This window comes from Stylophora pistillata, chromosome 11 (assembly GCF_964205215.1).
Source record: "Stylophora pistillata chromosome 11, jaStyPist1.2, whole genome shotgun sequence".
NCBI classification, from domain to species: Eukaryota; Metazoa; Cnidaria; class Anthozoa; order Scleractinia; family Pocilloporidae; genus Stylophora; species Stylophora pistillata.
The window spans coordinates 16,819,890-16,880,837 of record NC_142529.1 but is presented as its reverse complement, the minus strand read 5'-3'; the positions used below and the strand labels follow the sequence as shown (position 1 = coordinate 16,880,837).

Genomic DNA, 60,948 nt, shown 5'->3' with positions numbered 1-60,948 from the left:
ATTGAAAGCATTGCATGCCCCTCTAAGGCATAACAAATTGACAAAGTCTTGATATAAAAGTCTTGACAAAGTCTTGACATAAAACCTTTATTTTGTATTTGGTGAGTTAAAATGAAACATTAAAGCCAAAGCAGTCTTTATCTAGAAACACCTCGACTCATAGCATATAATTACTCTAAGAAGGCCTATCAGTGATTAGAACTACAAACACAAGTTTACAAGTTTATTATTATTATTATTATTATTATTATTATTATTATTATTATTATTATTATTTTTATTACTATTGTCCCTTTGCCTCAATCCTGAGTCACTCCTTCATGTTGTCACTGGTTGTCAACAATGCGTTGATCGCTTTACCTGGAGACACGACTCAATCCTTAACTTCATTACCAAGTCCCTTCAACCTGTAATTAATGTTAGCTCCTCAATCTATGCAGATGTTATTAGTTTTCTAAATCCCTCAATAATAACTGGTGAAAATTATCACCCAGATCTTCTTTTCCTAGCCCAGTCCAAGTGCCTATATGTTCTAGAATTAACGGTTGGTTTCAAATCTAACTTGTACAACAATGCAGTACGTAAAAAAGAAAAATATCAGAACTTGATTAACGAAATGAGTAGAACTTTCAGATGTGTGAAATTTGTAAATCTCTACATGAGCTCCCTTGGCATTTTCTCAGATAAATGCTCTACGTTCTTAGGCATGATGAATGACATAGGCATTGCCCAAAAGCAGCAACTTTACATAATCAAGAAAATGATAAATATAGCAATTAGAGCAACATGTTACATCTTTTGTTACAGAAATAGGAATTGGGACAACCCAGATTTGATGCAATTTTGATTTCAGTTGTGTGTGTATTGAATAAGCCAATCTCAAGCAGCATTTGTAAATTGCCTATACGTAGTGACATTTACAATTGTATATTTGAAAACACAAATAAAGTTTTCATTATTATTATCATTACTATTATTATTATTATTATTATTATTATTATTATTATTATTATTATTATTATTATACTGCAAAAAAATATGCACTGCCTGTAGTTAGCAAAGGCTATTCGAGGCGGGCAGTGTTTAATAAGTATATTATAAAATAATAATAGATTTACAGAGCAAGAGATTCAAAATTCTAGACAAATTACAACTACATTAATAAATTTAAGATCTGGCAAGAAAACAGAACAAGCTGGGGTCTTATGGTTTTGCTATTAACAGTTTAGCAAAATAAAGGTACCTTTTTTTCTTTGAAAACCTAGTACCCATCATAGAGCAGAAATGATGATGTTCTGGCCTAGATATGGCAATATTTTTTAAAAGATGCTTGAATTTCCTCTGATTTATATTTCCAGGTCATGATACTATACTCACAAGCATACAAAGTCTTTATATTTTGTCAGGCCCATTTCTTGATGCAATATGAAGTGAGCTCAACGAAAACGACCGTTGACAGAAGATCTATGGTTAAACTTTTGATGGCCTTGCTAGCTCTTTTAAATACGCATGATGGCATCAGTGAAAGAGCAGGATGATACATACAGTTTGTAGTGAGTAGCATCCAGGTGAGTTGTGATCCATCCGATTTTTCTAGAACGTTAGAGCTGAATAAATCAAATCATCCGGCAGTAAATAAGAAATCCACAGTTAGGAGAGCTGGATAACAAATACTTTGTTTTGCAGTTCATATGACACATGCCATGCAACACCTCGAGATGTGATTATTATTGTATCGACTGACCCACCATATTGGACGTGAAAATGAGAGGACTGGACCAAGTCGAGGAGTCACGCAACATCCACTGAGTTTTGAGTGACGGGGGTTTCTGGACCATCACTTGCGGCTATCACAGGAATTTGCTTACTGTAGAAGAGGTTCACGATACGATGCCTTACGATTAGTACTAACTATAATTTTAACGTCAAAAAAACTCGCACAATGACTGTAGTTGACTGAGTTTTTGCTTTTGCAACACCTTGGCTAATCTTTCCTTGGCAGAGAGTTCGCGAAAGTTGAAATCTTCATTCAAAAGAGAATTGAAAAACCTTCAAACTATCTTTGAAACATGTGTCCTAAACCCTTTTCATAGGGAAAAAATTAAGGAAATTTTGTTTTCGACGAGAAGTTGAGAGGACCATTCTTAGCAAGAGTGGCACTAAAAAAGCAATTTAAAAGCAATTTTTTACCCACGTAAACAGATGTAATTTGTTTACGTGGGTAAACAAATTACATTTACATTTTATTTTTTACATGATCTGTAATGGAAAAAAAACAACAACACCGTCAAATTCGGTGTTCAGGTATGTTTCGCCTGTTCTGGTGTTCCGGGGTGTTCCGGGGTGTTCCGGTGTTCAGGGGTGTTCCGGGGTGTTCCGGGGTGTTCCGGGGTTTCGGGATGTTCCGGTGTTCTGGTGTTCCAGGGTGTTCCGGTGTTAGTACATGCCGTTTCGTGCACAGCCCATGACGCGGCACCGCACTGATCATTTACCTCTCTAAAGGAAGCAAGTGCCATCGTAAAATTATCCTGAAACTTATTTTTATACTTTTAATACTTGATAAGGACAGGAGCCCATCCTGATAAGAACAAGAACATTTACATTTGAATGATATGGGTATCCATCCCCGCCAAGATTCAAACTTGTTGTTCAAACATTCAATTCGTCACTTCAAACACTTAATTCGGCAATTCAAACGTCCCATTCGGCAATTCAAAGATTCAAACATCCTATTCGGCAATTCAGAGATTCAATTTGTCAGTCTATCATTCACTTCGTCATTTCAGACATTCGATTTGTCAATTCCAACATTCAATTGGACAATTCGCCGGTTGAAATGGCAATTTTGACATTCACTCTCGATGTTCAAAGTTTCGACATTCACTTTCGACATCCACTCTCGACATTTAAAGTTGGTTGGTACCGTTATATCGTGACCTTGTTTTGTTATACTTGTGTTACATTATATTAAGTTACGTCATAGCTGTGTTACGTGTACATTGATGCGCCTGCGCAGAAAAGAACAGGAATAAAAAGATCTTGAAATGTTCATGTTCATCGCTGGTTTGTTTATAATTTCGTCCTTGAATTTCCTAAGATACAACAGTACGAAAACGAAGACCCTCGAATTGTCGAAATGAATGTTGGAATTGACGAATCGAATTTCTGAAATGACGAAGTGAACGTTTGATTGACAAATCGAATCTTTGAATTGCCGAATAGGACGATTGAATCTTTGAATCGCCGAATGGGACGTTTGAATTGCCGAATTGAGTGTTTGAAGTGATGAATTGAATGTTTGAAGTGACGAATTGAATGTTTGAAGTGACGAACTGAATGTTTGAAGTGACGAATTGAATGTTTGAAGTGACGAAATCATCGTTTGAAGTAACGAATTCAATGTTTGAAGTGACGAATTCAATGTTTGAAGTGACGAATTCAATGTTTGAACAACAAGTTTGAATTTTGGCGAGGATGGATACCCATAGAATAAAGGGAGGAATGGAAACTCGGTCCGGTCCTAATACTCTCACGTCCAAAATGGCGGGCTCTATTGGCATCATCTCATGTCTCGTGTGGAATATTTCATTTTAACAGCAACAGTAATTTTTTGTCATCCAGCTCTTCTGACTGTGGGTTTCCTCTGTGTCGGATGCTTCCATTTATTTGGTTTTCAAATACCTAAGATCTCTGATGGATCACAAGTCACCTGGAAGGTGGTGACTGCGGCACGTCAGCTTAAAGTCATGCTGAGGGAGTGATGGTTATTTGCGAGAGCTATTCAGTCTATTCAAAGGTCAGGCGTAGATCATCTTTTGACGATCGTTTTATTCTGAGCTTAAAGGTTAAGGCTGGGTTAAGGTCAGTTTATTTTAAATTAAAAAGCGGCCTGACAAAATATAGACACTTTGCATGCTTAGTTATGTATGGAAATATGGTTAACAAACATAGATCAGAGAAAATTCAATCATCTTTAAAAAATATTGCCTTATCTAGGTTAGAACATCATCATTTGTGCTCTATGATGAGTACAAGGTTTTCATAGGAAAAAAATTACCTTCATTTCGCTAAACCGCTGGGTGTTTGCAGTGCTAATCATGCAGAGGCCTTCTTAGAGTAATTATCAGCTACGAGACGAGGTATTTCTAGATAATGACATTGATTTGGGTTAAATGTTTCATTTTAACTCACCAAATACAAAATAAAGGCGTTATGTCAAGACTTTGGTCTGTTTATAGCAGGGATTGTGCTCAAAATCCCAATTTGCTATGCCTTAGAAGGGCATAGTTTGTGCCAAAAACTTAACAAAGCTTAGTAAGCCAAATTTTTCTCGACTGATTTTGGTAAATGGGTCACTAAAGTACATCCCTCACCAAACGGGCAGAGAGGCTACAAATATGTTCTTCAGGTCTGCAGCATATCTGTGAAATATCTTCATGACCTATCTGTAACATATCTGTAACATATAGGAATTTGGCCCAAAATTTCTAACTGTGACAGATACGTAACAGATATGAAAAACCAACAGTATTTACATATCTGTGGAAATATCTGCTACTACAGATATGTTAGCTATCTGTGGATCCCTACTGTGGCCATAAGGGGAGACTATCAGGGGTGGCATAGGGTACCAGTGTATATAGTTCATTGATTAAGAACAAGTGAATAAGACATTTCAATGTTATCTACTTAACATAGTTTATTGATATAAATTAAGTAAGTATGCAATTTTTATTTCTCTTCTAATCAACAAGAACATATAAAACCTAAAAAATAATTTAAAAGTACAGGAATAATCATAAAATTGTGCTAAAGTTCTAGCGGTTTTCAATTTGTTTTTGGTTTTTTTTCTTTTAAACTCCTCTACAAGCTCCACAGCACTTATCTTGCAAGGTTTTATTTACAACTGTGGCAGCCTGTTTTCTATAATTTTTCTCATCCAGAACAAAACCTAGGAAGCAATGAAAAGACAAATGTTCAAGTAAGTTCTTAAATGATTGAAATTGTGGATTACCAACAAACAGCGCGACAGTTGATTATGTTGGTAACATGGAGTTTCATAATCTAAAATACTAACAAAAATTTCAACCAAGGAGAGTACAGTAGTTTGTTTGACCTTGCACACTGTACCTAGATTGCCAGAGATTGATGAGATCACCACTTAGAATAGACCCCTTCCCTAACTATAATCAGTCAATCAAAATGATGAAAGACACGGTCCAAAGTGACAGTGTAAGCTTGGTTAGCAAGGGAAGTAGTAATCAATTCTGCAAAAGACTATCACTTCATAAAAAAGTATCATCATGATGGCTTAGTTACTGGCAAAGAAGAAAGTAATTCATAGTAGTTTTATCAAACACTCTTTTCCTTTGAAACATGAAATAGAGGCAAAGGACCATTTAAGGAATTGAATTGTTGAGATAAAAAAGAAAAAATGAGGGGTTATTCAGTTAAAATACCACGAAAAGTGAGAATTATCGCTGGGAACCAGCCCTTTGCTATTTGCATCCTCCCAGAACGTGTCACACAAGGAGCCTGCCTCAACATTATCACCGGCAATCTCAACTTTACCTCTACCGTACAAGCACTTTATTCCATCCTCAGTAAATTTCACAAGGTGAAAGTCTATAGGGAAACAAGGTATCAGCAACTAAGCTTATCCGTTTGAAGTACGTCTTGCTACAAACAATTATTTCGTAGTTTCGATAAGGTCATTATTCACAACTATGAACGAAATAAACAAAAAAAAATTTTAAGTTTCACCGCTAAAAAAATGGGTGTCACTCACCATTAACCTCTTGAAAACGTGTTGATGCTTTGGTAATTCGTTGATTCCTTTTTGACATTTTGTAGAGCTGATCTTTATTTGTAAGCCGAACAAAGTTATTCAAACGCTAAAACGACGCCACGTGTAAGCGTTTGAATAACTGAAATTTATCACACCACGAAAAGAAAACAAAAGTGCCGCCAAAGAACAAAGTTTACCGAAAAAGCTGTGCAATTAGCCATTTTCAAAACGAGCGGCGGTCTGGGTACGATTTGCCACCCTAGAGGCTCTTGGGATCGTTTGGAGGGACAGCAAGAACATGGTGGACAAGAGCAATGCAACCGTGCGAGACGCTCTCAAGGTTATTCTGACAGAAGAAGATATACCTGATGCAAAAATTCCTCGCGAAACTGTAGAACAATGTAGCGTCGTTCAATTGAAAAGGTGGTTGCTGTGCAGGGGAGCAAAGACTACGGGAAATAAGAAAGCATTGATAACAAGGTAGGTTCACTCGAGGTGTATATTTTCATTTAGTGGTGTACATATGAGCTTAAATTATATCGAAGGAGAAATTGTGTCGTTTTATTTTGTTTCATTCCAGTCATATATCATGTTCATATTTTTCAGAGTTCAAGATTACATTAAGCATGGACTAGACGTTAAATATCTCCGTGATCCAGACGGTGGACTACACCTTCTCCGCAAGAAGGCTCAACTTGGAGTGCTGGAGGAGGAAGAGCCGCAGCTCAACCAATTCTTTCCAAAAGAAGGATACAAACCTGATTTTAAAGATTTGCCTAAGATAGCTTTTGGAACCGTTTGGCAGTTTATGATTGAAGGAGTTGAAAGTAAAAAACAACTTTCCACTGCAAAGCCCCTAGTCAAGGGATTTAACTTCTTCAAGTCAGGGCATGTTTTATACATTGGACATCTGCACCAAAATGGAAAACATTATGTAAAAAGCCAAGTTCTGCCATCGATGAAAAAAGATAAAGTATACTCTTGTTTTCTGTTAATGTCATCCATAGGTTGTGTGTTAAAAGCACACTGTAAGTGTCCTGCTGGTATTGATGGCCGTTGTAACCATGTGGCATCTACATTGTTTGCCCTTGAACAAAGCTTTAAGGAGACGAAAAGGAAAAATTCGGATGCAGCTGAGTCCTGCACATCTAAGCCTTGTAAATGGAATGTGCCAGGGAAACGCAAGGGTCCAGTGACACCTATCTCTGAGATGAGCTTTGTCAAACATGATTATGCTAAAGAAAAGAAAGCAAAAAGGCCAAAGCTAGCCTCATGTCCAGCACAGAATGGTACCTGTGTATCAGAAAAAAAAGTCTGGCCAAGTGAAAGATTACAAAACTTCCATAAATCTTTAAAAGAATATCAAATGAAATCTGGGAGAGCTGTTGGATGGACACATATTCTTCCTCAAAAGGTAAATAATCTGGAAGAGCCACTCATCTCACCCATCAAATGTCATCCAATATCAGCTGATGAACTAAGAGTGAGATTTGAGAAAGTGAAGAGGAACATTAATTTTGATGAAGAAAAAATAAAGAAAGTAGAAGAGCAAACACGAGGGCAGTCAAACTCAAATTTGTGGCATCATCACAGGCAGCCCAGGATTACTGCTACAAATTGTTACAGAATAGCTGTGCAAAGGGAAACAACATCACCAACAAAAATCATCCAAGATGTCCTTGGTTACAAAAAACCATTTCAGAGTAAATACATGCAAGAAGGACTTGAAATGGAGGACAGGATCATAGCTGCTTACAAATTATTAAAGCAGGGGGAAGGGGTTACTGATATATCCGTAGAAAAATGTGGCTTTTTCATTTCCAAGCATCATGGGTTACTCGGAGCAAGTCCAGACGGATTAGTGTGTGACCCTTCTGCAGAAGACAGTAAGGGTCTTCTTGAAGTGAAATATATTCAGATGGAAAAGCAAGAAAGTCTGGAGGAGGCTCTGCTCCGAAAAGGAATTTGCAAGAAGTTTGAGGAATCTGTGATTTTGAACTCAAGACACAAATATTATTTTCAAGTACAACAGGCAATGTTTGTGGCAGAGCAAAAATGGACTGACTTTGTGGTTATGGGAACAGCCTCTTCCACACCTTTTTGTGAGAGAGTTTATTTCTCACAAGAACACTGGGATAGAATATTCCCAAAACTTGAATCATTTTTTAACTGCTGGATTGTACCAGAACTTTCATATCCTTGTGTGAAATATGGGCTCCCCAAAATTGATGCGCGCATGTTTTGAGAGCTTTTTGTTTTAAGAGTTTTATTCTTTTTCATCTACTAGAAAACTTATAACTGAAGTTGTATTTCTTAACATGTCCAATGTTGAATAATATCATTATACTATACGCTGCATGTTTTGGCAAACCTAGATTTAAATGTGTAGTCAAAGCATTTGCAATGCTAAACCTAAAATGCAAATGACCCAACCTACTATCATTGTGTGATGTAGCTGCTCCCCAAAGTAAGCTGAATTTGAATCACTCATTTGACTCCAATTTCAATACCAATATTATTGTTTGGTCCAAACAAAATTTATTTCATTACACCATTTAATGAAAGTTATTGCAATATGAATGTTTTCGTGTTTCATCATCAACATGTGTCATGACAGTTAACAATATTACATGATAATTTTTAATTTATAAGAGGGGGTTGAAAATTTGACAAAGCACAGACCACTACAAGCATGTCTGATGCAATAGGTGCAATAGTAATTGGTATCTTATGGTCGAAGATGTGCCAGTTCTTTATACGTTCCATGAGCCGCTCCACATGAACTCTTAGGCTAGCAACCACCTTGTTGTGATTTGTTTCATTTGTGGAAAACTGTATCTTCTGTTCTAAAAATTTTGGTATAACAAGGCTTGCACCAACAGAAGCTAATTCATCCTGACAATTGAACCCTTTGTCAGCCAGTACCTGGTCACCAGGATTTAGTCTGTCTAGAAAACCACTAAGAACAGTTATTTCCTTATCTGAGGTTGAACCAGGAAATAAGTCACTCACAAAACATAAAACACCGCTTGGCGTTATGCCCAACAGTGATTTCATGGTGGTTCTTGACTTGTATGATGAAAAACAGGTAGACTGTGAATCAAGAGCAGATGGCCTCTCCATTTCAAATTCCGTGCAATCGACAATGACTGTTACGTTAGGCAACAGTTTCTTAAAACTGTCAGGCCTATAACATTGAAGTACTTCTCTTGGGGGGATGATGATAAGAGGTTCAAATTCCCTCCTCAAAAATGGAATCCAGGCATTTACAATCTTAGAGACAGTTGATCTTGAAACCAAAAATCGATGAGCAAGATCATTCTCAAACAAACCCAGCCTCAAGCGCAGCATAACAAGGGTAAACTCCTGGAATTTAGTAAGTACTCTGGGTCTCCCAACATTACCGTTCGTGGTGGTCCTTTTGTGCCCATAATTAATATTGCTAGAGGCTTGTTCTACAGTTTTGTAACAAAGAATAAAAGCATTGTAATCGGGAAAGCCGGTGTAGAATGCAATATCATCATCTTTATCTTTAAATTTGCTTATGTCAAATCTATTGTTATCTAAAGCATGCTTCAAGCTTTCGATTTCCTTTTGTAATTTGCTGTTCACCTCTTTTATGTTGTTGTTTTCTTTCTCCAACTGCTGAATCTCTCCCTTAAGCTTAACAATTTCTTGTTCTCTTGTTTGCATTCTGTTGTATAAACTGTTTAGTTGGTCTCCAGTAAGTAACGTTTGCATTTCCACACTGGTACTGGTGTCAGCATTAACATTCATATTTTCTGTCTGTTCTTCAAATTTAAAGTTCGCTTCCTGTGGTAATTGAGCAAGTGCTGTTTTTCTTTTTTTGGTTTGCTCTATTTTCTGTACATCTTCGAAACTGGCCCTCTTGCGTTCTCTACGTTGAGCTGTCGGTTTTGTCCATGGAAAAATTGAAGGCAAGTGCGTTCTGCTAAGTTTTTCTCCTCCATCGAAATGAACTGAGCAAATCCGCGTACTCGTAGAATCTAATTTCAGAGTCTCGTTCCTCATAAGAACCACGTACTTTCTACGTATATGAGGGTCTTTTGGAATTCTATAATACTGAAGGTTAGGTGCATTTCTGTAACTATTAGTGCAGCCTGGAATACAGCAGTTATAGTGTGCCATGTTTGTCACACGTCAGCTGTGCGTTTGTTTACCTTCACGCTGTCCCTCCAAACGATCCCAAGAGCCTTTATGGTGGCAAATCGTACCCAGACCGCCGCTCGTTTTGAAAATGGCTAATTTCAGCATATCCAATCAAACGCGTTTTTTACTTTTGGTCCCATTCCACCCCTCGTCCATCCAGCGGCCTAATCGACTGATTAAAGCAACGCAAGCATTTCAACACCTTTTCGTTCCGTAGTAAATCCTTTGCTACCAAAGCTTGAGTTGTCTTGTGAGGAATGCTTTAATCGAAGCTCCAGGCTGTAATAATTTCAGACCAACCCCTCTATTAACTCCACTGTGTTGAAGATCACATCGATGGATCGCTAGTTTCGAATTCTCTTCAACAGCTGAAAATGGATGGTCGGGATTCACTCTGCAGGACACAGTTTTTGATTCAGGCTAACTTGTGGATTGCGTCGAAGTACAAAATTATAAAGAACTTCCTTCACATGTTTATGAAAACGTAGAAGAACCAAACAGTAATGAAATTATTTCAGATTTAGGTTCAGTTGACGATCGATAATGGCGGGACAGCTGATCCAAGTACGCAAAACACTTTTGAAGAAAACAATGACCCACTTGTTTATTAAAAGGTTGAGCTGTTTTCATGTTAGATTCGCAAAGCAAGTAAGTTGATGTGCAGATAGAAAATTAGTTGTGTGAATTTTTTCTGGACCCCACAGTTTTAATCAGTATTTGTTCTTGTTGAAGGACACATTACATGTCACTCAATATGCTATTTTCCATAGAGATCTTAGTAGTTTTGCACAGTTAATTGTTTAAAAGTTTGGTAGTTTGGACACTCAATTATTTGTCAGCATTTAATCAAATAAATTATAGTCTCCTAGTAGGGGAAATTCAAATATCATGACTGGCATATGATGACAATTTAAAAGATGGCTAGGTCCTCGATTTCTAACTTACTCTGTTTGATCACCTACATATATGTTAAATATATGTCAATTCCCTCAGATACTTTGCAGATATTTGAAAGAAGTCCCTACATATCTGTGAAATATGTACAAACATAATTGCAGATATTCTGCAAATATGAATAAAACCATTACAGACATTGTGCAGTACTGTAACATATGAGACAGATAGTTGCAGATACTTTACATATCTGTCCATTCGGTAAGGGATACTGGATTTGGTATGAAAGTCAGGCAAGAAGGCAGGTAAATGTTATGTTTTTTTTGAAAAATGGCAATTTTGGGTAGTGATTTTGACCTCAAATTTGACCTAACTTTAGTCCCAGGCCACTCTCTGTCTAATCGCTTGAGAACAAAGTTATATTTATGAATTAGAAGCTCCACTATAGCAGTGTCCATGGTCAAATTCATTTGGCAGCACAATTTACCAATGGAGTTTTATAGCACTTTCAAATTGCCACCTAGAAGAATGAATTTTTGGTGCTCCATAGGCCACAAATGGGACCCCCCTGAAACTCCAGAACAAACCGTCAGAGAAATGAGCCAACTGGCTTTTGAAATATATTATATCACACTCAACTTTTGTGCCAAGTTTCAGCCAAATCGGTTGACCACCAGTTTTGTCTCTTGGAATACTTTTTCAGACAGGGACACTTTAACTCTGAAGCTCATATTATTTTTGGGAAATAGGACTTTTTTTCTCCTCCTGGCTGGTTACAAAGAAAAAGGAATGTTTTCTTGATCAGTCTGCATAAACGTGTTTAGTTGCATTGTGATTCAGTGCTGAAGCATCTATTAAGTATCATAGCTACAGGCTTGACTCCTGTTGGGGTATCAAAAATGTGTCATATCCCACAAAAACATTTTCTGGAATCATAATTATTGTGAATATGGGGTTCTGGTAGACAATGCACCCTTAAGCCAAGTTATGTGCCTGGGCTTTCACAATGGTTTCAAAATTGAAAGGACTAGTAGCAGTATAGGCATGCCATTTACAATATTGACAGGAAGTTACTCATGTTAAAATGTTAATCATGTTAATTAATTTGATGATAGTTGATGGTGGTTGGTCCTCATGGGGGTCATGGGGGAGGTGCAGTGTAACTTGTGGTGGTGGATCGCAGAGACGATATCGCAGCTGTACCAATCCACCGCGAGTGTGGCCTGGAATGTATTGCCAAGGACCTAGTCACATGAACCAAGCTTGCAACATAAATCATTGTCCAGGTAAGAGTGAGTAATCGTTGTTATGCCAGCCTCTTGTTATCATTATGATTATTAACATTCAAGCTCAGGTGCTCCATCCCCTTTTTAGCCAATTTACATTATTCTGTAGATATTAATGAGCAACAGTCAAGGTTTTTACCATATGTTGGTATTTTGATTTGGTAAAGTTGCTTTTTCTCACCTTATTCTTTTTGATATGGTAATAAGGTTGAATGAATTAGCAGTATATACTACAGCATGTTAATGTCTAACACAATGATCATCCTAGGGAGTATAAAAGAGCTACAATGTATCTTGTGGGGTGGAATACAAAGACGAGTGTATAACTGTACCGGTCCAAGGGAGAGTCAGTAATCAGTGTTATGTACTTCCCATTCACAGAAACCATAGAATGGAAAGTTTTAAGCTCTACAAAATAAGGAAATGAGAAACTAGAAATTTACCAACACTCTTGTTACAATTAAGAAAGTGTATTAACCCAGGCAGAAGTAATGTACTCGATATTTCCCTAGTAATTTATGTGTTTCACGATCAGAATGAAAATGATGATCAGGCAAAGTGAAAAAACATCATTTCTGAAAAGAAAGTGATCACATCGACTTCTTCCAGGTAAAGTTTGAAGTTGTTGTTTCTCAACTCTTTGTTATTAAAACATTGTTAGTCCATGGTGGCTGGAATGAGTGGAGTGCTTGGAGTGTCTGCTCCAAAACAGTCAGTGGCATACAGATAAGGTTTAGGGAATGTTTCAATCCAGAACCAGCATATGGTGGAGAACACTGCAATGGGAGCAGAGCACTTGTGAGGGAATGTAACAACATCTCCAGCTGCCATGAAGGTAACAGACAGATGGTGAAATCATTGCATGTGAATAAGAATCACATGGCATATTACATTCATTGAAATACAGACATCATGGATGGTCCAAAGAATAATCATAGTTTTTTTAACCCCTTTTTAAAAGGTTTAGTTCTACTAAAAGCCTTTGCCTTTTAATCTACTTTTTCACAGATTCACCTTTTCCAAAATTAGGATTAACATTACATTTATGCTTGAATATTTAAGTTATAGTCATTACTATAATTATTATTATCAATTTCACACTCACTATTATCATCAGGATCATGATCTCTATCATTTTATATTATCATCCAATCCTCTACATACATTATTATTGCAAATGTTTGTTATTTTAGTGTCATCACCTACTATTGTTATCATCCATACACATTTAGCACTAAATTTGCTTGACAATTATGATTGAAATATTCAGTTTCATAGTAAAATATTGGATGTCTGATGCAAGCAATATTAATTATGTTTTTTTTTTCAATTTATCCTAAAAGAAAACATTTAACTGTGGGCTTTAGCAATTATGTTTCTGATAAATTAAACCTAGAATTGGTAAACTAGTGAAACTCAGTACCTATTTGGCAGAGTGATCAGCTGAACAATTAAAATATGCAGAGTGAAGATGGCCTTAATTTAAAATAGACAGGCAATTTTGTCCTATTTCTTTCATCAGTATTTCCACTACGTTTTACAACGGAGAGGAAGCCATCACGTGGTAAAATGGAAATCTACAGAAATAGTAGCTGGCAAAAGCTTTGCACCAGTAACTGGAATAAAGTTGAAGAAGACTTGACTTGCATGGCAATGGGATACTTTAACAGCGGTGACTATGGTAGATGGTATGAAGACAGAAACAATGAATCAGAGACTTCTATAAACTACAATTGTACCACCATTCTGAGAAAATGTGAAGACCACTTTTCAAAAGAATTGCAACTCTGCAAAGGTAGTAATCATGCATTTGGATTCTGTGGTCATATCTGTTTCAGTCTTCTACATTTTATTCTGGTATACCCTCATAGACTTGATCATTATTTCAGTTAGTTGACCTTGCGAAAGCATACTTTCTTGCTTTGATTAGTAATGATGTACCAGTCTTTTGACAAAGATTAAAAATTAGGCTGTTTTTTAGGATTAGGTTAAATTGTAACTGAAGATGCAAATTATAAAGACTCAAGGTGATACCCAGACAACTGCCCATCAAAGAACTCCTACAATCGTATTAGATATCTGAAGCTGTTTGAACACTTTGACTTTTTAAATATCTTCATAATCCTGCTATATCCCTTTTTTATCAATATTCCATTGTTTTATAATTGACTGTATGTTATCTTCACTAATTGCTCACTCTTTTGTGAACTTATCAGTTCCCGTTCGCTTGAATGGTGCAAATATAGAATATGGTGGAAGAGTGGAAGTATTTTATAAAGGGAATTGGGGAAAAATATGTACCAGTGATTGGGATTTCAATGATGTCAAAGTTATTTGTCGTCAACTTGGCTTTCAAGAGGCCCTTGCTGAGTTCATTGGCTCAAATGTGGAGAATGAGAACATTAGTACAGTAATGTTTGATGTTTCTTGCACTGGAAATGAGGAAGAACTTGCATCTTGTGCTCGCTCTGATGGAAAGTTTAATGTCCCAAGTCAATGTCAAGGAGATGGCAAAGGTTCTCAAGCATTGTGTCAACCAAGTAAGTGAGGTATTACTAATACCCTGACGAAAATTCCTGAAGGTTAACAGTCCACATGACCAGTTATACATGTACTGAATGTTTACAATGTTTGCGACATATAGGCTCAAGATACTAATAGTTTTGCAATCTAGCTAGTACCAAAAAGTTGAAACATGATAAACTTATTATTGTGCTATTGAAAAATATTTCTTTCAGAGAACAAACAAGTATTGGGGAAAGAGAAACTTTTCTTTGATATTGGTAACAAAGAAAATCTTTACTGCTCAATACTTAACAAAACCAGTTTTGCAAGGTGGATTATTAATGGTAAAAAGATGCAAAATAGAACTTCTCCTTCTGAGAGGGTCCAGACCAAAAAAGATGGTGAGCTGGTCATAGAAAATGTGCAGTTGTCTGATGGAGGAACATATGAATGCTACAGATTGGAATATGTTCAGTATTACACAGTTTACATTAATGGTAAGTAAATGCTTTTCAACACATTGAGAAGGCCTTGATTGCCTTAGTTAAGAGCATGTTAAATTAACAGTAAATGTGCCTAGCATTCAGCATATGGACACACAGTACAGACTAGGTGACATTTGTCCAGTGCAGCTATGGTAAGTGGTTAGTTTTCATTTGCTTATTCCAACAGCAAGATTCACTGAAAACACTCAAGACGAGCAGAGCCTTGTTGCTTACACATCTGGTATCATAAACTGTAGTGCTGAAGGAATACCACCTCCACTGATAACTTTGAGCAAACAAGGAAGAATTTTATTGGTTAATGGGGGAGGATTTGCTCAAATTACCAGTGGCAATCTACGCATTAGTCTTGTACAACCAGGAGACAATGGAACATACATCTGTACCATGAAACAGAATAAAGGACCAAATAGGGTCACAAGCACACCTAAGAACATACTTGTGTCTGTTATAGGTGAGTAAAGTATAGGTAAAATCTAAAACTAGTTGGTTAATTATATCAACACATCATTCTAGCTGTCTTTAAAATTAATTAGGAATTTAGTAACTAAAAGTAGTTCAGTACTGTTACTACATGTGGATGCTGCTGATAAAAAGGGGTTTCAATTCAATTTATTGAGGATTAAAAAACTTTTGGCATTTCTTTTTTGTAAGGTCTTTAAATTTTTGCCAGGAAAAAGACTTCATATGTTCAAATTAGTCATGTTAAAATCCATTTTGTAGATTGATGGTAGTAACCCAAAAGATAACTGCCTTCTAGGAGACTTATAGTGTGTGTATGACCATGCCATTTTGTTTTAACTTTTTTACTTGTTTATATATTCAAAGTTCGACCAGAGGTTAGTGTTTCAGGAGCAAGCAATTTCATCATTGAAGGAGAAAATGTGACTTTGACCTGTAAAATCATTCAAGGTCAACCTCAACCACAGATAACCTGGTTTAAGAATAACGAATTGAAAGGAAACACCATGTCTCTCTCCTTCAATGATATAAAGAAGGAAGATGCAGGACTGTACACCTGTGAAGCAAAAAATGTCGGAGGCAGTTCCACTGGAAATATTAATATTACAGTTAAAGGTAAGTTTTTCGGTTTCAAATTGCATTTCAATCATTCAATTGTATAGACTGCAGCCTGATGGACTCTGGACTAACATCACTTTATGGGTTCGAGGGGTGGTGAGTATTATTGTGTTGTCTTCTTGAGTGAGGCAACAGTACCTATACACTCACACATCCCACTCTCCATCCAGTTAAAATCTCCACATTTTGTCAACATTAACTTTTAGATTTCAAACTCCAAATCTACATAGTACACACAGTGTGTTTGTAGTGCTGGTTAACTGTGCAAGATCATTCTACAATATCCTTGAGGGTGACAGTCTTCCCTTAAGCGTGGTGCCTGTCTCTCCATCCAGAACTGTTAATGAACTGTTGAGAAAACTTCACCATTTGATAAGGGATATTAATTAACTTGCCAAACTTGATTCATGAGCTTGGAATCTCTAATGGATTCCCATTATTCTCAGGTCCAAAGCATGAGTCTGCCATGACAATATTTGCAATGTAACTCCCTGTGAAGATTATCTTATTAATTAAAATGAAAATAAACTTTTAAATCTCAAATTCCAAATGGAAATAAATGTTTACTGCTGGTTATAGCTGTGCAGAATCATTTGTGTAATGTCTCTGAGGACAAATTGTTAGGACGTAGTAGTTAACTTCAGGAGCTTGATACATGAGTGAGGAATATCTACTAGTTCCAAAAATAATTTTCTCTACCAATTAAATAAACCGAGAAGTTTGGTCTTTGATTCCAAGATGTAGTTTCCTAGCTAATTTATATTACCCAGCTGCCATTTGGTAGTCATAGGCTGGAGCAATGGGTCATCACCAAATCAAAAAGTCTGTGAAGATTATCTCATCGTAACTTTTATTTTTAATTCTGTTTTGTAGTTCCACCACATTTAAATCCTGACCTCAAGAATCATGCAGTTCCATTGAACTCCACTTTTATAGCAACTTGTTATGTAAGGGGTGATCCTCCAGTATCTGTCAATTGGACCAAGGATGGAAAAGCTCTTGGTCACAACAACAAAATAGTCATTAAGCCTGTAACTTTTGATGATGAAGGTATCTATAAATGTACTGCTTACAATCGGGCTGGAAACAATTACACCTCCTTCTCGATAAATGTAACTGGTAAGTCGAATTCCACTTAACTTGGGTATTTTCAATGTTTGTCAACCTTTCTGGAACTGCATTCAGCTTGAGAGGAAGAAACTAGCTAACTTTTGAACATAGAGAAACTGAAATACCTGTTTGCTTTATTTTTATGTTGAATATTTAAATAGAATTTCCACAAGCCCAATTTATTCATTTATTCACTTCTCTTTGATTTGAATACCTCACTAATATTGATATCTAGAAAAGAAATGGAAAGTCACCTTTGTTATGTTCAACTTGGTAACAATTAATATTCTCATTTATGGTATGGCTGTGTCTCACGAGGACTGGGAACTACCAAATTTACGAACTTGATTGGCTGAAATCAATATTGAAAGTGGTCTAGATTTTCCCATCTAGACTGGCATCTAGACCGGTCTAGAAAAAAAGTTACAAAGAACATAATGTTGCATTGCTTTCTAGACACAGCCATATAATAAACATCTTATTAACCGAGCTAGGTTGGTCTGTATGGGAGAATTTTGACCTTGGTCGCTGGTACAGACCTCACTGCGTTTGTTCTGTACGGAAAGCAATGAAAAAAACAAAACAAATATCTTAGGGCTAATTCGAATTCATGAGCGAACACGAAGTATGTGTTCGTTTCTACTCTGTTTTGCGGATCTAAAATGCTAAATAGGGCCTTCATCAGGAAGAAAACATCAAGGGAGCTCTGATTTCGTAATCGGAAATCTGCCCGAGATGACCTCCTTCTGACGGATTTTGGAGTGCACTTTCCGTTCTGTACTAGCGACCTCAGTCAAGATTCTCCCATACAGACCTCCCGCTCGGTTAATAAGAACTAAGTAAATCATATCTTTTGGCAGCTAGGGAAACTTACACGTTATAAATGTGATATCTTTTATCCCGTGTGCAGGTAATGTCTCTTACCCCAGAAAATACATGTAGTTAGTGGATTCTAAAATCTTTTCTCACATTTAACCACCACAAAATGACCTGGAGTGGTTGTCTAGTTGTATCTTCAGTTGATAACCTTGGTTGAAGATCATAAGTGGTCTTTTTTTACTTTCAGTGTCCCCTCAGATTTTATTGTCTCCAGTAAACCAATCTGTTATTGATGGACACCCTGTCAACTTTACTTGCCGTGCTTCAGGTGTTCCAACGCCAAAAGTGACCTGGACATTTGATGATAATGAACTTCCGTTTGGTATTAATCAAACCAATTTTGAGAGAGACTCATTCGTGGAATCATTCCTAGAAATGCCACGAACAACAAAGGAAATGAAAGGAACATACAAGTGCACAGCAAAAAACCAAGCAAATTCATTAAGTTCTTCAGCAACACTTGAAGTTTTTGGTAGGTTCTTTAAAAAAAATGACAATGGCTGTATAATCATGAATTAAGCAGTTATTATGATAATAGTTATAGATCCACTGTAACAATGATAATCGATGATACCTTCCTCTCTGGAGTTTATCTCTGGTGCTGATGCATGAAATATTACTAATAAATTGAGACCAGTCTAAAGGTGGAACAAAAAACATTGAGAGCCCGTTAGGCTGGTTTTTGTAATGACTGCTCTAGATTTGATTCTCAATCATACTTGTGGAAATTTTCTAAGACAAGAAAGCCAATTCAAGTAGGTACTTGTTTAGGTTTAAGGTATTCTGTGCAATTATGGATTCGGGGAAAGATTATCTTTTGCGCATGTGCCATTCACGAATTGTTTGGGGTGACGTTCTTCGTCTGATTGCTTTCTGACATTTTTATCTGGTCACTCTCATTTTGATCAGGTGGCCCATATAAACGTTAAACAAATACTCTTTTGAAACCAGGTTCCACCAACTTATAAGCTCCGTTTAGAGGGGTGCTTTTGGACTCTTTCATGTCCATGATAATTGCGTTACTAGGATATTGTGAGTGACCTTGTTTTTCAGGCTTAACATAAGTTGTCTCTTTTAACACAGAAAAATGTACCTCTCAAATAGTGCCAAATCCACATCCAATAATGGCAAGGATTTGGCAAAAGTTTTTTTAGTCTTGAGCCATCTAAGTAACGGACATGTCGATAGCAACTGCAGAATGAAATTCTTAAAAGTTGCTGACCTGTTATTTGTTTAAAGTGTTTACATCCAAGATCGAGGTACCAATGTACCTGTGAAGATAATCTCATTGTCGCTTTTTTAAATTTTGCTTTCTAGTACCACCACATTTAAATCCTGGACTCAAGAATCGTTCAATTACATTGAACTCCACATTTACAACAACTTGTTTTGTAAGGGGCGATCCTCCAGTATCTATCAAGTGGACCAAGAATGGAGAAGCTCTTGGCAACAACAACACGTTAATTATTAAGTACGTGACTTTTGATGATGAGGGTTTCTATGAATGTGCCGCTGAAAATCTGGCTGGAAAAGCTAGCACCTCCTTCTGGATTGCAGCTACTGGTAAATAAGAAAAAAAAATTATTAATATTTACAAATTATGCTCCATAAGCTCATGTTGTAGAGCCCTGAACTACTATGCGTCAGGTCGAAGGTTCAACCTTAGACCGGACCACCACTGAAGATCTTTAAGTAACCTAAGAGAATGTGCTGGATATGCTATGACGGTGGTGAATGGTTAAACATTTTAGTATTCTCGGATGAGGCCAATAGACTGTATGCCCTGTCTCCTTCATCTTCTCTGTACTGGTTAACAGGGGACGTTAAAGAACTCAGGAACTTCTCACAAAGAGTGCATGTACAAGTAGGTAACATAGCTACCGGTGCTGTGGTCTGGCCAGTCAGTACATGTAACTTTTTGAACAGGCTTTTTTTTTATGCTAGACATTTAAATAGGATTTGTACAAACCAAGTTTATTCATTTGCTTTTAAATTTGACTTGATTTGCATACTTCATAGTAATAGTAATAATAATAGTTACTGTAATCATTTATTTAAAGTCAATTACACAGGGAGTGGTTGCCCAGATCTCCCGAGCCAGAGGCTCATGACAAAAGTGATTGACAGCGAAAATATAAAAAGCGTTATGTGTATAAAATATCAAAAAAAAAGTTGTTCGATACTAAATATAATATATAATGCAATGAGTTGATGCAATTTGTATAGTGGTGACAAATAATTGTTGGAAATGATAAATATCAATTTAAACAATTGTTACATTGACAACCTGGAAAATCGAGCTTGCTAATTGATCTACGAAAAATTGACACATTTTCAGCAGACTTTGCCAGCGAAGGTAACTGATTCCAAATTCGAGAAATAATATGTGAAAAGGAGTTGTGCATGAATTGAGTACTGCAAGATTTCTGTTTAACATTATGGCCTCTGTTACGTAAATTATAAGTTAGAATGTGGGGCTTAAAATATTACTACTGTAATATGGGCCATTTTTCTTGAAACATTTAAAAAATATGACAAGTGATCGTTCTATGCGGCTATTTGATAATGATCTCATATCAATTGATTAAAGGGCAGATTCACAGGACACTGAGTTATTTAAGTTTAAAACTGTTCTTAGACCATAATGGTTTGCCTTTTCTAGTTTATTACTTAACGTTTTTGAAAGACCAATGAAAAGAGGATTGCAATATTTGAAATGAGGCAGAATAAAGCTTCTGCACAGAGCTATCATGGTGTTCTTTGGTACTAAGCTTTTTATGCGTCTCAGTGCCCCAATTTTTGCATAGACTTTATTAAAGTGCTTCTGCGACCAAAAATGCACCTTTTCTTTTCTCCTCGGAGGTTGAAAGTACTTACCCTAAGTAACAAATTTGCCAAATCTTAAGGCAAAACTCCATCGAGAAGTAATATTATTTTCCCTGTAGATTCGCAATCTAAACGGCTGCTATTCTTCGAACTACAGAACTCCGTGCGAAGACAAAGAAACTGGGTCGAGAACGGAAGTGACGTCAACGACTCAACAAACGTGGCTAATTTGGTATGCCAGGAGAGTTGTTTTCTGGTTCCGTAGGAAAGAAGGAATAAAAATCGAAAGAATTGTTCCCCAGCTTTCTTTGCATATTTCTTGTAAAGGCATGCCTTCGCGACGTTGTCGAAGTGAGTCAATGACGTCACAACTAAACCCGCTGTAGTTATTTTCGCAGGCTCTCCAGTGTGTTATTCGAGCAATGGCGGAAGAATTTTTAATGTCTTCGCGGCGCTGTTTTTAAGGATTAACGTGGTCAAATTTGAGAAACTTACGCTTATTCTTATAGTTTTGGGTCTAAATGTGATGTTAACACCAGAAAATTGAGAAAATAGAATGCAAAAATTTACGTCGCAGTAGCACTTTAAGGATATCCTTTATGTGTTCCTGGAAAGATAGTTTATTATTCAACTTTATTCCCAGGATCTTGAGTTGGTCTTTGGTTTCAATAGCACTGTTTTCAAATAGAAGTTCATAATGATATCGTACTTTGATTTACCTATTATCATTTCTTGCATTTTCTTAGTTGGTCAATAATTTCGTCTGCTTTCCCAAAGATACTGTTCACGTTGAGGTGACCAGTTTTTAAGTTCGATTTATAATAATCTATAATATTTGGCTTGAACCATTCAATAGGAGATTGATCAACTATGTTGGGTTATGAGACATTTAGATCTCCTTTAGAAATCAGCGAAACAAGCTCCTCAGTTGGTGTTGAGCAGAAAGGCAAAGCCTTAAGATGTCATAAGCTACATGTCCAGTGAACGGCAGCATTTTGGGGGTGTTTGTAATATTTCTTCAATGGACCACATTTAGTATGGAATCTGCTATTGCAGGAAGAGCATAAGATTTTGCGGTGGGTCACTGCAGTGGTTCTTTGACATGAAAAACATATGTATTTCTCACCAGGGTTAGGTTCGATGTCGCCTGCTACCAATAGTAGAATATTACAGGTGACAAGTGGGTTGTTATAGATTTCGGTGTCGCCAGCGAAGAGAAGGAATATGTTGTAAGTTCCAGTGCATCTACTGCGTGAAGTTGCTTGTTTGGTATGGCCAGCCATGTTGTATTTATTCATTTATTCTTTATTATTGTTTGTGTCATACAAGTAAATTCCTAAGATTGGCCAAAGCCAGAGGCTTAAATGGCTTATGGTCAGAGACAAAGACTAATTTTACAAAGAACAGTAGACTGATCTAAGTTATTCTAATCTAATCTAATCTAATCAAATCTAGGTAATAAACAATAATCGAGGTATACTAGAAGTTCAGTATAATGTTCACAAATTTACAAAATGCAGTAGATTAATCTAAGTAATAAACAATAGTCCAGGTATATCAGAGGTTCAGTATAATATTCAATTTTAATGGCTGAAAATTTAATTCAGGTTCAAGAAGTACAATTTAAGCCTCTTTTTGAAGTTACTAATGGTAAGGCTATTACGGAAAGTCAGCGGGATATCATTCCAAATAGTTGGGGCTTGGGAACAAATAGCAAATTGATACCTACGCGAGAATTATTTTGTGTAAGTTAAAACAAGAGCGAGTTGAATAATCATGAAACTCACGATTGAAATGTAAAAGCGAAGAAAGAGTGGCAGGCACAAGGCGATTGAAATATGAGAAAACAAAACAGGATATATGGCATTTGTAGAGTAAGTGAAGCGAAAATATATTGAGCTTAGAAAAAAGAGGTTTAGTATGTGTTAGTGGAGGAGAAAACGTAATAATACGAATGGCTTTCTTTTGTAGTTTATAAAGTGGTTCGAGGTAGGAGGCAAATGTAGACCCCCAAATCAAATTACAATAATTAATGTATGGTGGGAAAAGAGAATTATATAAAATTTTTAGGGTATGCGAGGGTAGATATCGTCTTGATATACGTAAAATTCCTATAAACTTAGCGACCTTATCACAGTCAGTAATAATATGATGTTTCCATAAGAGATTTTCATGAATGATAATTCCAAGAAATGTACATTTCTCCACCCGGGTTACAGGAGTGTTATTTATATAGATGTTCACTTTGGAGAGATCAATCTTTTTACGCCGTGGATGGAAGATAATGCATTTGGACTTGTCAGGGTGAATAGTAAGCTTGTTTACATTAAACCAGGAGAAGACATGAGAAAGCTCTTGATTAACAATGTTTTCTAGAGTAGCCAAGTCTTTATGACGAAAAAAAATTTTGGTATCGTCAGCAAAGAGAATGAAAGAGAGGTAACTAGGGGAGTGGAAAATATCATTCATGTATAAGAGGAAAAGGAGAGGGCCAAGAACTGAACCCTGAGGGACCCCACACTTGACTGTTTTATTGGAAGACACATGGCCATTGACCATAACATATTGCTGCCTCTTAGTCAAATAACTATTGAGCCAGGCTAGAGGAGTACCACGGATACCATAAAAGTTTAATTTCTCGTTAAGTATGTGATGGTTGACTGCATCAAATGCCTTCTTAAGGTCTAAGAAAACTTCAACAGTGCATTCATTATTTTCAAAGCCTTCGTAAACATTGTTAACAAATTCAAGAATAGCCATTGTAGTAGAATAGTGAGGTCTGAAGCCATATTGAAAGCGGTTAAGGATGTTAAATTTATCAAGGAAACCAAACAGTCTAATGTAAAAGAGTTTCTAAAAAACTTTGGAGAGACAGGGAAGAATGGAAATAGGCCTATAGTTAGAAAGCAAAGAGGAGTCATCACATTTGAAGATAGGAAGTATTTTTGCTGTCTTGAGCAGTGTGGGGAAGAGACCATGGGAGAATGACAGATTACAAATATGAGACAAAGGCACAGCTATTAAATCAATGGTCTCTTTTATAGGGGAGATACAGAGACCATCAGAGCCCTTGCATGTACTATTTTTTAAAGAATAAACTATATTGGCAACCTCTGTCGGAGAAGTTGGGGTAATGTAAAAACAATTTATATAATGGCCAATCATGAAATCTCTGTGGGAAGACTGAGAGAATGATATCTTATTCGCCAGAGAAGGCCCAATATTAGCAAAAAAATTATTGAACTGTTTAGCTATTTGAGTTGGATCTGAGTAAGTGCCAGTGCTGTCTTTCATATGACTAAAATGTAGCTCAGGCTTCTTTTTAGAGATTACTTGTTTAATAACTGCCCATGTCTTCCTCAAGTCTGAGCTAACAGAGAAAAGTTTGTCATGAAAATATTTTTTCCTAGCAAGTGTAATGAGAAAATTGTATTTGTTACGATATTTGTTGTATCTTAACTTGTTAAGTGTAGTAGGATTTAACCGAAATTGTTTGTAAAGAGCATTCTTCCATTTACAAGAAGCAAAAAGACCTCGAGAAAACCAAGGTTTTGAAGGGCGTGGGGATTTAGGGCCTGCAGGCTTAAGAGGAAATGACTTCCGATATGCAGACGTAAGAAGGTTTGAGGATGTGTCATAACGCTCATCAACCGAAATAGCAGTATGAACTGGCGACCAGTCAGTATCTTCCAATTTAGACCTAAATGATGAAATTGTTGTAGGGTTAATAATACGTATGAATCCCTTGTGACGTGGTGACTCAATAGATAATTTCAGGTTAGTAATTTGAAAAAACTGGAAGATGATTGTATTCCAGTCGATAATAATTGGAAGTGTTATTTGGACTGATATTTCGCCTTGCGGAAATTATCTTCTTTACTGGGGAGAGCCTGAAAGTGTTATCAATCTCTTTGAGAGTCATTGAGTCTTCTGCATAAGTCTTGAGTAATAGAAACACGCATGTGGTGACAGGCATTGTAAGATTGCATCCGGCCGCCATGATGTCACTACTAGGTACTACATGATATTTACAGTATTATGTAAATAATATATTAGATTACACTTTTCATGCTAATACTATCTTTCTGAGGGAAGCTCTCACTCGTTCGAAATATAATATCCTCCTGTCCTACTCCCATCTAATGTATGAAAATGATTCTTTTACTTCAGGAAGTTTGTGTAGGCAGAGGCTCCAAATTTACTGTTGCATCTAATTACTGCTAAATTACTTGTGGTTATTTGGTTGTCTCTTAAGAACCTTGGTTGAAGATTGTAGTCTTCTTTTATTTTCAGTGTCTCCTAGGATTTTATTGTCTCCAGTAAATCAGTCTGTTACTTATGAAGACCCTGTCAACTTTACTTGCCGTGCTTCAGGTGTTCCAACACCAAAAGTGACGTGGACGTTTAAAGGCGGTAAACTCCAATCAGGTATTAATAAAAAGAATTTTGAGCGGGACTTATTCGTGGAATCATTCCTGGAAACACCGCGAACAAAAAAGGAAATGGCAGGAACATATGAGTGCACAGCAGAAAACAAAGCAAATACAATAAGTTCTTCAGCAACACTTCAAGTTTTTGGTAGGCTCAATAATAATAATAATGATAATGATGATAATGATACTAGTGATAGTGATGAAGAGGATTGTAATAATGGTAACAATAGTAACTGTAACTTAATAGCTATTAGGGTAATGATGGTGATGGATCCACTTTAGCAATAATAGTATACAATTCTTTCCTCTTTGATGTTGTTAATGTTGGCTAGTCTGAAGGTTGACCAAAAATAACTGACAGTGTGTCACGACTGGTTCTTATAATAATTATGTCGAGATAGAGTCTTGATACCCCTGGAAATTCTCCCAGAAAATTTGAGTCAACAAGTTCAAATGCTAACTTGGGTGTAATGTATCTAGGAAAAATACTGTAATGAATTGTGGGAAGGATAAATGTTGCACATGCGCCATTAACCAATTGTTTGAGATTACTTTTTTATATGTGATGAATTTGACATTAGGTTATGGTCACTCTGGTCATTTTCATCCGATAGATTTTTATCACTGCAGCGTTTTGTATATTGAATGGTGCAATATGTCATGATAATATTATTAGAAACAAAGGGCTAGGTCTGGGGTTACTTAGAAGCATCTTGGAAATTCCGTTTGGAGGGTTGCTTTTGGATCACTTCGTTTTTATACTAGTTGCCTTATTAAGGTATTGAGAGTAAGTTCTTTTTTTCCATAAAGAAATCAAGATTCGTATACATATACAATATCTCCTTTTAACACAGAAAAACCAACTGCGGAATTGATTCCAAAACCATATCCAACCCTCACTTCAGGTAATGAGCTGAGGTTAACTTGCATTGCCAACGCAGCAACAGTAAATATCACTTGGAAAAAAAATGGAGACCAAATAAAGAAGAGAGCCGACATCTTTACGCGACTGAATGAGACAAAAAGTTACCTGGTTATTGCAAAGGTTGTGGAGGAGGACAGTGGTGTATATTCCTGTGAAGCTCGTAACAGACTAGGAAATGTGGCCCGCTCCACTGTGACAATAAGTAAGCTGGCATTATTGTAGTGTCCTAGAAACAATCTATTATTTAACAGCAATTAATATTTCAATTTAAATGTAACCTGAAAGTTTTGTATTGTTTTAAACATGCTATTGGCTGCTTTTTATTTTTATTTTTTTGTTTTCATTGTTGTTGTTGTTGTTGTTTTTTTGTTTTTTTTGTTTTTTTTGTTTTTTTGTGGTAAGTACGTGTCTCGCATGAAAATTTGAGTCCCTGGCCTTTTAAATGCACTAGAATCTTCTTTTTGATACCGGTATAATTCGTTCCAATATCATCATGATTATTTGTTTCCTATTGGGCAATGGATATTGTTCTTCATCCAATTAGCAGGTTATTTCTCTACTACTTTGGGGGGTAACCCTGCAATAGACTAGAAGATGGGAGTAGAAATACTTTTGATCGGGAGTTAAGCACTGGCCTGTTGGGCCACTTTGCTTGTAAACAGACTTCCCGTTATGGTTATTCGGTTATTTCTTCTACAACGTAGTTTTGATTAACCTTTCTGGGAATCTCTGCCATAAAATAGGAGCCACTTCTAATGTGCTAGGGAAACTCTAGCAAAAGATAGAATCCATGGAAGGGTGGGTAATACTGGGTAAAAACCTTTCCATTATCGTGATCACATGTGCTACCTTCGACTGGCTAATGGTCATGTGTTTAACGTATTCCAATAGCTGTGAGGGTGAGGAGTCCATCCCTGGTGTGGTATTATATTGTTGGATCAGTGGCTGCTGTCATTGTTATTTTGCTCGTATGCTGGTATTTTTGGAAACGTCGAAGGACAGGTAAGACTCATTCTTCATATCTTGTCTTAGGTACCTTTTCCACTAAATAGTTGTCAGAAGCAAAAATTGGACTAGCTTATGCTTACTTTTACTTCACCCCTATTCCAATTCTCTTCAATTTTGCTATTAGGTAGATTTAATATCATCTCGGTTTGCAGAAGAAAAACCTTTTGGGTACTATTGGCAGGTTTTTACTGTTTCTGATTTATCATCTACCATGCACCGTTGAACTTCTTGGCACATAGAGTTCTGAGTAAACCACTGATTTCACTAATAATAAATTATTGTTAGTTATTAACAATATTTTAACCATCATTATCATTGTTATTAGTTGTGACACTTTTTATGTTCCTTTTTTTACTACTTTGTTGAAACTCTCTTCACCACCTAAGTGCATAACATTTTTATTGAGTTAAAAGTTAAGCAAAATTTTTTCCTTCTTTGTCTCTTTCTTTATTTAACATTTGAAACTACAGCTGTTGCTATGCCTCTGTAAGTTAATTTTTTATTTACTCTGTAAATTGGAATGTATTTGACAAAAAAAAAAATTGAAGATGGGGTCTTAATGTCATGCCAACCATTCCATTTTAAATGTTAAGAGCCACTGGCCATAAATATTGAGAATCCGCCGACAGTTGCAAAATTTCGTAATTAATTTTTCTTTTTTTTTTCAAAAAGTACTATCGCACTCTTCTTTCTCCGAAAATCGAAAAGCTCAAAATACGCCTAGATGGCCGTTTCTACCCCCTCCCCCGTAAACGGCAACTTCGTACGCCACAACTCGATGCAATCCCACTTCTAAATTTTGCGTGCGAGCAGATGATCCTTTTATCTCTTTTGAAATCTAAATTTCTTTTTAAGTTGTCACGTTAAAGTCTGAATAGTAACCCGTTAAAATAAAATAGTTCGCGTCTTTTTCGCAGAGGTAAAATACAAGTCAAATTCAATGGCCTATGAAAAGCTTTATTGAATCGCTCGCAGTGCCCGTGGGCAAGATGAAGCGAATCCTGTGTTCTGATTAGCCACCCAATCTGTCAGTGTATATTGTTAATGTATATTGTCTTTTTCCACATTTTTATGGACCTCGACTTCGTCTCGGCCATAAAAGTGCGAAAAAAAACTCGGCCAATATCCAGCCATCTTGCTCGGAATCGCACTGCTTCCCTTCGAAAATGACAGAAGTGTTCGTGTCAAATATGGTGCTAAATGTGTAGACAAACAGCAAGTTAAGTTATTCATATCAAGACGTTTAAACTCAAAAATTAAATCTAGTCGCGGTTATGGTCAGCTTGTAGCTTAGAAAATTACAGATAACTAAACTATTCCGTAAGATGTTTGAAAGGTTTTACAAAACATCTCGAGATAAAAATCCGCAAGTGAATTACGTATTACTTGTCAAAGCACAATCAGTTTCACAGTTGATATAATGAAACGGCTACATTCAAGAGAAGCCAATTATGAAAGCAGCACCTCCACCTCGGTGAGCTACTTATTTCTTGATTCCTTAATGCTAAATCCTTTGTTTTTTTTTGTTTTTGTTTTTTTTTTCATCTGTTGCTTTGCAAACTAACTCTCTGTAGATATAGATGAATCCACCGAAAGGCGAGATGTTGCGACTTTTGGCCTTTAAAGTAAGAAAATATCAATGTCACGCAATATAACGCATGTTATCTGCATATCGCTTCCCTATTACTACATTAAAGAGTGCGACAGCGCACTTTAATGGTAATATTACTGTCGTCCTCTGTGTTCGCTGGAGTTATTGATATATATGAAAAAAAAAATAAACAAACAGACAAATTAAAAAAACTTGCTTTCGAAATGTTTAAGAGTCATCCGAGAGACCCACTAAGAAATTATCACAACTTTTCCATTTTAAGAGCGTATGAAGTACATTTTCGGCTCTAATTTAATTTTCTCTCAGCTCTCACGTAACTCTGAAGGTATGATTTAATATGTTAATCTATGTTAAGTTGAATACAAGGCAAACATGTCCAAGATTAACGTTAATTTTCAAACTTTTTCGATTAAAGAGGGTCAATTAGATTGGCGTTTGTTTGCACCATATTTATCATTTTGCTTGCCAACGATACAAGCATTTATGGTATTTTCGAAGGGAAGCGTTCCGATTTAGAGCATCAAATTTTACCCAAGAAATGAATAATAACAATACTTTTACTAATATGCAGTAAAAAAATTAAAATATGAGGTACCAGATACACTTTTATCGGGTTGAATTTCACCCATTTTCGCTCTCATTTTATGCGCTCTTTGAGGGTGTTGCTTAGAGGACTTAGAAAATAACAATATCGATGTGAACGAAAAATACTACATAACAGAAATGGATGGAAGTAGTTTTTCTTATTTTGGGTGAAGTTTGGTGTTAATTGAATTCATTTTAAGCCCTCAACAACGTTGTATTACCTCTGCGAAAAAGACGCGAAGTACTTTATTTCAACGGCTCACTTTTCCGACTTAAACGTAACAACATAACAAGAAATTTACATTTTCTATCTAGGCGTATTTCGAACTTTTCGATTTTTGGGATCGATAAAGAAAAGCGCGATAGAACTTTTTCATGTAGTTTTCAAAAAAGGTTCATTAAAAGTTTCCGTTTGGAAAAATATAATGAATAATGAACTTTTGCAACTGTCGACGGATTCTCGATATTAACTTGTCTGCATGAACGAGTTGTTCTACAGTCTTCGTTTTTCTGCACAAGAAAAGGTTGTTTTGCAAACCTGAGATTAATTTTTATTTCATAATTTGAAGAAATGTGTCAAGTAGTTTAAAAACAAACCTTTTCCTTCATTTCTTTTTTCTTGATCACATATACTCTGATTTATAATATTTATTGCACCATATTTATCATTTTGATTTTCATGGTATTTAGTCCTAATCAAGGGCAGGCAGTTGAGATGGAGCTGTCGAATATAGAAGTGGACGAATGGGAGGTTGAAGTAAACCGTGTTCTGCTTCAAGAGGTCATTGGGCGTGGGTCATTTGGAGCAGTGTGGAGAGCTCTTCTTAGTTCTCCAAATGGGAGGCCTGGAAATCGCACAGTTGCTGCTAAATGCTTCACACGTAAGATCCAGTCAACTATCTCTCCTCAAATCACGTAGATAAATACTTTACAGCAAAGGCTGGCCTGTTTGGCACTTCCAATGGTTGTTTATCACGGGTCAACTAAGGCACTCTGAGAGATTCATGCAAAGTCATATTTAATGAAAACAATAATAAATGTTCAGTAGAAATAAAACATCTGAAGATGGCAAACATGTGCTTCAATTGTAAGAAAGGATTCCATCGCTAACCAGTTCCATCTTCGCAGGTGTGAGCGCCACAAACTGAGCTTCAGAGACCTCCTAAAATGTGAGGTCTAAATCCTTACCCAAAGTTTTTCCGCGAAAAAATTCGTCAATAAGTCTTTTTTCCTGGCTATAGAGTATATCGTTTTTATTGCAGCCACTGCAGGGGAGGAAGGAAGGAAATGTTTGATGAGAGAGATCGAGTTGGGAAAAATTCTCGGTGAAAGCAATCAGCCAAATATAGTGAAGTTCATTGGCTGCGTCACTAGACAAGGTACAAATTCACTTTAAGGCATTATTCTTGGCAATTGTAATTACATTGTGACTGAGTATATTTTTACCTTTGACTGTTTTTTTTTTTTCTTTTGTTGGATTGATCTCTTCCTTTTTTGGATTATTTTAAGTTCATCCAATCCTTATCATGGAATACTTGCCATGCGGTGACTTGCTTGGCTACATGAGAAAATGCCGGGGAATTAAGGATCGGTATTATCTTGGAGAAGGAAGAGCTCAAGCTTTGAACAACTATGACCTTGTGCTATTTGCCAAACAAATTGCTGCTGGTATGGTATTCCTTGGATCAAGAGGAGTAAGTATGACATTTTTTTGAAGCAGGTTTGATATTCCGAATGTTTCTTCGACCAAGGGTTTCTTTGGTGTTGTCAGTGGGTCACCTGATGTCAGTGTTTTTGGTATTTGCTCGGTCTGTATTGAACACCCTTAGGAACAATGGTTCTTACAACCCATTGTTATGAATAAGTATCCAGAAATTTTTACGATTCCTACTCATGCTGACTTGCATGCGTGATTTTTCTGTGGAACTTTCTAGGACGTTCTGTTAGGCTTTGTTATGTTGTAATACTGTCAAAATAGGTGCATGGTAATCTTCTGAAATCTTCTAGAATACTTTGTAAATGCATAGAAGGACTCAGTCGTGTAGTAGGAGTTTTTGCTGTTGTCGGGAGGGACCAACTGTTTGAACGCTATTCCAAGAAAGAGAGCGCTGCTGTACAAAACTGTCCATATCATGGAACTTAAGGAAAACTGTGAGACTGAGATAGTGGTGAGCTAAGATATAGTTTGAAGAGGGCTTAAGTGAGTTATCAACGATAATTACTGTATGGTCCATTGGAGTCGCTCGAACGAATATTGTAATAAAGTTGTTGATTTTGTATGATTGTAATTTGTTTCTGTCAATTAAATTATGTCGTAAAACCATGCAAACATCTACATGATCTTCCCTCTGGTTATGGTAAGTCTCACAAGAGACATGCATTTGTTAGCCAGTTTACATTTTGGATCTTTGTCTTTTGGCAGATAATCCACCGAGACCTGGCAGCTCGAAACGTCCTCCTTGATAATAACTATGTGTGCAAAGTGACCGACTTTGGCATGGCATATCAAAACTTCAAGTATGGTCATGGAAATGCCAAAAAGGTAGAACATCTTCTTTGTCTTTTATTTTTACTGTCCCACCTGCAAACAGATTCCTAAGGCTGGCCCTAACTCTACTCTAAACCTCGCCTTAACTGCCACGATGGTCCCACGTTTTGCTGTGCCACAGAATACAACTGAGTTTGTTGACTTTGCTGTTCAAAATTTATGACAACTGATCAATTTTGACACTATAAAGTCTCTGAAGGAGTGCACCACCAACCTTAGTGCCAAACAAATCGTAGTGTTTACAATTGTTTGTATGCATGACCTTTGGAGCAAATCGGTATCATAGCGCTAATTCTTAACACAAACTCGTCGTTGCAGGGCTGTTTGCCAATTAAATGGACTCCACCTGAGATTTTGTTGGGAAATCTTGCTGGACTTTCCACCTTGAGTGACGTGTATGTATGGTGTATAGTATTGCACTGAGCAGCTTATCTCTTCGGTTTTTATATTTCCAAGCTAATATCCAACACTCACTGGGCAGTGTTTTTTTAAATATTTTTCAGGTGGTCTTACGGAATCGTTCTGTATGAGATAGTTACCCTTGGTAAGTCAAACTATGTTCGATATCAAATATTTATACATCCGGGCCGTCCATGTCTGGAAATGTTGTAAGTATCGTATGTGAAACTCGTTTGTCAGTGTCAATGCCTGTCAGACTCTATTGACCGACGTTAGTTTGATGAGCTGTAACAGATAGATTTGTCTTGCCAAAATTTACTCCAATGATGACTCATGCTCAGATTGTCGAAGTTTCAATCTCTGTTGTCTCGGAACTTTCCTTGCTCTTACTATCACACAAGACGAGTAGCATTTTGCGTGAGACTTAAAATGACAAAGAACTCTCATTTCTTACAAATTACTTCATAGAAAAGTGGTCATCAATTGCATTAAGTATCAGGCTAGTAAACACCATTTTTCGAAGGCTCTGATCAAGCACTGGAAGTGGATCTCTCTTTGATTTAAATCTCAATATTTTTAAACATTTTTTATTCGTTTACAGGAGGAATTCCATATGACGGATGGTCAGAAGGCAACGTAGTTGCACAGGTCACTCATGGATACAAACTTCCAAAGCCCGATCATGTTGATGATAAACTGTGAGTCTTGCTTTTCAAGTTGTCTAACGCTTTGCTTCATTCAAAACCCCAAATTCCCCCTTTCGAAGAAAAACATTGTCTTGTGTCTAATCTGATTTCTGCTCTCGTTACTGAACTCTGTTGAATGAAAAAAGTTAACAGTGGCCACCAGTTTGTTTTGTTAAAAGTTTTCTTTTCACTTTAAAAATTTTTGAAAATATCAATTTTACAGTCGTTATAGCCAGACATTTCTTACCATTTTAACCATTATTTGGCAAGGGCTTTCTTTAAGATTTCTCGGTGGTAAGTTATCACATGATTCATAACATACAGTCCAGCATTTACCTTCATTCCTTAATTCCAGATATGCTATAATGAAAAGATGCTGGAATTTTAACCCCGACTTCCGTCCTCCCTTTGAAAACCTTCGCAGAAGAATGGATACCTACCTTCGTGAAGAGGTTTGTAGCGAGAATTGAACACGTTCTTCAAGTAGGGCTCAGTGATTATTTAACCCTTCTTAGACCATTATTCTCTTAAAGCTGATTTCACCAGATTAATTGGAGTGATTTGGGATTGTATTGGTTTTATTTAACTTCTCTTGGGGCTGCTTGCGGGAATTTTGGTGCTTTGAGCTTTCATTTTGAAGGCTCCTGCCAGTAGTTACGTTTCTTCCTATTTGTCTTAGCCCATCAATATTGTTTATGTTTTGAAACACTAATACTCAAACATAAAGCACGCTAAGAGGTGTCTTGCCAACAAACCCATCAATCTCCATCCCTCCCGCCCTTCCCTCTACTTACCTTCTCTGCTCAATCTAGCCTACCTACCAACCTATGTAAGAAAGCGCATTACTTCTGTGCCTTTAAATCGAGGATCCTTTACGTACTTTGAAGTAGTCAGTTTCATTTTCTGCTTGACTTGACGTTAGAGAACGTTGTGACGCTCATAAATGACCCTCTCTTATTGTTTTGCCCTTTAGACATATCTGCAGCTGCTCGACATGGGATCTTATGACACGACCAAATACTCCAAAGTTGAAGATCTCGGAGATGAAGATGCCGAGCCAACAGTACGAGCTACAGGGAGCGCAGTGGCAAAGCGATTGGGAAAATGGGCCAGCGACCGTCGTTAGACGCTGCCATTTTGAATACTGCTTAGGAACCCGGCCGCTAGGGTACATTTCAGACACTTTGTAGTAAATCAAGTACTAGAAAATGTGTATTGATTATAACTGTGATAATTCAAGGGTTTCATCGCGTTAGAATAAATGAAAGCTGTGTCCTTAATAGCAAACGTTTATGTCAGTTTTTTCTTAAGTTGCAATTGATAAGCAACTCAATTTCGACTCAGCTGATTAAGTTAGGATTAAAAAAGAGAGGAATAATAAATTAGAAAACAGCTCGTTTATGTAGATTTCTGTATCAGACAAACTATTTACTCCTGTTGTACGTGAAACAATAGAAAGATTTGTCAGCAATTATTCTAATGAAGTATCCCCTGTTGGTGATAAAGACTTATCAAGATATTTAGTAGTTTAGTATTGATTTAGTCATGGAGCATAAACTACAACTAATATATTTACCTTTCAATTAAGTGTCATTTATCGACAAGATCATTTATTGGGTGACATATCTTGTAATGTAATATTGCATGAGTCGTAAATTCTTTAAATTTTGTGTCGTTGGTATCGGAAAACAACCAAGTACATTGTTACTGACGTATTTAACATAACTGTTTTGCTGTTGTTAAAAAGCTTTTTCATAAACGGAGAGAACCATCTCAATAGAGTGTTACTTAAATCAAATTAATCGTTTTCCTTTTGTTTTCGACTCGTACAAGAAACTAAAAGCGCTATTCAGAAGTGTTGGAGCTGATAGGAACACCTTTGTCATGATTAAATGGTCCGCCTATTTAAAAATGGAGATTTTGTCCGAGCAAGGACGAGCGTTTTTTCCTGTACATTGTGGAAACACACTAAGATTTTTTTTAAAATAATGTTAAACACTCTATATAATATCTGCAATAAAAGAGGCATATCGTATGACACTTTTCACAGTGTTGTATTACTATTATTAAGCCATTCCAAATATACATATCCTTGCCGGGCTTTCCTCGCAGATGACATTCCGAGGTCAAACAATGACCCCACCTGGCTTGTTTTTGGTGAAGTGTTGAGCGAACATTTTGAACTTAAATTTTATTTCATTACAATGAAAATGTTGGTCTTTCAGGAAAGAAAATTCAAGACTAATTTTCCCCTAGTGATTCTTTATAGTTTTTTATGTGACTGGGAAACTCCAACTTTCTTGTTTAAATGTGCTGAGCGACAGCCGGAGAGAGTCTTGCCTGCGAAAGGGAGCTCCAAATGTGTACCTCGGGTGCTTGCCCACCCCCTTCCCCCTTTCTACAGCCCCGGGCAGTAACTTCTTTCTAGTCTCACATTTATATATGTGATGGAACAAACAATAATTGAACTCAGTTTTAGTCAACGTCTGCCTCTCCTTGCTTGAAAAGACTCGAAAATACTGCGGGGATAAAATTTCGACAACAAACCTTAACCACTGTGGAGATTTGTTAATATTAATTGTGGGGCTAAATTTTACTTAAAGATGGTGATGCAAATAGGGTATTCAGTCGTTTCATACCCATGGACGTTTCGTACTCAGACGATTCGTACCCAGTTTGTGTCGTTCTTACCCGACCCACACATCAATTCGCACCCGTTATCATTAGCTAAAGCGAACGCTGATACGACAAGACTTCTCAAAGGACACCAGAACTTCCAAAAACATTTCTTTTTTATAACAGAAAACATGATTACTAATAGACTGAGACATAGTAAGAACCCACGATGAAAAGGCTTCAGTCCATGGGTCGCGAACTCAGCGAACCGGTTGTGAAAATTTCAACATAAAGACTTCATGGAATATTGCCAAGGGTGGCCCATTGGGTTCTCAGTCTGGACTTTTATTAATGATTAAGAATGTATGAGAGAAGGAACTGTAATTCTTACCATAGCTTGGGAATCTTCCTTTCTTATTTAAACAACTACTGACCTATCTCAGTCATTCCGTAGTCGCCGAAGCGTTCGAGAGGATTGTGTACGATTAGTTCTTCAAATTCTTATACAGTGAAAAAATTATCCCTAAAAAACAATCTGGTTTCCGGTCTCTACACTCAACTGTTACTGCACTACTAGAGGCCACTGACAGTTGGGCGTTTAATACCGATCGTGGCTACGTCAATGCCGTAGTGTTTCTCGACTTAAAAAGCCATTCGACACTGTCCATCATGAGATATTACTTACTAAAACGAATCGCTTTGGAATTCAAGGTAAAACTCTTGATTAGTTTAAGTCGTTCAAATCGTTTTTGACGAATCGCACACTACGATGCGCAGTTAATGGTTGTCTCTCTGACCTCAACACTTTTAAATGAGGTGTGCCACTGGGAACGGTCATTGGCCCTCTTTTATTTCTAATTATATTGACAATTTGCTGATTGTCTTTCTTTCAGCACTTCTAGAATGTATGCTGATGACACCTCCATTACTTATGCTGGTTCTGATTTGCATCTCATTCAGTCTAGTCATCTCACGACCTTGAAAAGTTAAGCAAATTACTTGTGTCTAATAGACTTGCCTTGAACGTTAATGCTACAGAAACTAAATTTATGTTGATCGTCTCCAGGCAAAGATTAAGTACTCTATCTGATACGCTCGAACTCTCCATTGATAATCATCCGAGTGAAGAAGTTTCCTCTGTGTAATCACTTGGAATACATATTGATGAAAATTTAACGTGGCATTTTCACATTGATAAACAGCGTAAAAAGATCGCTTCTGAAATTGGAGCCATAAAGTGAGTTAAGCCATTTGTGCCTCAGTCCACCCTACTCAACATATACAACTCACTAGTTCAATCTCACTTTGATTACCGCAGTCTAGTCTAGAGTAATTGTGGCAAAAAATTATCTAACAAGCTACAAAAACTACAAAACTATGCTACAAGAGTAATAACCTCATCAAACTATGACGTAGATGTCGATTCCTTGTTTCACAAACTCATCTGGAAAGACTTGAAATCTCAACGTCAAATTCAGAAAGCTTTGAGTCTTTAAACGGGCTGGTTCCCGAATATCTCACGTCTGAATTTATAAAGCGAAACGAATCAAACTATTCTCTGAGGGACTCGGTAAACAAACTTGCTGTCCCCTTTCTGAGAACTAACCATTAGTTTTCACGATCAAAATTTCGAAAATTTCTGTAAGAGATGGACGTGTCCATTAGACGGTAAATATTTTCCGATATTCATAAACAAGGCTATGATCTCTGATATGGAATACACCGGAACAGCCTACCCTCTCTGCATAAGATGTGTAAGTCAATTCAATTAGTGTAGATGAGGATTCTGTACTACGAGTTGATTCATTTTTGATTGTTTGAGCCCATATAAATCCGAAATCTCGAGTAAACGAGGAGTGTTTGTATCAGGTGTAGGAGAAGCCAAATTACAGTTTAATTCACCTAACAAATAGTACTCTAGGTCGAGAGAATCTAATTGCCTATAAATGACTGATAACTCCAAAATAAATCGGTTGGAGAACAGGGAGGTCTGTACCATGTCACTACTAGAAATGGCTTAGAGTTCGGTTTACGAATTTCTATAGTTAAATTTTTAAGACCAATCGCGTTTGCTCGGAATGCACAATATAAGAATTAGAGGACTTAAAGTAAAAACTTACCCCTCCATTATGTCTATTTCTGTCACGACGGATAAATTCATAGCAAGGTATATGGAGTTCGACACTTTTTATGGATTCGTCAAGTTTGGTTTCATTAACTGCCAAAATATCAAATGAAAACTCGACAAGAAAGACTCTAAGTTCGTCAACATGTTTGACAAGACTGCTAATGTTCAAACAGGCCATTTTGAAACCACTTTCAGCTGGTAAAGAGTTAGACATATTAGAAGGACCCGAACTACCTGAATGAGCTTCGTTGTCTACTTACTCAGAAACTATCACTGTCACTGTTACTGTCCTTTTCTCAGTCACTATCACTTCATGCAACTATGGCTAACTTTTTCCTATTCGATTTCTCTTTCGAGTATCTTCCTCGTTGTCTCTGTCACTGTCTCTTTCATTGCATCTGTCACTCACTCTCTCTCTCTTATTTCCCACTGAGTCTGTCCCACACTTCAAGTTGACACTTCATTGTCACCGTCTGTGCCACGGTCACTGTCACTCTTACCGTCTCTGCCATTGTCAGTGTCACCGTCTCTTTTAATGTCACTCTCCCTTTCTCTCTCGTTCTAGTGTCGCTGTCTCAGCCTTTGTCACCAGCTGTCACTGTATTTATCGTTACTGTCTATCTCACTATTATGATCAAGTTATTCTTTACTCTCTCTCTCTCTCCGTCACTGTTATTGTCAGGGTTACAGTCACTCTCTGTCACTGTCTATTTTACTATCTTTTTTGCTGACACTGCCATCGTCACCTTAGCCGTCTCTGTTACCATTTCTCTCTTTTTCACTCTCTCCCACTGAAAGTTGCGCTGTCACTCTCAGAGTGACCGTCACTTTATCGTCACTCTCTTTTTTTTTTCTCTGTCACTCTAAAAGGGTCAGTCACTCTAACTCCCATTATCATATGCTTCATCTCTGTCACTGTCTTTGTCTATGTGTCTTTCACTGTCAGTGTCAATGTGACTTCATTGTCTCTGTCACTGTCTTTGTCTGTGTCTTTCACTGTCAGTGTCAATGCTTCATCTCTGTCACTGTCTTTGTCTATGTGTCTTTCACTATCAGTGTCAATGTGACTTCATTGTCTCTGTCACTGTCTTTGTCTATGTGTCTTTCACTGTCAGTGTCAATGCTTCATCTCTGTCACTGTCTCTGTCTATGTGTCTTTCACTGTCAGTGTCAATGTGACTTCATTGTCTCTGTCACTGTCAGTGGCACTCTTTCTTAGTCATCGTCTCCGTCATTGTTTCTGTCACTACATCATGACTGTGTTTATCACTGTCACCGTTTCTGTCTCAGTCACTGTTTGTGTTCATCAGTGTTACTATTTATGTCACTTTCATTGTCATTTTCAATTTTACTTTACCTGATTCTGCAGCTGTCATTGTCAATCTTCCTCCTACCGTCACTTTTTCTGTCATTTTAAGTGTTTCTGTCATTGTAACTGACCCTGTCGATGTTTACTTAATTGTCACCGTCCCTTTCAAAGTCACTGTAAGTTACTGTTATTCTCCCTGTCCCTTTCTTTTATAAAATGTCTGTGATAATTTCCTCTGTCTTTCACTGTAACTGGCAGTATCAGTGTCACTGTTATTGACAATGTAACTAATAGTTTCTTTGTCACTTCTCTGTCCCTAAATTTTTCGCTGATACTTTGGCTGTTACTGTAATGTTTTCTGGCATTGTTACCGTCTCTTTCACTTTCACTGTCACTGTCACTGTCTCTGTCACTTCCTATAACTGTCTCTGTCACTTCCTATAACTGTCTCTGTCTCTGTCTCTGTCCCTGTCTCTGTCACTTTCGCTATCATTGTCACCGTCCCAGCACACCTCGAGTAAAGCCTCGTTTAATGCAAACCAGCTGGATACAAATCCCACAGATAGTATTGTATTCTTTAGGCTTCGATGTAACATCCTAATAATGATATACATCCAATGAGCCATATCGATAACATTGTCGAAAGAATCAAGAACTAACCCTATTTTACATCTCTCCAACTAATACGGCACGGACCTTTTCACAATCATGTTCAAGATATTTCCAATATGTACCTCACCTTTGTAAACCAAATATTTTGCTGAGCAGAAGGCTACTCGGTGGGTTCTAACATCTCTGGCATTTTAGCTATATCTTTCGCGAACAGATTGAAAACACAGCTCTAACTGCCTCCTGTTATATGATATCAAGAAATGGATAGATATTCTAGTCTTCTCGGATAAGGACGAATAAACCGTAGGCCACGTCTCCTGCAGGGTTAGGGGTAGAAGACGTTAATTTCCCACGCACGATATTACTGTGTGGTGGATGTCCTTCCCTGGGATGGGATGGGTGGGTATATCTGCCGAGATGGGTTGTATTGCCCTTTGCAGATTTTAAAAACATAGATAGATAGCTCACGAACAAATGGCAAACGACTTCCATTGGCTAATGAACGACTTGCACCCCAAACTTCAAATTTGAAATCGAGAAATCTGTAATATCACCAAACGGCCTCTCCCTAGTACCCAAAAATTCCTACATTAAATTACTGCAGCGAGTGCCATGTGGGATATGACGTAAGCAAGATACGAATTCGAACAATGTAATATGAACAATATTTAAATGTGCAACTCAGTTGTGGATGACTTTGCTGTTGATGTGCATGATAGCTGACAAACAACTGACAGCAACTCTAACATCCATTCCTTGATATATGCACAGCTAAAAGTGTGAACCAGTTGTTTTTTCGTATAGAAGACACCATTCTTGTGCAAAAGGGGCTTTCCTTGGTAATCGAATTCAATGCACCATGCAGTAAATAAGAATATCTCATTAGCTGTTTACAAACCGCCATAATGGTGTCTTTGAAACGAGAACACTAAAGTTGGTTTACATGTATTTCAAATTCCTGGGGAAAATTTACTCTTTTGAATTAAGTAAGGGAAATGAAGGCAAAAGTCAATATATTGAACCCATCATGGAAATCTGTGCGTGATGCAGTGGCTGAAAACAGACTACGAGAAACGTGCACTTTTTTCCTTCAGTGACCATCATGCTGTAATTTTGAAGGACAGTTACATCTGTGAAGATTCGCTTTGCTGAGTCTTTGATACAGCCGGTTTCCATGAACATATTGTTATCTGTAAATGTTATCAGGTTGACTGCGCGCGATGAAGATAACTAGCTTCAACATTAGAGAATATCGGGCACATTACCGATCTCTGATGCATAAAGAGATATAAATAGGACACCAATAGAACCAATATACCAGGTATTTTGCTTAAGGCCAGCAAAAGTCTTTAGTCCTGTTCCTCACAGCATCCTGGACAACGAGTTAATCTATCTGTAGAAGTAAGTATGCATTTAGACCCGGCATGTCAGAGATAAATCATTGATAAAACTGATACTATCTATCGTTAGGTAACTGTCCTGATCAAAAATTGGATATCGCGATACTGGAAGGCATTTCAAGAAGTACAGGCAAGCGGCAGCGAAGTAAAAAGATAAAGCTGATCGATGAGCTGGTGCACAGTCTTACCATCTTAAATATCTGTGTTTTCGGGTTTCTATGGTAATGGGTCCTGCGGCATTTACATGGCCGTTATAAATGTAGTTCAAATATATTGCCTCTAGAATCTTTCGCTAGTAGTCAGTCTTAAAAAAATCAGCTCCGAATAAAGCTTACTAGTTCATTACTATTACTTGTTTGAAAGTGTTTTTTTCTACCAGAAAGCCTCAAAATCGCTCGTTTGGGGCTTTCAAATGAATAAAGGCTGATAGTTTCGAAAGAAACTGTTTGGGGCTGCGTCGGTGGGAGTAACGAAATAATTTGGATATATCAACAAAGTTGAAATGGTAAATTGGCCGCCGTAACGATTACAAAAGCTGACGTTTCGAGCGTTAGCCCTTCGTCGGAGGGCTAACGCTCGAAACGTCAGCTTTTGTAATCGTTACGGCGGCCAATTTACCATTTCAACTTTGTTGATATATCCAAATTATGGGGCTTTCAAAGTTCGGCGGTTAATTCGGCTCGCTCTCCATAGTTTAAAAATGCGACAAAGCAGGCAGCTTACGCATCCAGATCGCACACCACCTCGTACTCGAAACAAAAATGTTTTACCTTCTAGGTCTTATTTTCCCCCCGAAATTCAACAGGCCACAGAAGAATTATCGAAACGCATGTTTGGAATTCCTTTGAGTGCCCCTAACGTCCGGATCCCTAAAAGAGTTCCAAATCTACGAATTTGCGTTCCATTTTCTCGTAAACCGTTGAATGGAATGATTCAAAACCGAGTCACCGTAACAGCTGAATAATCCTTCAGTAGCCTGTTGAATTTCGGGGGGAAAATGAGACCTAGAAGGTAAAACATTTTTGTCTCGAGTACAAAGTGGTGTGCGATCTGGATGCGTAAGCTGCCTGCCTTTTCGCATTTTTAAACTATGGAGAGCGAGCCGAAGTAACTGCCGAACTCTGAAAGCCCCAAACGAACGATTTTGAGGCTTTCTGGCAGAAAAAAAAAAACTTCTAAACAAGTAATGAACTATTAAGCTTTATTCGGAGCTGATTTCTTCTTAAGACTGACCAATAGCGAAAGATTCTAGAGGCAATATATTTGAACTACATTTATAACGGCCATGTAAATGCCACAGGATCCATTACCATAGAAATCCGAAACCACGGATATGTAAGATGGTAAGCCTGTGGCTGGTGGAAAAGAAAGGTGTTTCCCTTTCAGGAAATCATTTTGCCATCATCACGTTTGCAAAGGAAGTCGCTATTCAGAGCAACTTCCACGATAAACCATATCACGAAGAAGACAAATTAAAACGCTTTGTTCAGAAGACATTACGCGTGAGAACTAACGCCTGGGGAACACGAACAGATCTTGCCATGGATCTTGCTGCCAAAAAGTTGGTTACCGAACAAGGAGGAGACAGGCCAGAGGCTAAGAACTTCATAATCATGTTCACAGATGGTAAACCTTATACGTCAAAGAGAGATAAACGACCTAACATTCTGTTTGGGCATTCCATCCGAGTATTGGAGGTAAAATAAGTAGATTTCATCTTCATATACCACCTATTCAGGTAGTGATAGAAAGCACGTGGGTCCTGTAACCTACCCTCGTCTAAGATTTGTACAGGATTAGCAAACCTGAGTCCTTTCCATTTAACTGTAATTTTTCGGATGTATTTGGTGTTTCCATTCGGAAAGCACTAAAAGTAAATCATAAAAATGTAAAAATATCAACATTATATTTGAACCGAGCACCACAGTGATTTATATGAGGGGCGAAACAAAATTCACAGACAGCAATGAAATATTTATATATTCAGAGGTAGACGTGAAAGAAGAAAGCCGCCATAAAAACATATTTTTGGAACTTAGTAAACTTTCTTTAGAACATGTGAAGAACTATCCCGAGGATTTCAACTTGCACATGAGCCTCATATAAGAGCATTGCATTTTGTGACCTGGATAAGGTTTCATTCTCTTGTTTTTAAACAGAGGAAAGGTGTGAGCATAATTGTCGTTGGAGTCGGAAAAAAAATTTTAAAGTAAAGAAGACAATGTCAGAGATTACAGGAAAGAATGGAAAAGTGCTTCTGTATCCTGATTTTGACGACCTCTCTGGACATTTGGAAGATATTCTAGAAGCTACCTGTGGTGAGCTCAGAAAAAACTCCTCAATTTATGTTGGAAATAACAATTACTTGAAACATCATTGGGTTTTAAAACATAAACTGGTGACTCTGCATTTATGAGGAAGATGATGATTTACAAAAGGAAACAACTGAATCTGAGAAAGCTTATTCTTTCACTGAAATTACATACATAAGTAATCTGGTAAGTACCATTACACCACAGAGAGAATTGGTACATTGTTGCCTACAAGCTGTAGATGTTCGTTAGCTCATTAAAAACAGAAAACTGCTAGGCAAGGGGAGTAACAAATAGAATTGATGGTGACGTGCAAAGAAAATGGTGTCGATCTTATTTCTGTGTGTATCCTCTGTGTATGTCTCAAGTACAAATGATTTAAACGGACCAGCCAGGCAAGTGAAATGAAGGGCTGGTTTTAAGATTTTATGGGTAACGGTGAGTCAGTGAAAGCACAGTGATAGCAACTGATGGTGGTTACACTGAGTGCGGGTCCGAGTCTGAATGCAGTGTGACATGTGGAGAAGGGACGAAAATACTGACAAGAACCTGCACCAATCCTCCGCCATCTCACGGTGGAAAAGACTGCAGTGAGCTGGGACCAGCTCAAAAACAGTTCCTTGCGATGAAGGAATATGTCGTGAGTATTTAAATCATAGTAAGACTCGCTGACGCTGTTTCGGTGAAGACAAAATTATTATTTTTGTACTCAATTATTTTCAGGGTTTATCAGGGAGATACCAAACTCTGCTTGATCTCTTTTACATCTCTCTCTATTTTATTACCGCGCTCTGAACTTACCACTTTATGGCTTTGTTCGCAAAACCACACAAGAAATAATACATACAGCGATGCAATCAGTTTCCTTGGACCGATTATTTGGTAATGATAAATTGAAAGACGAAGTACAGCTAGAAATAAAAACATAACTCTTGCCAAGCTTCTCGGACAAGGTGCGTGAATGGGAAAAACGGGAAAAAGGGAATAAATTGAAAACAAGAACATAGTTCAACAATGGATAGCGGGTTAAAGGAATCATAGTAACTTAATCATCACCAATAATTTACTTTTCCACAGGCCTTTATGCAGAGCTGAACTTGGCATAGGAATTGTACTCGACAAATCCAACAGTGTCGGAAAATCTAATTTGGAAAAGGTTATCGTCTTCTTATGTGATCTCATGGGGAGATTTAACCCGGCACCGGAAGAAGGTCACTTCGGTCTCATTACTTTTAACAAGAATGCGGACCTGGCGTTTTCCTTCGCGAATTCAAAATACCATGACAAAGAAGCTCTCTTGTAGAGAATAGCCAATGAGCCTGTAAAACTGCATTTTCAAACTCGCACCGATCTGGCTTTAAAAATGGCATTAGACGAGCTGTTTACCGAGGGAGGGGGAGACAGACCAGACAAACCGAATGTCATGATTGTGTTTACAGATGGAAAGCCAACACATCCCGGCAAAAGCTTCAATTTCGAGACACTTGTTGCGAGTACAGAAAAAGAATTTAAAGAGGCTCGAAAGGGTTTTTTTTTTTACCGCGCGGAGAATGGATTGCAACATACACGCAAGCTAATTACTCGCGAGAGAAATAAGCGATAGCGCGTGCGATCAGATCTGCGAGTTGTAAACAAACATGGCCGCCATGAACGTTTCAAAATTGCCGGCACCTCTATTGTTTCCAGCGGAAGTGGTTGTTTGAGAAACAAAAATTGGAAAGTTTACCTCTTGAAAGCAGGTAGGAAAATGTTCTGATGGCAGGATTCTTGCCGAAAGGGGTCAAAAAAAGTTTATTTAACGAGCGAAAGTAGGATGTTGAAGTCGAAACCCCATCAATAAGGTCGCGTCGAGTGCATTCGGTCGATCTTACTTTGACCCGCGAAAAATTTCAGTGGATACCTCTGAACGCTACGATTTGTTTCGCCTTGAATTTGATTCCTAATAAAATGAAATGACCGAAAACTTTCCTAAACAACTCACTGGAAGATGAAAAGGAAAATGAAATCATTGTTGGATCCAGTATTGTAAACATTGACAGTTTTATTAACGAAAAGTGTAAATGTTGCCATAAAAATAACGATAATTTTCAGTAAACAAGAGATCGTAAAAATGTAGATGAGACTTTGATTCTAGTTCAACCACAGACGGTAAAATTAAAATAAAATATTCATCTTTAACTTGTGAGAAAGATTGTTGATATTTCCCTTGATAAACTGTAAATTACAACTACGAAAATGTAAACTCGCATTTGTTAAGAAAGGATTGCAAAATTTGTTTTGTTTTCCAATTAAACGGAAAGATGAAAGCTCGCGGTTATGACAGTGGCAAAGAGAAAAAAAGAAAAATGAAGCCAAGGCTCGTTCATACCTCTAGTACCTCGAAAATTATAGAAATTCGCGAAATCTGTGACGAACAACAAATTGCTGATGTATATGAAACTCCAATTTCCGCTGAGTTTGACGCTCGTGACAATCCGGAAGACGTCAAAGCAAATTCTTTTCGCTCCAAATTGTTTTCACTCTTCCACTTCAAATTGCACATGAACAATTATGTCGGTCAATCATGGTAAATGTGCATCGTAGATATAATGAGGCCTTCGATGAAGCCATCTTCTCGGAAAGCGACAAGATACCATCCAGAACGTTTTACACGACTTACTACAGCCTTTTTATATTTGAAACACATAAACAGAAGAAAGTCATTATCTTTAATTTATTTTAAGGTCTTTTTGTTCCACAATAAAGATTTAGAAATGCAAAGACTAGCAAAAACTAACGATAAAAACCGACGTTTCGGTGTCATCATGACGCCATTGTCAAGGAGAAATAAAAAATGAAGTTTGTAGCAAGGTGTAACACTAAATTAGCATAAATATGTTACGAGCTAATTAAAAGTAAAAGTATTTGTTTAATTAACTCGTAACATATTTATGCTAATTTAGTGTTACACCTTGACACAAACTTCATTTTTTATTTCTCCTTGACAATGGCGTCATGATGACACCGAAACGTCGGTTTTTATCGTTAGTTTTTGCTAGTTTTTGTTCCACAATGAGTAATAAGTTATTCCCTAATCCTAAGAATAAAAACTAGTGGGTTATAAAAAAGATTGCGATGAAAGAAAAGGCAATTTTTTTATTTACAGAAAATCATAGTATTTCTCATTATTGTTCAAACGTAAAAAAGTAAAAAACTTACATATAGTATTTTACGCTATCCAGTCAATTCGTCAATTCGACTTTTTAGCATTTTTATGATGTAAGTTTCAGACGATTTCATTTATATCGGCTTAAATTCACTTAGCGAAAATCACTCGGTGAGTAACACTCTGGTGTCGTTGTTCGCAAACTGATCATCATCTTTGTGATATCAATATGTTTTATTTCGTTTGACGTTCCATTATTGAGACGCTAAACCTAACTTCAGAATCCCTTTCCCTTTCCGCAATGTACTTGTACATCTTAGCTTTTATTTGATGAAAGTTTCACACGAGAGGTTACACGTAACGTTTGAGTCAAATCACCACTGGTAACGATTTGACTACGAGTGGTGGCGAGTTTTGTGGTGGCAAGTTTGTTGAGGTGGCGAATTGACCGTAAACCAATTGATTTCAATGCAAAACTTACGGAATCACTTCCCCTCGGTCAGTACAGTACTTGTCTGTCTTAAGTGCAAGATTTCATACCGAAAATGTATTTTTCTAGATGTACGGCAATAATTAAAATTCGTTATTCGTTTCAACAGGCAGCCCAGGTAATAAGTAAAGAAGCAGTTCCTATGCTAATAATTTAGGACCCTGAAGATGTGTTAGCGTAGATGAGCACAATATCCACCATAAAACTAATGCTAACTGCACCCACAGGGCACTGTACACTACCTTTCTATATCGCGCCATGTTCAGACTATTTGTTTGGCTCGGTTGTTGCTGAACATGATCTTGTACTTGAGCCTAATGACGACTGAGAGCGAGGAAAATATTTCTGTTCGAGGCGATGGAAATGGTATACCTATATATACACACCAAACAGTTACACGGTAATCTAAATCGTAGCATAAATCAGCGACACTAGATTGAACCCAAACTAGAGCTACAATGACATATGTACTCTTTAAAGTCACAATTTGTCTTTATAGCGATCAAAGGTGTAAATATGGTAGATAAAGCGCAAGGAATTCTCTCTTGCTTCAAGTTTCAAGATGTATTTACTCATTTCACAAACAGAATATGGAAATCTCACTAAAGATATTCTTCATACCAGGGTGATCAGAGGAGACCCTTCTCTTCGACCTTTTAAAGTTTTGAAGAAAACTGTGAACATGGTAACCTCTCTAATCCCCTGGCTGTTGTTCATCTCTCAATAGGAAAATCAGAGGAAACTGTGAACAACTCGGGGATACATTACCTTTAATGTTGACCTCTGAGAAAGGAATTGCCGATCCAAGTTGTTGAAACCCATCTAAAGAGGGGGGGCATAGCAGCTCTAGAACTGTTTTGGTCTGTGTTCCACCTGTAGTGAAGTTTGCTGTCGATGTTATTCTATATTTTTCCGTTTTCTTTGTAGCTGTTTAATAAAATTAGCACTAAAATTTAATTCCCTTAGCAAACAGGAAGACATCGGCCGGCTACATTTTTGCTTGGCGATATGACGAGGAAACTCTCTATTGTCAGTCTTTTGAGAGAGACAAAATAAGTGGTATATCCAACTAACTGTCATTCCTCTGGGCCGATAATTAAGAGGGAAAAACTTTTGTTACACCGTGGTTAATTATGAAATTAAAAAATGCTTTGTAAAACACTACACTTGAAAGAAAAAAAGGAGCTAAAAATTGGGAATAATTAATCGCTCGAAAGTGATAGCCATAGAATCAATAAAAATTTAGACAACTTAAAAAAACACCAGCGTCAAACTGAATATATTAAACATTTTCAAGAGTCGACAATGTTCTTCATGCCATTATCGTTTTTCCCTTAAGACATTATGGTTATCTATATTTGAAGATGTTTTTTTTTTTGTCCCGTGAAGTGAAATATAATTAATTTTCAACGATTATTACAGAGTTTTCATTCTGAGCATTCCACTTTTTTTCGGAATTTTATGTTAAATAGTATGTCACATAAACTGCTAAATTGTCTGTTGTGTCAAAAAAGTGATTTTTCTCTCTCACTTAGCAGGTGCTTCATGTATGAAACAGCAATAAGAGGCAAACAGAGAGACATCTGTTGTATTGTATTTTAAAGGGCGAAAATAACCCCGCTCTACCAAAATTAATTTTCATTGACAGTGTACTAAATCAATATTATCTGTAACAAACTTGATTAACTATCAGCCGTTAAAAAAAAAAAAAAACTCCCGGAAATAAAAAGTTAAAGAAAATGACTTATATGTTTGTTGTTGTTCAAAATGACTTCGCTTGGTTTAAGAAATAAAAAAAAAAAAAATAGAAACGAGACATCTCCAAATGCATTAAACGATTGTAAAGTAATTTTTTGGTTACAGATGCAAAAGTATTTCAAAGGCTTTGAATTAAAATTTGGAATGAAAAAAAAATGTGCAGTATTTTACAATTTGTCTAACTCGCAACCCCAGACTGATAATTTATCCTCAACAGTGAAACACATAGACATCTGCGGTAGAATAACTATTTCAGAACTTATTTGAAACTTCCTCTTCTCAGATAGAAACTCATTTATAGTTGAGCAAAGACGATAAGTCATTATTTTCAATTTTGGAAAATAAAAAGATCCAGAAAAAAAAAAAAACTGACGATAAGAGCTCGTAATGGCCCATTTTATCCTATACGCTCATTTACACATTGTTCACAACTAGTATTTTACATCTTTAAAATTCATAAGTGTTATAGACTATGTTCAAACATCCAACTTAAGTTTCTTATTTCTTCCTATCCAATAACATATCTGACAAGCGTTCTCTTCGGCTGGTGATAATCGTGACTGTATGACTCAGCTTTAAAAATATTCATTCGAGTGTAGGTACGAGGGGTTTAACTCCATGGACAGTAAAGTGCTTGTCTGAGTGTCTGCTTTACTGCCTGTATCACTTCACTAAACTTCTAGCAGTAAAGAAACGGATTTATCGTCGAGTTAAGGTAAACTGAGACGATTGTTTCTCTTCTTAGGAAAATTAATTGTGATGTGATGTTTTACTAAGAGCGATCACTGATTCCACTATGAACTATGGCGCATAACAAACAATAAATGCCAGCTGCGCCCACAGTGCACTGTACACTGCCTTTCTGTATCGTGACATGTTCAGTGCACTTGGTTGGCTCAGCGGTTGTTGAACATGATCGTGTATTGAATCTGATGATGCATGAGAGTGCAAAGAATATATGGATATAAGGCCAGTAAAATAATGAGGCAAAGTGGTATGCCGATGCTCTAATACCGTATGCAGTGATCAAATATGGTGTATAAGCAGGCCGAGACGAGAGGAAAAACCCAAAAGGTAGCCACAATTATAAACGTGCACTTAAAAGTTACAATTTGTCTGTATCTCAGCCCACCAACAGGGTGAGAAGTCTTTCCGGGCCAATGACCGCTACTGTCAGCAAAGAAATCCCACATAATGGTATCCTTGATATGTATGCTGCGGTATTTGCGTATTGACCAATAACCCAATGTTCGTGAACCAAGGATATCGCAAAAGTAGCATTGAGAGGCTGGGCAACAAGACCAACCAACAGATCAGTTGTTGCTAGGCAAAGATACAACAGATTAGACGGTCGATGAAGAGAAGATTCTTTGTGAAGGGCAACAAGAATGAGAGAATTTCTAAGAAACGCTATGACGGAGAGGAGAATGTTAACTGCTGCGAAAGAAACCAATTTTGGTCGAGACCCACTCACCAAAAAGCTCGAGGACGAGCATATTAGTCGTTCAAATACTTCCGTCCCAGTTCCACCTCTTGTGAAATTTGTAGTCCACATTATTCTGTATTGGTTTCCTTTTTCTCGCAGGTTATCTGTGATTGCAACTAGAAATATTGCGTCTAAACGGCACACAGCCAACCACGATTGCTGAAACCGCACTCAGCTGACACTAATCATAAAAAGACTTCGTCGTCATCTTTTTCTCATTTAGAATGCGTCATAATATTAATTGCAGGGTCAAAAAAGCATTTTTTTTAACTGGTCTGGTGCTTCAGGAAATTAATAGCTATACAAGGAAAATGTGAAGAGATTTAGTTTTACCGTGTGACGAAAAATCCCTCTTTAGCTGGATACACTTCAGTAGATGTCATCAACATCTTGAAATTCTATCGTTATCGCAGAATGATCAGTTTTTATGCTGAAATCATGTCAATATTACAAACGTTATCCGATAAAGAATTTGAGATAAGCCCATAGTCCAGCCTTGAGAAAACCAAAGGATTTGATCGACTCCAGGTAAAGGTGCGTATCGTGGGACTCACTACGCTCCAAATGTCATGTAAACTAAGCTCTGACTGTAACTGTTCTATTATGCTAATTACAGATTGCCTTGGAACCATATTGCCACCTCTTTTGTCGATGACTGGATTTAAAGGACAGTTAAAGTCACCTCCAACAATGATATTTTCAATTTTGTCCAAATCTTTTTTCACAATGATTTTCAAAAGTGAGCGCTGAAAAGTGAACAATTCGTTATTCCGATCTGGAACAAAGATATTAATTAGAAAAGCAGGCTCTACACTTAGAAGAACTTTAAATATAATAATTCGACCGTTAAAGCCAACAATGGATTCTTCAACTGTAAAAGCGAAATTATTCCCGATTAGAATTGCCATCCCTATCGCATTGTTGGCCCCAAGAGAACAAAATCAAAGTAGCACTCCATTCAATTCTGTTTTCCACGAAACTTCATTCCCTAGGGTGGAGTGTGTTTCCTGTGGAAAACAATACCTGGCTTTTGTTTTCTAAGCCAAGTAAATATCGTCTGTCTTTTTCAAAAGTTGCTGATGCCTCTCGTATTTAAAGATATAAGTTTACTCCTCAAATTTTTTGATAAAAAAACATAGAGAACGATCAAAATTAAGGAGAAGGATCGTCAGGTATCTACAATTAAATAACTATCCAAGTATAATCACTAGAATCTTCCAATAATTAGAGTCATAAAGCAACAAAGTTGAGATATATGGATAATAATGTCCGAAAACAGTTAAGAATAAGGCGTAATTAGAAAAAAAATTTGCTGCAAAAGAGTTATTTACACAATTCCCACTGGTGCAGTTTTGCACAAGCAAATTGTACACACATGAAATCATCGCGTGGTAGACATTGGCGCATGCGTTTGCTGTGCTACGCAATATCAGAAAACTGAAAAAAAAATTAGGCAATCATTATCGACACAATATTTGGATCGATAAATTTCTTCATGATAGAGACTTCCCCTTTATGAAACGAACTATCTTGCCTTCTTCAAAAGCCTCTCGCATAAGTGGAAGAGTTTTTTTCCAAGTTTCAAAGTCACTAGGTGTAAAATCTTCGATTAACCTCACCACGTCCGACATGATCGATTCCTCTAGGTTTGGCACCTTCTTCGCGTCGCTTTTCTGCTCATTTTCTCGTTCAAAGCTCCGTAAAGGCACCAGTCTTCTCCCCGACCGAAGGCGTTTCTCTGACATGTAGCATTACTAACAAATACAGCTCTGGTCGAATGATAATCATAAAGGGCTTCCTTTAATGCGGAGCTCAGCAAGACTCGTCTTCACTTCATGAATGCCCAGCATTCTCCTCGAAGATGTTTTGTCACTTGCATATGTTAACTGAGTTTACCTAAGGACGTGAAATTAAATTGCTCTTCGCCGGTTGTTACAGAGTTTTCTTTCATATCAATCCATTTTCTATCGGAGTTTCATGTTAAATATTTCTATCACATGAACTGCTACAATGCATGTTGTGTCAAAAAAGCAACTTTTCCCTTAGACTTTTCAAGCGCCTCAGGTATGAAATATGATAGGAGCGATAGGAGGTAAAAAAAGAGACATCTGTGGCATCGTTTATTCATTTGAGTTTAGTCAATCAGAAAAATACTTGTCTGATTGTCTGCTTTACTGCTTGTCTTACTTCACTAATCTTCGAGCAGTAAAGAGACGGATTTAACGTCGAGTTAAAGTAAGCTAAGACAATTGTTATCCTTCTTAGGACACTGGGGTGTGATGAATATGTTTTACCAAGAGCGATAACAATTGCCACTATAAAAGGATGGCGCATAACAAAAAATTAATGCTAACTGCACCCACAGTGCACTGTACACCGCCTTTCTGCATTGCGCAATGTTCAGTGCATTTGGTTGGTTCAGCGGGTGTTGAACAGGATCGTGTACTTGAGTCTGATGATACCTGAGAGTGCAAGAAATCTTTGTGTACGGGGCCAATAAAATAATCAGGCAAAGTGGTATTAATGTGCCAGTGCACAAGTACATTATGTGATGATCAATTATGATGGTTAAGGAGACCCCAACGAGATAAAAAACCCAAATGATAGCTACAAGGATATAGGTGCGCTTCAAAGCTACAACTTTTCTGTATCTCAGCCCCAACAACAACGCAAGAAGCCTGTCCACGCTTATGGCTGTCATCGTCAATATAGACACTGCACATAACGCATAGCTTGTTGTATAGTTTGCGTAGCCTAAGTATCGACAAAGACCCCAGTGTTCGTAAACTAAGGATATTAAAAAAAGTAGCATGGAGAAGCTGGTAAACAAGACCTACAAAGGGATCAGTTGTTGCCAGACATTGATACAAAGGTTTGGACGGTCGATGAAGGGAAGTTTCCTTGTGAAGAGCGACAAGGATGAAAGAATTTCCAAGAAACGTTGTAATGGAGGGAAGGTTGACTGCTGCGAAAGAAACTGTACTTAGTTGAGGCTCACCCACCAAAGGGCTTGAAGGGGAGCATGTCAGTTTCAATGTTTTCGTCTGTGTTCCACCTTTTGTGAAATTTTTTGTGGACTTTATTCTGTATTGGACTCCTTTTTCTTGCAGGTTATATGTGATTGCAAACGATAAATATTTTATCTAAAAGGCACACACCCAGTCACGATTGCTAAAACCGGACTTCCTTGACACTAATGACAACTTGAGACTTCCTCTCGTCACCTTTTCCTCATTTACCAGGCGTCAGAAAATTTTCTGTTGTGAACTTGTCAGGCCCCTAACGCATGAAATTGAAATAAAAGGCAAATGTAGAGATTTTTTTTTATTATTACTATTTTTTCTAACAGTGCGATAACAAAAATCCCTCTTTACCTGGATAAACTTCAGTTGATAGGGTGCTAATCAAGTGTCCATGTCATTTGTATGAAGCTTAGATACTAATCATTATTTGCCTTAGGAAGTTGAAAATAAACAAAAGTTTCTCAACTCAAAGTTATATCCTCTTATGTCATTCCTTCAATGGGGGGGGGTGGGGGGGGGGGAAATCAAATTAGCTGTAAGACACGCGAAAGGAGTGATGTCATTGCTTAATTAAAAGATGCAGCAATATTTTGAATTCTTGTATAGGAGTTCTTACTACCTCCTAAATTGTTCTATCAAATTCTCTTTGATTACTCCGAGTAGCGACTTAACTACTAGCCAATCAAATGTGGGCCGCAATTAGCATTTTATTTCTCAATCAGAAAAGTGAAATCTCAGTACCTAAGAGGCTCGTTTGATTTTTAATTCGTTTTGACTGTCTTCTACCGCTTTTTGCAATTTCATCGCCGACATTGTCCAGAAGTTACGAAATTTTAAGTCGTTCCACAAACGTTTGTCTCTTGCGCTGGATTAAAGCGTTCAGTCCAGAGCGGGCAAGATGGGCCTATCTTGCCCGCTCAGGTAGCCAATCAGAACACAGGATTCGCTTCATCTTGCCTACGGGGCCTGCGAGCTATATAATTATTCAAGGTACTGAGCCGCGGGATAACATGAGCGACCCAGACGTTACTAGCGTAGAGTGCGTAACGGGCAGGATTTTGGAGGGAACAGGCGGATTTGGGGGCGTTACAAAGCTTAAGGAGGCTGGGAAATATTTTTTTTTTGCAACGGCTATGTCCTAGCACTTGGCTTCATTTTGAAACCAGAGTTTCATCCTGTACCAAAATATGTATTCCATTTTCGTTAGATGTCAATGTTTTACCTTTTTCCACTCTCAGTCTACTACTTTTATACAGATGTTAGGATCTTTATCCATCTTTATATATATATATATATATATATATATATATATAAAGATATATAAAGATATATATATATATATCCATATATATATATATATATAGATATATATATATATATATATATATATCTATATATATATTTATAGACATATTAGACAAGTGACCAAAGAAATTCTAGACTAAATTGAATCAACTCGCCTAGCAATATGGCGTCAGCACCAAGTGCTTCCTTTAGGAAGCAAAAAGGTTTGATTTCTTTTCGTCCAACACAAATGCCTCGAACAACTCTCTTGAACTAGTTTACCAGCTCGTGCGGCAATATGGCGTCAACGACAAGCGCTTTCTTTTGATTGGCTGGGGAAAAGAGTAGAAAGCGTTTCATCGTAATGCAAAATACCTCTAAGAACTCTTTCAAATTACTTTTTAAAATTTTATCCAGTACATTCATATTACCGAGAAGAGTAAATATGAGAGTACAATTGATGAGTAAACCGCACCTTCTATCGGGCAACAGTCTGATAAACCACACAGAATGTTGGGAGAACACGAGAAAAGTTTGGGAGCCACGAGGTGCAGGCGAGGGGTTTTAGAAACTTTCCAATAACATATTGGACTTCACTAATCTTCCAGCAGTAAAGAAACCGATTTAACGTTGAGTTAAAGTGAACTAAGCCTACTACTATTTCCCATCTTCTAAAGAAGGGGAGCACTGAAGATCTACAAAATAATGTCTGTGCTCTACCTTTGCCACAGTTTAGATTTGTTATCGCCATTATTCTTCACTGTTTTTTCCCCCTCGGATCAAATGTGATTTCAATGGAAACATTCAGTCTTGAGAGCCTTTTCCTATCCTTGATCCCCTAAAATTTGCTTTCATCAGACTAATCATATTCCTCATCACTTCGTTACTTAATAAACATTTGTTGCATTTTTTCTCATTATTATTTGTAACTGCAAGGACGAGATAGTTGTTTTTTCTTCGCAGCACCTGCAAGGCCACGATCGCATTAACCTCACTTTCTCAATATGGTTTACAACTAATGCTTAATGCACCCACAGCGTACTGTCCACTTACCTTTCTGTATTGCGCCATGTTTAGAGCATTTGTTTAGCTGAGCTGTTGTTGAACATGGTCTTGTACTTGAGGCTGATGACGACTGTGAGCGCGAAAAATCCTTGTGTACGAGGCAATAGAAGTAACTAGACAAGATGGTATACCTACACCAAAGAGTTACACGGTAATCTAAAATATAGCATTAAGTAGTGACACGGTAATCTAAAATATAGCATTAAGTAGTGACTGGATAGAACCAACACTAGAGCTACATCGATGTGTGTCCTCTTTAAAGTCACAATTTGTCTGTTTCTCAGCCCCAACAACAAGGGGAGAAGCCTGGCCACGCTTCTAGCCACGCTTATTGTATCTCCATGTTTTGCATTTAATATTATCTGTGGGAGGAATCAATTTCTCACTAATAGCAGCTAATTGGAATCCCTGACATTGCCTAGATTGCTTCACTATAGTGTAGATTTTACTAAATATGTACTAAAATAGTGGATCGCGTGGTGCAAGATCACAGGACAGTTATCACACGATAACCCCCGTGCACGTCCGCAATATTTGTCATCCGATTTTTTTCCGTGAAAAAGGAAACATAGTCAACATAAGATTTTCAACTTTTCCGTTCTGCTATTTACATGGAAGGAAACTAAAATATATATATATATTTTTTTTTTGCTTGCTTGCGTCAATCACGCGCATTCGCTAGCAGATCCTCACTGCCTATCTTACTGTGTTGACGCGCAGTTTAATTGCGATGTGAAAATTAATGGGAGGGTTACAAAATAAATAAACCCCGTTCTGGCTTGCTGGTATGTCGGCTGATAATGTCCTTGACTGAGAGATTGTCCTCAAAATTTCATATTTTCCCTCAAACCTTCGCCTCTCGGCCAAATGTTCATTTTTCGGACACTCTCTCAGCCGCCGACATTATCAGCCGACATACCAGCCGCCCGCGGGAGTTTACCTACTAACTATTTACCTCCGTGCATTTTCGCGCGGGATTTACGCCAGGTAATATTTTAATCGTTGCAGGAATAAATGTTTTAGTATATATTTAAACGAATATTCTCTCAGCGTTATTATCGGTGGCCAGCGACACAGCCACCTCCACCACTTCTGTGAATAGTTTTTAAGTGCCGCTTTCGCTGAGAGCGATCTTCTCGACTTCCCTTTGAAAAAAAATCCTCTTTTATTTTTGCCTATGATATTGGTTTAGGACACACGTTTCAAACATCGTTTTGTTGTTCTCCAATTCTCTTTTTTTTTTGCGTCGCCACAAGCCAAAACTGGTTTTTGGCTAGACAACCCGTCTGCACAGCGATGGGTGGTCTAGGTCGATCACGCTGCAATAATGAAGCTAACGGAATTCGCTCTTGCAACAAGTTGCAATATGTATTTAGTCAGTTCACAAACAAAATATGGAAACTTCACCAAATATATTTTCCATACCAGAGCGATCAGAGGAGACCCTTCTCTTTGACCTTAAGTTTGAAAGGAAACTATCAACATAGTAACCTCTCTAATCCCCTGGCTGTTGGTCATCCCTCAATAGGGAGATCAAAAGAAACTGAAAAACTCGTGGATACATTACCTTCAATATTGACCGCTGCGAAAGGAATTACCGATCCAAGCTGTTGAAGCCCGCCGAAAAGGGGCAGCATAGCAGTTCTACAATTGTACTGGTCTGTGTTTCACCCCTAGTGAAATTCGTTGTCGACATAATTCTATATTTTTCCTTTTCTTTGTAACTGTTTATTCAAATTATCACTGACATTTAATTCCCTTAGCAAACAGGAAGAAATCGGCCGGCTATATTTTTTTATGACGAAATGATAAGGAAACTCTCTTTTGTCAGCCTTTTGAGAGACAAAGAAGGAATACATTCAGCTAACTGTCATTCCTTTGGGCCTATCATTTAGAGGAAAATATCTTTCTCTGCATCGTGGTTAATTATGAATTTCAATAAAGCTTTCTAAAAAGAAGCGAGAATTAGGAACAGCTAATCGCTCGGAAGTGGTAGGCATAGAATCAATAAAACTTGGAGACAGCTTAAACATACACCAGATACATTAAATATAAAACTGGATACGTTAAATATTTTCAACAGTCGACAACATTTTTCGTGCAATATTGTTTTTCCCTTTAAACATAATGCTTATTAATATTTGAAGATGTTTTGTTACTTGCATATGTTAACTGACTGGGTTTCAGTTACTAAAGGACGTGAAATAAAACTGATCTTAAGTGGTTGTTACAGAGTTTCCTTTCAGATCAACTCCATTTTCATTTTTGCGGAATTTTATGTTACTTAAATATCTCTATTACTTAAACTGCTAAGTTATCTGTTGTGTGAAAAAGTGATTTTTCCCTTTGAGTTGTTAGGTGCCTCAGGTAAGAAATAGCGAGCAGATGAAAATAGTGAGGCATCTGTAGTGTTGTTATTTTAAAGGGCGAAAATTATCCCGCTCTACCTTAATGACTTTTCGTTGATAGTGTGCCACTCAAGTGTCCATATTGTCTTTATGAGGTTAAGACCTGAGTCATTGTAAGCCATGGAAAGTTCCTGGAAATAAAAGGTTTAAGATGGCGACTTTACTTGGTCTAAGAAAAATAGATTGGGACTAAGACATCTCAAAATGCATTAAACTATTTCGAAATTTATTTTGTTTTGGTTACAGGTGTCAACGTATTTCAAAAGCTTTGAATTAAATTTGGAATGGAAAAAGTTGTGTAGCATTTTTCAAACCGTCTAATTCGCATCCCCAGACTGATAAATTAGCATCAACAGTCAAACGCACAGACATCTGCGTTAGAATAATTATTTTACAACTTATTTGAAACTCCCTAAGGTAGAAATACACTTATAGTTGAGCGAAAATAAGTCGTTATTTGAAATTTGGGAAAATAAAACGATCTAATAAGAAAAAAACTCTGATTATAAGAACTGGTAATGGTCCGTTTTATTCTATTCTATTCTACGCTCATCTACACATTGTTCGCTATTAGTATTTTACATCTCTAAAATTTGTAAGTGTTATAGACTATATTCATCCATCAAACTTACGTTTCTTGTTTTTTCCTATCCAATAACATATCGGACAAACGTTCTTTAGTGCTGGAAATAATCCGGACTGTATGGCTCAGCTTTGAAAATAATCATTCGAGCGTAGCCTAGAAGCGATCTAAGTCCATGAAAAGCAAACTGCTTGTCTGATTGTCTGCTTTACTGATTGTCTTACTTCACTAATCTTCCAGCAGTAAAGAAACGGATTTAACGTCGAGTTAAAGTAAACTAATACAGTCGTTATTTGCAATATGACGACCAAGTGTGATGAAGACGATGTACTATGAGCGATTGCCATTGCCACCGTAAAGAATGGTGCATAACAAACAATTAATGCTAACTGCACCCACAGTGCGCTGTTCACTGCCTTTCTGTATCGAGCCATGTTTAGTGCAATTGGTTGGCTCGGCTGTTGATGAACATGATCGTGTACTTGAGTCTGATGATACCTGAGAGTGCAAAAAATCTTTGTGTATGAGCCCAGTGAAATAATCATGCAAAGTGGTATAAATAGGACGGCGCAGAAAGACATTATACGATGATCAATTATGGTATTTAGGAAAGCCCCGACGAGAGAAAAAACCCAAAAGGCAGCTACAATTCTGTAGGTGCGCTTCAAAGTTACAATTTGTCTGTATCTCAGACCCAACAACAAGGCGAGAAGTCTGTCCACGCTTATGGCCGTCATCGTCAACAGAGACACTGCACATAGTGCATAGGTCATGTAGTTTGCATAGCCTAAGTATAGACAAAGACTCCGGTGTTCGCGAACTACGGACATCCAATAAGTAGCTGTGAGGGGCTGGCAAAAAAGACCAACCAAGAGATCAGTTGTAGCCAAACAACGATACAAGAGTTTGGACGGTCGATGAAGGGAAGATTCCTTGTAAAGAGCAACAAGGATGAGAGAATTTCCAAGAAATGCTGTGATGGAGAGGAATATGTTAACTGCTACGAAAGAAAATATATTTGTTTGAGGCCAACCAACCAAAGGACTTGAGGGAGAACATATCAGTTCCAATGTTTTCGCATGTGATCGACTTCTTATGAAATGTGTAGTCGACATTATTCTATATTCGTTTCCCTTTTCTTGCAGATTATCTATCTCCGGAGATGTCCTATCAAATTCTAGTTGATTATTCCGAGTAGTGACTGCAGCCTAACCACTCGCCAATTATATGTGGGCCGCAATTAGCATATTATCTCGATTAGTAAAGTGAAATTTAAGTTCAAATATTAGTCTTAAAAGTTAATTTTGTTGGCAAACACAAAGGTATCGGCTACATCACTATTTGACAGTACGATAAGGAAACACTTATTTGCCCCTCCTTTATAATAATGAAATAAGCAATTTCATCTCGATATGTTGTTTTTTTAGGGCCAATAATTAAATGCGTTTGTCTTTTTTTTTTTTTTAAGGCGCAAATACTTGTCCGAAAACAATTCCATTGTCTCCATAGCGTGTTCCTGTGCGACACTAAGTTCTTGACAAACTTCTTTAACTTCCCGCCGACACGGATAATCTTCCTCGTCTAAAAGGTGCAGCAGCTTGTTCTTTATCCTGGTAAAAGCCAATTGAGTCTTTGCTTCGTCCTGCTTTATGCTCTCGATAAGTTCCTTATCCTCACTCATATTCTGTAACTCTATGCAAATTTCCGCCTTTACTTACATTCATTTATTTAACACTTATCTCGAAGATCCGCGATGAAAAGCTTGCTCTGCTACCAAAAAAAGGTTCATTCAAGTTCCCTTTATTGTACGAAATACAAGCCGACACCTACATCAACGTGTGGGGGAACATAAACGATCGGTAATCAGTCACCATGTAAGAGAACATGGAATGGAACCATGAGAAATCGCAAAGAACTTTAGGCTCCTGAGGAAATGCTCAAAGAAGTTCGACTGTTTGACTCTCGTCACTTTTTTTATTCGGGAACTTAAAAACCAAAACTGAACTAACAGAGCGATTCTATTCGCGCGAAGCCGTTTGCTTAACACTTCATATAATTAGTTTTCATCCTTTTCACCGCTTATTTACACTTC

General features: G+C 37.3%; 4 protein-coding genes, 1 long non-coding RNA gene and 1 pseudogene across 12 annotated transcripts; 3 read left to right on the top strand and 3 right to left on the bottom strand.

The window, feature by feature from the left end:
- Positions 1-4,673: 4,673 nt before the first annotated feature.
- On the bottom strand, positions 4,674-5,929 carry LOC148720336 (uncharacterized). Of its 2 annotated transcripts, none has more exons than XR_015993124.1 (3): positions 5,789-5,929; positions 5,460-5,625; positions 4,674-4,951 (listed from the first exon to the last, which is right to left on the bottom strand). It is a non-coding gene; the product is annotated as an uncharacterized LOC148720336 (long non-coding RNA). The 2 variants fall into 2 exon arrangements; XR_015993125.1 differs by having other exon boundaries at positions 5,572-5,625.
- A 153-nt stretch (positions 5,930-6,082) lies between these two features.
- LOC148720335 (uncharacterized) lies at positions 6,083-8,139 on the top strand. Its single transcript, XM_088738274.1, has 2 exons — positions 6,083-6,268; positions 6,395-8,139. Exons 1-2 carry the CDS (start codon positions 6,087-6,089, stop codon positions 8,031-8,033), a joined length of 1,821 nt encoding a protein of 606 aa, XP_088594400.1. The 5' UTR covers positions 6,083-6,086; the 3' UTR covers positions 8,034-8,139.
- A 164-nt stretch (positions 8,140-8,303) lies between these two features.
- Positions 8,304-10,043, bottom strand: LOC111339053 (uncharacterized). The gene has a single exon (XM_022945630.2). The coding sequence runs from the start codon at positions 9,935-9,937 to the stop codon at positions 8,429-8,431; it is 1,509 nt and encodes a 502-aa protein (XP_022801365.1). The 5' UTR covers positions 9,938-10,043; the 3' UTR covers positions 8,304-8,428.
- Positions 10,037-35,277, top strand: LOC111339067 (fibroblast growth factor receptor 1-A). Of its 7 annotated transcripts, none has more exons than XM_088738266.1 (24): positions 10,037-10,606; positions 11,968-12,138; positions 12,800-12,973; positions 13,661-13,933; positions 14,355-14,678; positions 14,877-15,140; positions 15,316-15,600; positions 15,975-16,223; positions 17,100-17,345; positions 18,403-18,687; positions 19,533-19,778; positions 25,335-25,619; positions 26,329-26,601; positions 27,291-27,401; positions 27,878-27,893; positions 30,295-30,485; positions 30,867-30,983; positions 31,114-31,298; positions 32,027-32,146; positions 32,471-32,547; positions 32,656-32,696; positions 33,153-33,249; positions 33,593-33,689; positions 34,211-35,277. In XM_088738266.1, exons 2-24 carry the CDS (start codon positions 12,081-12,083, stop codon positions 34,361-34,363), a joined length of 4,167 nt encoding a protein of 1,388 aa, XP_088594392.1. In that variant the 5' UTR covers positions 10,037-10,606; positions 11,968-12,080; the 3' UTR covers positions 34,364-35,277. The 7 variants fall into 7 exon arrangements, 6 of the variants coding, with proteins under 6 accessions (XP_088594392.1, XP_088594391.1, XP_022801381.2 ...); XM_088738265.1 differs by having other exon boundaries at positions 10,037-11,157; XM_022945646.2 differs by having other exon boundaries at positions 10,037-12,138; positions 25,416-25,619.
- Positions 35,278-40,929: 5,652 nt separating this feature from the next.
- Positions 40,930-45,217, top strand: LOC148720334 (matrilin-1-like; annotated as a pseudogene).
- A 12,321-nt stretch (positions 45,218-57,538) lies between these two features.
- Positions 57,539-59,974, bottom strand: LOC148720333 (melanocyte-stimulating hormone receptor-like). Its single transcript, XM_088739228.1, has one exon. It carries the CDS (start codon positions 59,969-59,971, stop codon positions 59,024-59,026), a length of 948 nt encoding a protein of 315 aa, XP_088595354.1. The 5' UTR covers positions 59,972-59,974; the 3' UTR covers positions 57,539-59,023.
- Positions 59,975-60,948: the final 974 nt, after the last annotated feature.

Bases quoted from the DNA above. Each gene is read 5' to 3' on its own strand.
- LOC148720335 (XM_088738274.1), top strand. From the start codon at position 6,087: ATGGTGGACAAGAGCAATGCAACCGTGCGAGACGCTCTCAAGGTTATT. The intron at 6,269-6,394 runs GTAGGTTCACTC...CATATTTTTCAG, and splicing joins AAGAAAGCATTGATAACAAG to AGTTCAAGATTACATTAAGC.
- LOC111339053 (XM_022945630.2), bottom strand. From the start codon at position 9,937: ATGGCACACTATAACTGCTGTATTCCAGGCTGCACTAATAGTTACAGA.
- LOC111339067 (XM_022945643.2), top strand. From the start codon at position 11,937: ATGTTAATCATGTTAATTAATTTGATGATAGTTGATGGTGGTTGGTCC. The intron at 15,141-15,315 runs GTAAGTAAATGC...TTATTCCAACAG, and splicing joins TTACACAGTTTACATTAATG to CAAGATTCACTGAAAACACT. The intron at 32,548-32,655 runs GTATGTATGGTG...AATATTTTTCAG, and splicing joins CTTTCCACCTTGAGTGACGT to GTGGTCTTACGGAATCGTTC.
- LOC148720333 (XM_088739228.1), bottom strand. From the start codon at position 59,971: ATGTCGACTACACATTTCATAAGAAGTCGATCACATGCGAAAACATTG.